Genomic DNA, 67584 nt, shown 5'->3' on the forward strand with positions numbered 1-67584 from the left:
TGCCCCACCCTTGCTGTGTGCCCTGAGCAGGCTGCTCTCCCTCTCTGGGCTTCAGTGCCTTGTACTGTAAAACAAGCGTGTTGGATAAGATGACCTCTTAGGTCTCTCTGCCCTGACATTCATTCTACAACAACTGGCAGGCTATGCATGTGTGGAGTATTTCTGCTATTGAGTTGCTCTCTATTTATGCTTTTGTGTCTTCCTAACTAGAGTCTACACTGCCCAATGGCGGGCTCGCAGTCTGACCTGGTCTGTGTTGCCATGGCACCCACAGTCTGGCCCCCAGCAGGCCCTCAGCCAGGACCTCCTGCCTTGTCTGAGCTCAGCTTGAGGCTGTCTGCTTTCCCTGGCCCAGCTGACCTTCACCCTGCCTGGACCCAACCAGTGGTTTCTACCCTGTCGTCATGACTCTGACTCAGTGGTTATGTGGAGGACGGGAGAGTGGGTAGATATCTGGAGAATTTCCTAACTCTCGGGATAGGTTGGGAGAGGTCCTCATTCTCTGCTTTTACCCTTTCACAACCTTGCTTTCATACCTTCTCTTTTCTGGAAAAGCTTTCCACCCCCAGCCCTGAAATAATGTTCCTGATTCTGGTCTTATTGTCTTGAGTTTGTGTGTGTTGAGGTGTGGGAGGACCTCCCCTATCAGATAGTCTTTCAAATTTTTTTCAGACAGTGATCTCTACTAAGAATTTCAATTTATATCCAGTTCCATACACACTTAGCAGATATGCACACTCGTATAAAACAAAATTCATGGTGCAATGTTACCCTTACTGCCTGTGATCCAGTTGGATATGCTGGTCATGACTCATCAAATTGACTTCACAACCTATTACTACTGGGTTGTAACTTGCAATTTTGAAAATACTGTTCTCTTTTACTAAAGTTCCTTGGGGTGGGGGTGGAAGACAAATCTCTAACCCACCCCCACGCCCAGGGAATAGCTCTTCAGAAGGCCATGGGAGGGAAGCTGAGGAGAGAGGAACTGGCCCAGGAATCCCTTACCCCACCATCCAGTCCAGGAGTTCCATTTATGGCCTTGACCTTACTTATCTGGGGTTGTAGGGATCCTTGGGACTTGCCCCATGGGCCTTCACCCTCTGGGGTGTTGGGAGGTTGCCCTTAGTAACATGCCTCATAAATATTTACCAAACCAAGAGCAGTTGCTAGAAGCAGGGCACCCAACTCGCTGAACCTGATTGGGTCAGTGGCAGTGGCTGTGTGCTGAGACCTGGATGGACAAGCCTGGACTCTCAACTCAGGTTTTCTGGTCTGAAGACTTCGCTCTCTCCTCTCCCAGACACCATTAGTCTGCTCCCAGATGTGTGTTCCTGACTCCCAGTCCGGGGCAGGCTTCCCTCCACTGCACCCCCCCGCTCGAGTGGGCTGGAGCCAGCTCCGACAAACTCAGGATTGCTGTGTTCACCTCTTCCCTACTCTGCAGTCAGTGGTATTGCTGTAGTCAGTGATAGTCACTGTAGTTAGTGACATCACATTGGTAACTTGAAATTTGCCTTGATTGGAGTGTTTATATCCTGGAAAATGGCAAACACTATAAAACAGAGATGTGTTCTCTCAGCCCCTGCAGAGAGCCAGTTATTACACAACAGCATATCCTGCCCAGCCTGGAGCCCAGCGAGTGCCCTCTTCCTAAAAAAAGAAAAGAAAAAGAAAAGAAAAAAGGTCTACTGTATGATACCTGCAATTGAAAAGCCAAAAACACTATACTGTTGAGTACAGTAACTGACAGCTTTAGAAATGCTTTTGTAGACAGGCATATGAAATATGTAACCATTATTTATTTTCTGCAACAAAAGAAGAAATAAAAACCTTCCCCAGCACCCAGCATGGGGAAAGCTTCGGATCTCTGTTGGATAAGGACACACGGACATACACACATCGCACAAAGTCTCGGCGGATGTTGTGGTGTTCCCCAACACGACAGAATGAGTTAGAAGATCCAGAGTCTCACCCTGACTTGGATCCTTTCCCTATTCAAGATCTTGGGGAATTGCTTGGATTTCTGTGTCTGGGGAGTGAGAGCAATAATACCCACTTTTCAGATTGTGGTTAGGATTAAAGATGATAAAAGATCTACAGAAGCCTAGCTTAATGATGGCATTGAGAGGGTCCTCAATATACTGAATTTCCAAAAGTGCATTGTAAAACACAATCATGTTATGCATGTAAATAGGTTATTACAGTCATGTGCCACATAATGTTATTTTAGGCAGAGACAGACTGCATACACCAGTTAGTACCATAAGATAATGGAGCTAAAAAAGTTCTATTGCCTTGTGATGTAGCTTTCATAATGTTGTAGTGCAGTGCGCTGCCATTTAAAAAATAAATGTTGTGTAGCCCGAGTGTACAGTGTTTATAAAGTCTAAATACACTGGTGTCCTAGGCCTTCACAGTCACTCACACTCACCCACAGACTCACCCAGAGCAACTCCCAGTCCTGTAAGCTCCATTTGTGGTAAGTGCCTTATATGGGTGTACCATTTGTATCTTTTATGCCATATTTTTATTGTATCTTTTCTATGTTTAGATATATGTAGATACCAAATACCATTGTGCCACAGTTGTCTACAGTATTCAATACAGTAACATGCTGTCCGGGCTTGTAGCCTAGGAGCAGTAGGCTACATCATATAGCCTGTGAGTGTAGTAGACTAGATGTGTAGTGCCCTCTAGGTTTGTGTAAGTACACTCTGATGTTTGTGTAAGTACACTCTGATGTTTGCACAATGACAAAATCACCGAATGATGCATTTTTTGGAACAAATCTTATTGTTAAGCAGGTGTAACTATATTCCAGAGTTAGAGTTTGGCATTGTCCCTCTCTTCTGCGCTCAGCCTGGAACTTGGAGACATACATTTAAATTTTGAACTCCCAGGTGAAACTTTTTCTTTTTCAGTGAGAGAGAGAGAGAGAGAGACAGACAGACAGACAGGGACAGACAGACAGGAAGGGAGAGAGATGAGAAGTATCACTTCTTTATTGCAGCACCTTAGTTGTTTATTGATTGCTTTCTTATTTGTGTCTTGACTGGGGGTGGGTGGGGGGAGGCTGCAGCAGAGTAAATGATCGCTTGCTCAAGCCAGCGATCATGGGGTCAAGTCTGTGATCCCACGCTCAAAGCTCAAGCTGATGACCTCGGGGTTTCAAACCTTCTAGGTGAAACTTTGAAACTTCCTTTTCTCCAAGGCCTCTGTCTTGTGAATGTGCTCCCTGTGAGTTTTGGGCTCTCATTATCTGGGTGTGGAGGGACTGTGGAGGCAGCAGCTTGGCTTGCCTGTGGACATCCCTTTCCTGTGGCAGTAAGCCCATTCTCTGGATGGTGTCACCACACTCCATTGTCAGTGCAGTGAGTAGGGAAGGGGCTGCCTGCCAGCAGTGGTGTGTCAAGGCAGAGGATGGTGGCGTGAATGTGCTCTCCTGACCTGGAGCAGAATAAGGCGGTTCTTTTATCTCCTCCCCTAATTCTCCTGCTCCTACAGGCCAAGAGAAGTATAACTATGCTGCTCTATTCTTGCCCCCACTGGCTTTGGCACAGCTTTGAGCCTTCCAGCTTTGGTGCAGCAAAAACAGGGTTGGGTTGATCTGTCTCCTAGAGGGTGCTGTGTAAGCCATCGGCACATGGATGAACATTTTACATTTTAATAGTTATGTTTTATTCAAATATGAATTAGAACTAGCACACAAGTTTTATGATTTCAAGAATATTATTGCTGAGGATCAGGATATGATTTAATTTAAAGAAAAATATTAAGTACATAGCAGTTCTTACGGAATGATATATGCCATGATGGTGAAGGTTGAATGAGAATCACTGATGTTTGGGATATTTGGAATATTCTGGGTTAGAATTTGGCATGTAGTTCTCAGATGCAAAAGCCAAACTGAGGGAAGGTTTCATGGTGCCTAGATCAGGGACTGTCATCAGGCTATCTGTGATTGGAAAGGGGAGGCTGGCTACAGGCAGACAGCACATACAGAGGCACACATGATCATATTTCTTAAATGTATTTATCTTTCAACCTTGGATGGTGGGTGGGGAGTTGGGGAGTAATTACTGCTTTGGAAAACAAAATTAAGAGTCACAAAGACCTCCAGGGGTTGAAAGATGGGAGGAAAACAAGATGAAATTGAATGGGAATTTATTCATTTAAGGCAGTGGTTCTCAAAGTGTGTGCCAGGGCACACTGATGTGCCCTAGATTTCCAGGTGTGCCCTATGGTATTCCAGAGAAATATGTGGCTATTGGGGATCAAAAAACCAACAGGATTTTTGGAGTTTAGATTTTTTGGGGACAGAGGTGTGGGGAATTGGCTGTAAGCTGACAGTCTGCCCAACCCCCCACCTCACTTGCCTGATTAGGTTGCAAAAGGCTGTTAAGCTGTGGTGCTGGATTGTTTACACTACCCCCCATGTTCCCCGGAAAGACTGGAGGCAAGTTTCTTCTATCCTTTGTTTGGTGTCAAGTTAAGATGATATATATGGTGGGCGTTTTCTGCACTTGGTGAAATACTTGAGTTGCTTTGGAAATGTGATCAGAGACCATTGATTTGCTAATGATCTCACTTTGCCCTGTAAATAAAGCAAGATGAGGTTTTTGGGGTGCACATTGTTCTTGCCAGCAGCAATTACAAGGCCCTCCTGACCCCGACCCAGTATTTTCTTAATTCCACACCGTTCCCACTTGGGATCTGGAATTACTAGCTGCACTGGTTCATGGCATGTGCCCAGATATAAAAATAAATATAGTTACTCTATTATACCATTTCATTATGAAAATACCACTCTTTTCGTTAACACATCATTATTATATTTATTATTAACATCATTATATTATTTATGTTTCTCAAAAACACAAGAATAAAAAAACTTAACACATTTGCACCAGGACCTACCAAATTTACTAAATCTTACTAAGAATGTGTGTGTGTATATATATATATAACTTTTTTGTCTTTTTTTATTTTTAACCCCTCTTTTTTACGAATTCTAAAAAGCATAACTCAGAAAATGTAACATAAAAATGTTTTTTAATGTCAGAATAAATTTAATTTTGTCATATTTATTTTGTTTAATTACCATAAAAGCATGCTTGGACTTTATATTTTTTCTTTAATATTTGACTTAATTATTATAACATATTTCTCAGAAATTTGTATATAGTGTGCCTACAATTATTTGTAGGATTTTAAATGCGCCCGACTTCAAAAAGTTTGAGAACCACTGATAAGGAATACTTACTGAGCACCTACTTGCCAGGCACTGCTCTAGGTGCAGAGGCTACAGCAGTGAGGAAAGAGAGAGAAACCCCTCCATCATGGAGCTCACGTTCTAGTGCAGGGAGACTGACAGAGGAAGTGTGGAAGTAACACACATGGTATGCTAGGAAGTGATAGGTGCTAAGAGGAATGCAAGCAAGCAGGGAAGGGGAGAAGTGTCAGAGGGTGGACGGCCTCAGTGTTTCAATTTTGGTTTAGGGCAGCCACGGAGGGTGATTATTAGCTATGTTATTATCCAGGGAGGAGCATTCCTGGAAAAGAGAACGACCAGTACAAAGGCCTTGAGGCAAGTGTGCTCCTGGCATGTTTGAGAATAAATTAGGGGATTAACTAGGTTAGGCCTATTTCATGCCCTAAACTCCTGGTTGGCAAACGAGCCACATGCGGCTCTTTGACCCCTTGAGTGTGGCTCTTCCACAAAATACCATGTGCGGGCGCTACCTCGATAAGAAATGTACCTACCTATACAGTTTAAGTTTAAAAAACTTGGCTCTCAAAAGAAATTTCAATCGTTGTACTGTTGATATTTGGCTCTGTTGACTAATGAATTTGCTGATCACTGCAGGGCCTATATACTATTTTCCCCTTTATCATAATTGCAATTAAATACTTGTCTAACTACCTTTTCAGTGTCTGTTTCTCTACTATAAGCTTTCTTGCTGCTGGGGCTGGGCCTTGCTCTTTCCTAAATTCCTAACTCTCAACACAGGCCAAGGCACATAGTAGGTGCTCAACCATATTTTGTTGAGTAAATGAATAAATGCCTTTGGGGTCTAAAAATCCATTGCACATACAGAACAGGCTTGGGAGCAATTAGAGGCAAAGAGACTGGGGATTGCAGCTGTGGCCTGGGGGACCTGGGGAGACGCAGTGGGAGAAGGGGGCTCTGGGGACCTCCAAAGGGCTGGACTGGTTAGGGGCTCTCTTAAAGGCAGGACCAGGTGGGTAGAGGCTACAGAACATGAGGTGTGGGTCAGAATGGTTAACCTGGTGCAGGAGTATAACCAGCGGTGGGATTCAGCTGGGTCACACTGGTTCGGCAGAACTGAGATCTAATTTTTTGTTGAGTTTGGCGAACTGGTTGTTAAAATGACACTTGTAATCAGGGTTCTCTCTAAGGTGGGCGCCTGGGCAGCTGCCCAGTGTGGAAATCACAAATTTATATTCCTTACTCTTTTTTAACGTTCATCTGAGCAACACTGTATTCTAAGCGCCTGTAGTAATGTTCATTCTGTCCATAGGTGAAAAAATTGCAAGTGAGGATGCCAATCAAGAAGCAATATGGACCTAGCATGCAGAGGACCCGGGTTCGATCCCCGGCCAGGGCCCACAGGAGAAGCGCCCATTTGCTTCTCCACCCCTCCGCCACGCTTTTCTCTCTGTCTCTCTCTTCCCCTCCCGCAGCCAAGGCTCCATTGGAGCAAAGATGGCCCGGGCGCTGGGGATGGCTCTGTGGCCTCTGCCTCAGGCGTTAGAGTGGCTCTGGTCGCAATATGGCGACGCCCAGGATGGGCAGAGCATCGCCCCCTGGTGGGCAGAGCGTTGCCCCTGGTGGGCGTGCCGGGTGGATCCTGGTCGGGCGCATGCGGGAGTCTGTCTGACTGTCTCTCCCCATTTCCAGCTTCAGAAAAATGAAAAAAAAAAAAAAAAAAAAAGAAGCAATATGGAAATATCTTAAATGACAGTTTTATTGTTTTTTTGTCAAGTATTAGTTAATATTTTTTCATTAATATTTTAAAACACTAATAATCTAGTTTTGTGTACCTCTTTTATTTTTATTTAAGTATTAAATGCATGAAATAATAAACTACTACCTTTTGGTATATCTTTTTTCATACTTAAAATGGTTATTAGGGCAGAGAACCGGTTGTTAAATTATTTGAATCCCACCACAGAGTATAACCCAATAGATATAACCCATTAGAGTCTTTGCATTGCCAGGTTTAATGTTAGGCCCAGTGTTTGAGTCATTTGCACCTTCGCTACTGCATAAATTGGGCTCCCTTTGTGTACTTTGGTGTGCAGGAACAAATTACTACATCTGCGAGGGGCTGAACATTCAACTCTCCAAACAATTTTGTCATTCTCTCCATCACTGCATGGTTTTTTCCTACTAAAGGAAAGCATATGTTACAGCAGCACTTGAAAACCTGGAGATTCAAGAAGGTCCCTGCCATGAATAAGAATTCATCTCTTAAAACAGGTGCTTATTGATGCCGAGTTTATGCCAGACCCTGAGCTGGACAGAGTGGCGGACAAGACAGATGGGGTGGAGTACTGGTCAAAGGTTTAGTGGGCTGGCTGCTCCCTGGGGCAGTGGTTTAAGCTGGCTGGGGGTCCTGGCTCCAGCCTGATCAGCAGTGTGGGTGGCCTTCAGCAAGTTACTCAGACCATGGAGTGTTGGGTCAAAGGCAGCTTAGAGGTCATCTGGTGCAATCTCTTAGGTTACTCAAGGGTACCAAGTCTCTGCGCCCCACCCTACACCTTATGGGACCCAGAATCTTTAAGTGTAAAATGAGAGCACTGGGCCTTGAAGTTTGCTTGGGCTCTAATATTCAATATATTACAAATATGAGGAAGTCCCAAGAGGTGGATCTGGCTCTAACCCACATGTGAACTCTGTCTTCCACAGTTTAATAGGGGAGAGTCCTTTCCACAGAGATCTTTCTCAGGCGTATTCATGCAACCCAGAAGAAAGGCACCTGGTTCTCTTTGTCTCTGCAAAGTGGTCCCAGGGGTTAGGTTTGGAGGGAGATCCTCAACACAGTTCCACACATTTCCCAGATTTTCTTTCTAGGCTGCCTCCCAGTGCTCCCTGCTTCTCTCTCCTTGGTGCATCTGTGTCCTCCGCTTGGGTCTTTCCTCTCCTCTCTTCTTCTCAGCTGAGCACGCAGCCCCCTGAGCTCCTCTGTTTCCCCCCTGAAGGTTTGGCCTCTTATTTCCCTTGACATCATCTGTTGTTCATTTTCATTTAGGGGAAGAGGAAGGGGCTTATAATCCTCTGCAGGGCGGGGAGACTTGCTCCCCTTGTCTGGGTCGGGAGGGGTGGAGTATCGCTAGGGTGGTTTGCACTGCTAGAACTGACTTCCTCATGTCTTGGATGTTAATACACTGAATTTTTGTTTGTTCTTGTTTTGAGTTGCATTATCATAGGCCCCAGTGTCCTAGCTTGAGGGTGTACCAGGCTCTAGGAAAGGTAGGGGCCGAGAGAAATAACTCTCTAGCCATGTAATGAAGAAATTTTAGAAATTTCTAAAAATCAGAGCTTCCCAATATTGCTCCTCAGCAGTGGAGGGGCCTCAGAGGGGGTGGCTGGATACTTCCTTCCAGGGGGCCTGCGGGGGGGGAGGGACAAGGAGGGGAGGCTCACTCAATACCATATGCACCTGGGGCTCCTCCGCTCAGCAGATTCTCAGGGAAGAGACAGTATCGATCCTCTGGGGCAGTGATTTTCAACCTTTTTGAGCCGCGGCACATTTTTTACATTTACAAAATCCTGGGGCACACCACCTACCAAAATGACACAAAATGACACTCTAACTGTTTGAATTTATCAATATTTAAAGTTTAAATAAATTACATTTATTAAAAAAAGTTAAATAAAAAAGGATAACCCCCTCATATATACAGTCCCATGTAACATCCCTCATATATACAGTCCCACGTAACATCCCCTTATAAATACAGTCCCACGTAACATCCCCTCATATACAGTCCCATGTAACATCCCCTCATATACAGTCCCACGTAACCTCATATATACAGTCCCATGTAACCCCTCATATATACAGTCCCATGTATCCCCTCATATATACAGTCCCACTAATAGATACTGGAGCTTTCATCAAGGTTGTGGGTTCAAATCAATTTGGCAAATACTCTTTTTATATAGAGTGGACAAAATCAATTTTAGAAAATGTTGGGTACTTGTGTAACATCATAAGTCCTCAGAGCATCTCTACTGTCAGATTGAGAAGTTTGCTTTCAAGGTAAGGATTCTGATAAATACTAGAGTTCTCCCTGAGGTTGTGGGTTCAAATCCCATGATCAGCTGGGTGCAGGGGCCTTGGTTCTGTCTGTTTTGATGGTGTATATAAAGATTTGAGCTCTTTAAGAAGATGACCCTTTAGGAGGCCATATACAATATAGATAACATTGTGATGCATTGTATATCACCCTCTGCGGGGGCCTCTTTTAAAAAGAAAAAGGTCAAATATCGATATAAACCATCAGGATAGACATAACCAGCTAAGGCTGAGGCTTCATCTAGTGATGGCAACATTTATTTACCTCCAGTCCTGACCAGGATTAGAAATCGGGACCATGGAGAGGAGTAGCAGTTTCAACACACAATGACAAGTGCGTGGCAGCCCGAGTGGGGACCTTCCTGGGTGTGGATGAGAGGCGGCCTACTATTGGTTCATCGCTAGTGGTCGGGATGAATCCTAGAAGGTGATTGGTCAGTGAGTGTTCCCTGTGCCTCCACTCTTCCTGTCGCTGATAGCTGGAGGAATTGTGAGGGGAATGTTTATGTTTGGATGAAGGCGGATGGTGGCGGGCCGGATAAATAGCCTCTGCGGGCCCGTATCCGGCATGCGGGCTGTAGTTTGGGGACCCATGTTTAATTTCCCCACGGCACACCTGACCATGTCTCATGGCACACTGGTTGAAAAACACTGCTCTGGGGAACCCAAAAGCTCCTGTTTCTGCTCCAGTTCCCCAAGGGAGTATGTTTCTAAATGCACATTTTATTTTATAGCCTAGGTGCCGCTGGTTTGTAACCTGACAATGCAGTGCTTGACTTGGGTGGATGGGCCTGGCACTGGGTGTTTATGGAAGGGACATAGGCTGGGCTGGGAAATACTCTATTGGCCATAACCCTGGATGAAGATGCCTGGTTTTAGTAGGAGTGGTGTCTCATAAATGACTGCTGGGTTGGGCAAGAGGAGGGACTTGGCCATCCTGTTTTTCTGTTTCATTTTCAAATTCTGGAGTCTCTTTTAGCCAGCCCTGACAGTAACACCTGTAATCACCTCCTGGCTTCTCAGTACTGCAAAGTGCCTTCTTCTCCAACTCCTGTAGGTAGATTTTTCCTTGAGAAGCTTCATTCACCTCTGTCTAGCATCTCCAAGGCACTCAGAGGCTCTGTCTTAACTCCCTCTATCCTCTTTCCCCTTAAATGTGCCTTCATTCTTCTCCATCTGCTCTTCCAGGAAGCCTTCCTTGAATGACACTTAGTGATGTTGTTCGGGGCCATCGCTTTCCATCCCCAGCACTGAAGTCCAGGCCTCTGGCTACTTCTTTGTCTTGGGGACATACCCAGCTCTCACATGGCCTGGGAGCTCTGAGGGCAGGGTCTGGGTCTCCTTCTCCCTTGAACTCTGCACGTGCTGGGCACTTATTCTCCAGGCGTGTCAGCTGGAGCCGGTGACAGACACAGTCAGGCCAAGAACATCTTGCTCTCCAAGGCCCAGCCCAGGCACAGGAGGGGATAAAAGTCTTGTGCCGGAGCCCCGGGGCAGGAACTCACACACCCTGGTTCTCCTCTGTCTGCAGTTTGTGGCTGTGATCTCTGCCATGTCTCTCTCGCCTGGCCGGGCCCAGAGGGGCTTCAGTGTTTGCTCAGCCTCTTCTGCTAGTTCCAGGGGCCAAGGAAGGGGGCACTTCAGTAGCAGGAGCTTCAATTCATTCGGGAGATGTCGAGGAGGCTCTCGTAGAATGGCCTGGGGGTCAGAGGGAAGGCTAAGAGTGAGGTTTGGAAGTGGTGGGCCTGGGCTTTCCTTGTGCCCTCCAGGGGGCATCCAGGAAATTACCATCAACCAGGATCTGCTGATGCCATTGAAGATTGAAATTGACCCCCAGTTCCAGGTGGTGAGGACTCAGGAGACCCAAGAGATCAGAACCCTCAACAACCAGTTTGCTTCTTTCATTGACAAGGTGAGGGTCCACTCAGCGAAGCCCCTGTCTCAGTGCATCCCTTGGAGGAGCTGTTCTTTTTTTTTTCTTTTTCTTTTTTTTAAATAAACAGAAGTTTATTAGCAGCCATACCTCATGTACACATGGGAAATAGCCAGGGAAAAATGAGTAGCTCCCCAGGGTGGCTTAGAACTTAGGCCTTTTTTTTTTTCTTTCTTTCTTTCTTTTTTTTTTTAATTTATTGGGATGATATGATTCACTAGATGGACTTGGGAATAGGAAGTCTGGTCAACTACTTTTCTAACTCACTCTGCAGCAAAGAAGTCCCTCTTTAGTCTGAGTGGAGTCTCTTGGTTATGCCAAGGCCCTATGGTTCCATGGTTGGGCTCAGCAGCAGGAAACTGCCAGCCATCAGTAGGAGGACCCTTCCCAATTAGTCCTTCTGATCATTTTGATGTGCTCAGAGTCTTTTGGAAGGGCACGAGGCTGTCCCTGCCCAGGCTGGGTTGGAAGGCAGAAGGTGGGCTCATGAGAGTGTCTCTGAGGCTTCACTTTCCAGAGGCTACACCCAGGGAGTCCCGCAGGGGCCTCAGGGACGCTCTGCTTCTGCTGCAGGTGCAATTCCTAGAGCAGCAGAACAAGGTCCTAGAAACCAAGTGGCACTTGCTGCAGCAGCTGGGGGTGAGTGACAGCCCTCGGGACCTGGAGTCTTTCTTTGAGGACTACCTAGCCCAGCTCAGGAAGCAGCTGAAGGAACTCCAGACACAACGAGGGGCTCTGGATGCTGAGCTGAAGTCCTGCCGGGACCAGGAGGAGGAGTATAAGGTCAAGTAGGTAGACCAGAGTTCCCCATGGGGTCTGGGTGGGGTCCAGCAGGGCTGGATTGAGGCAAGTCAGCTGAGATTCTCCCCTTCACCCACAACACGAATGGGCTTCCCTCTAGTCCCTCTGCATCTCATTCCGTCTGAGTCTCAGGGTGCCCCACCTGCTACAGGTAAGGAGGCCCCACTGCCTTTATGCCCAGCTCTGGAGAGCCAACGAAGCCCCAGCTCCCAGGCCCATGTTTCTGGTCAGCGCTGGGAGGGGCTTATTTAAACAATGCTTCAGTGGGTTTTTCTCGAGAAATTCCTGTTGAACAAGCTTTGAGCTAATATGACTCAGATGTTCTCTGGTCTCAGGGGTGAAAGGAAATTTATTTCATGGGACCATCCCCAGGCCCATAATGTGATTCAAAGCTGGGCTGTGGTTCTGGGTTCTCCACCTAAGTCACCTGTTGGTGTGGAGAAAGCCTTGGCCTAACAGGAGCTTGGGTTCAGTGACTGTGAGCAAAGGGTGCCTGTGTGGCCTTAAGCAAGGCATTTTACCTCACCCAGCCTCAGTGTCTATATCTGAAAACTGGGAAGATTTGTCATCCACCCTCCTGACCTCCCAGGTCTGGTGGGAGGATGAGTTGTGAGGTGCAGTGGGCCTGAAGGAGCCCAGGATTGGAACCAGGAAGCCCCCGTTTTCGGTCTGCTTGGCCACCCAATCATCAACTCGGGTGTAATCTTTTTGATAAGATTCAACTGCCTGCTTCAGGTGATGGTTGTGAATCATAAGTGAGAAAAGTGTTTGAATGTGTTTTGTAGATATGAAGCAAAGTGGCCTTATGTCAGTCATTAAGGGAACATAGGCTAAAGAGTAGAGAGGGACAGAGCTAAGATGTGACAAAACTTCCTGATTGGACAGGCAGAGACACAGGCTGGTTGTGTGTCCTGCTTTGGAGTGTCTGAAGGTAAGAGCAGCCTTTTCAAGGAGGTCGTGCTTGGAGGAAGGACGTTGACTCTGACGTCAACACCGCAGACAGTGTCTTTGTTTTTACTTGGCAGGTATGAGCAGGAGGCTCACACACGGGCCACGGTCGAGAATGACTTTGTAGTTCTCAAAAAGGTAAGGGTGGAGGTCAGCTGCTTCACTCAGATCCTGAGCATCCACGGTGCACAGAGCCCAGTCCTGGGCTGGGAGAGCAAGGGGTAGGAGATCGCATGCTGCTTTCAGGGGCCCCCCAGGGAAATGTGACATCTACCTTGACACAGGAACGCAGGAGAAGATTTGACTGAGGACCATGGGATGAGTTTTGGGTGTCACTGTGGAAGAAGGTGGGGAGGAAGTAGAAGAAGCAGAACTGGTTGGGATTAATCAGGGAAGGCTTCCTGAAGGCACTGTGGGTCAATGTTAGACAGAAGAGAGAACAGAAAGGATGAAGCTAGAGGAGGAAGAAGCGAGTCTCTGAGGATGGCCATGGGTGGGTGTTGGGCAGTGTGTGAACAGAACTCCTGAGCCAGACTGGGGACCACAGAGAGGAAGTAGGGAACACATGGTTTCTGTCCCCTTGTCTCCAGGATGTGGATGGGGTTTTCCTGAGCAAGATGAAGTTGGAAGGCAAGCTGGAGGCTCTGAGAGAGCACATCTGCTTCTTGAGTCATCTGTATAAAGAAGTGAGAATCTGCCAAGGGCAGAAGTGTCTCCAAGAGCAGGTGGTGGTGAGGGTGGGCAGGCTCCCTGTGGCTACAGTGGGGATGGCCAGGAGATGAAGTCTGGTTAGGGTGACTTAGGTTCTGGTTGTTCAGTCATTTGACAAACAATTACTATGAATTTACTGTGTGGATTGCTAGGTTCTGAGGACACACCAGTGAATAGCCCGATAACAACCACAGAGCTTGCTTTCTATTGGGAGATGAACAATAAATGAGAGACTTAGTCAATAAGTAAATTATATAGTATGTTAGAAGGTGATAAATGCTATGAAAAAAGGAAAATTAGAACAGAGAAAGGAGGATTAGAAATGTAGGGGGCACAGCAGATGGCAATTTCAAACAGGGTGGTCAAGGTGGCCTTATTTAAAAGATAAAATTTGAGCAAAGATTTTAAGGAGGTGAAGGTTAGTCAGGCAGGCTGGAATTGAGGGTCCCCGGCGAGAGAGTGGCCACAGTTCTGTGTGCTGGTGGCTGAGGAGTGCAAGGAGCAAGGAGGGTGTGTGGTTTGAGCAGCAGGAGAGAGAGGGAGGGCAGGCGATAAGGGGTCGGAAGAGTGATGGAGACCAGGGGACCTTGCATTTTCCTTTAAATACCAAGCTGCAAGCGTCATTGGAGAGTGCTTCCTACCGCCTTCATTGCAGGCAGGGAGTGCTCAATGCCACCCAGAGGGAATGAGGGCTGCCCCCTGATGGAGTGCGGGCAGCGAAGCGGGACTCCTACCCGCCTGCCTTGGGCTCCAAGGGAGTCGGGTGGACTCCGAGTCAGTCTTCTCCACAGGAGCTGGGCCAGCTCCAGACCCAGGCGAGTGACATGTCTGTGGTGCTGTCCATGGATAACAACCGCTGCCTGGACTTCAGTGACATCGTTGCTGAGGTCCGTGCCCAGTATGAGGAGATCACCCGGAGCAGCAAAGTGGAGGCTGAGATGCTGTACCAGACCAAGGTGCCGGGGCCAGGGGGCAGCACCTTGCTGGAAAAGGCTGGGCCTTCACGCCCACACTCCAAGGTGGTTGTTCACCTCAGTTCCATTGGGCAGTTCTGATGACCTTCCTGAAGCTCCAGGCTGGGTGGGCACTACCATTTCCCTGCTCCAGGAGGGAGGTAACGCAGGAAAACCGTGGAGGCGAGCCTGGGCTTCTGCAAGCACATCCCACCACATCCTGGTCTCGGTGTTTAACCTACATTCCAAATGAGGATGTGAAGAGGAAAAGAATGGGGGACATGGGTCTTGGCATTAAATGTGAGGGTTCTCTCAACTAACGGTGTCACTTCTGTCCCCCCTCAGTACCGGGAGCTTCAAGCGTCTGTCCAGCTCCATGCGGACAGCATGAAGGAAACCAAAGCCCAGGTGTCTCAGCTGCAGCAGGCAATTGGGAGGCTGCAGAGTCAGACTGAGGCCCTTAAGAAGCAGGTGAGGGTCCCAGAACTCCCCAAGCCCTGCCTCTTAATGCCTTGGCGCCAGGGTCACTGCTGGGTTTGTGTGAACCTTGATAACGGGCTGGACTTTGGATAATTTGGGGTAGAGGGAACCTCAAGCCCCATTTAAGAGGACTTTGGCCTTCGTCCTATGAGTTCTAGGTGCAAGGGCTCCGTAGCGAACAACTCCGGGGGGTGTGTTCGCTACGGAGCGAACAACTCCGGGGGCTCTGCTCATGCTGCATTCCATGCCAGCTCTACACTTTGCTTTTGGCTCCTTGGAGAGAGGGTTAATTTGCCTCTTTTCTAATTTCTTCTTTTGACTTTGACTCCGCAAGCCCAGCAGGAACTCTAAGACCACATACTGAATGTCCTGGTTCCCTGTTGGGGAGGATAAAGGCAGGACCACAGGGAGCAGGTGACTTGGGCAGTAGAGTGGGGGGCTGAGCCCTCCTTAGAAGGTGAAGCTGCAGGTGGCCTTGTGTGAGGATGAGTGGGAAGGGCAGAGGGAGAGGATGGCAAGGGCAGGGAGGTGGTTTCCTGCCCCTCCTGGAGACTTCAATTCTAGATGTGAAGGCCTTCCAGTTCTTAAGTAAGTGTTCAGGTGTCTTTGTACTCATTTCCCCCATATCTGAAGAATCCGTTTTGGGGTCAACAGAGCATTGAGAGCTGAGACCAGAGTCCGGTGGTTTCCTCAAGCACTTTACCTTGACTCCCAAGTCGCACATGACCCAGCCACTGCCAGCAGGACCCTCCTGGGAAAGTTCTTAAACACAAACCATCCAAAGCCCAGACTCAGATTCCAACCATACTTCCATGCTCTTCTTTGGAGTGTGATGCAGGACCTGTTAATTATTTGCCACTGTGTTTTGCCTATAAGTTTGACTCCTTGCTTTGGAATTCCCTGGGTTGTCTGTTAAGATAGAGTCCTGGGCCTCCTGCCAGAACGAGGAAATCAGGATCTCTAAGGGTGGAGCCCAGAAACCTGCTTTCTAAACTAAATTCACCAGGTGATGTGAGTATGTGGAGTCTCAGAGCCCAGCTGTCAGAGTTTAGGAGCTGCACACCCCCATGTCTGGAAGCCACAGCTCCTCCCCAAAGGCTTCCTGTGAGAACCCCTCTTTGGGGATATGATGCCCCGCCACTCCTCCTCCTCATGCGTGAGCCTGGTGGACTGGCACCAGCTGTCATGGATCAGGTGGGGTCCCAGCTCCGCCACTGCCCTCCTTTCTGAGCTTCAGTTCCCTCGTGTGCAGAGAGGAGAGGATGTTCCCCATCTGCAGGGTGCTCACGTGGGAGCAGAGTAAGGACAACCCTTAGGGAATTCCTTTCTTCCTGAACCAAATGTGAGGGTCAACCAGCTGGATGGATGGGGACCTTGTCTTTCATCTATGAGTTTTCTGTGGGATTGGATAGGTAATTACAGAGAGTGTATTTTTCAAACCAAAAATGGTTTGAGGCACATGGTTTGATAGACTCTGAAAATGGGTGGTTCTAAGAAATATCAAAGACCATGGTGGTCCTCAAGATGAGCCTCGCAGATAATGAACTGAAAAGGACAGGAAGAGTTTTAAGTGACAGGGAGAGATTCTGGTGAAACGCTGAGGTTGGTGTCGGGGTGGGGAGAAATAGCAGCAGTCACTTGAGTTAGCAAAGGGATGGATTGGTTTCTTAGGCTGCTGTTACAATGTGCCACCAACTTGGTGGCTGAACCAACAAAAATTTATTATTTCAGTCTAGAGGCTAGATGTCTGAAATCAGGAGTCAGTAGGGCTGTACTTCTTTCAAAAGAGCTAGCGGGGAATCCTTCCCAGCCTCTTCCTGGCTTCTGTGGCTCTAATAATTCCTTGGCATTCCTTGTTTTGTGGCTGCATCTCTCCAATCTCACCCTCTGTCTTTAGTGCTATCTTTTCTCTGTGTCTGTCTCTGTGTCCTCTCATCTTTTTTAGGGACACTAGTCATTAGGTTTAGGGCTCACCTTAAATATAATATGATATCATCTTGCAATCTTTAACTATATCTGCAAAAAAACCCTATTTTCAAATAAGAGCATATTCTGAAGTTTTAGGTGGACATGAAATTCTTGGGGACATTACTCAATCCATTATGGGATTTAAGGAAACAGAAGAGGCAATATTTTCCCTTAGTATGAGAGCTGACAGGAGTGGCCAAGGATAATTTTAAGCTCATGCAATTATGACACATCCCAGCCTTCAAGTTTTATCCAAAGTAGGGGGTTTGGGAGACTGTGTGGTGCTTATAGGCACTTTCTCCCTAATTTTTATACCCTTCCAAGAATGCCAACTTGGAGGCCACAATCGCAGACACTGAACAGCATGGGAAGCTGGCTCTCAAGGATGCGCAGACCAAGCTGGCCGAGCTGGAGGCATCTCTGAGGACTGCCAAGCAGGATATGGCCCAGCTGCTGCGCGAGTACCAGGAGCTGATGGGCACCAAACTGGCCCTGGACGTGGAGATTGCCACCTACCGCAGGCTGCTGGAGGGCGAGGAGAGCTGGTGAGGCCAGTCAGAGGACCCGGGAAATGTGTCTATTGCGGGGTGGGGGAGGGGGCGGGCGGAAGGTGGGGATGGGGGTGGAGAACAGAATGCTTTCCTTGCTGAGGGGATTCTGAGAGGTTTCCTGACATTCTAAGCCACTGAGGACAGCTCATTCTGCCGGGAGGGGTTTTCAATTGTGGTCTATGGATTCTATCCGGTGAGATGATAGGTGAGCTGCTCCAAGAGGCACCCTGGATGCATTCCTGCAGCCTTTCTCAGAAGTGCCTCCTCTTGTCCTTTCTCCTCAGGATGTCTGGAGGATGCACCAGCCAGGTCACTGCCTGTGAGTATCAGGGGACTTTGGGAGAAGGGTCCCTGCGGGGGAGCCAAGGACCTGGCTCTGACCCTGGTGCATTTCTTGGCAGCCATGGGGGGAGGCAGCACCATCCTGTCTGGAGGAGCTGGTGATAGCACTTGTGGACTCACAGACGGGAAAGGCACTTTTGGGCCCAGCTGCTCCAGCATTGTGACTGGAGGCTTCAACGCCATCCTGGGCTCTGAGCAGGGCCCAGTTATGGGTTCCTGCTCTGTGTCCGGCTCTGGCGCTGGCTCCAGCTGCCGCACCATCCTGAAGAGAACGGTTGAGTCAAGTCTCAAGACGTCCATCACATACTGAATGTGTGGCAGCCACTGTTCCCCTACCTTCCTGAACATTCTCGGCCCTGCCCCCCCATCACTCCCCACCCCTCCCTGCATGGCCAGCTCTGTCCTCTGCCCATAGGGCATGCTGCAAAATTAATAAAGTCAGGCCTGTCTGCTGTTCTGAGTGCTGCACAGTGATTTGTCCACCTTGTTTCCCGCACCAAGCCAGATTGCAAAGTGGCCCGTTCTCCAGCTAGCCGGCCTCATCCTTCCTTTCCCCACGCCCTACAGGCTGATCTAGGAACACTCTGGGTTGGGCCCAAGGATTGCCTTTCGAGGGGAGGGGTGAGGCACACTGACCAGAGCCTGGAGGCTGGCACCAATGGGCACTGGCCCTTGTTCTATGAACTTGTGTTTGGGCCTCTATTTTTCTAGCTCTCCTGTGAAGTGGAGCAGCCCCCACTTCTTCCTGGGGATGTCTTACTTCCTCTCCTTCCCTCCCCCACCTCCTCCCACAAATTGTATTGATTGCGAACCACACTTGAAGCACGGTTCCAGGACTGGGACTACTCTGGCAAACAATACCAAATCCATCCTGCCCTCCTAATGGGTTTAATGTCTCTGCTTCTGGTGTCTCCAGAATAACCACCTTCACCCATGAGACCCATGAGAACCTTCGCAGAGCCCTTTGCTTCCAGGGCCAGAGGGCAGCCTCTTACGGCTAATTCAGGTGCCCTGGGTTGAGAGATAGGGAAGTGTGCTGAAGTCCTTTTGTGTTTTTCCCTTCTTCTAGTCCCCTTCTTCTGATGCCCTGATCCTGGATCTATCCAAGGTGGCAAAGCTGGATCTTGTTACCTCATCCCTACTTTTTATCTCTGAGCTTTAACTTGGCCCTTCTCCTGGGTGCCCCAGTCAGGTTAATCATTCAGTACTGATGCTGAGCAACAACAGCTTTAAATACACATTCTAAGGGCATTTCAAGGAGATGCTGAAGGGACAAAGGCTCTTTGTGGCAACATGCAGCATTGCTGCCATTCCTTCCAGCAATTCAGCTCAGCCCCCAGACTTGCACACTTCACCCAGCAAAACAGAGAGTGTATCACTGCCTAACCCATTCTCCACAGAAAGCAATCGGTGAAATATTTAGGGTTGTTTGTGTTATCTCCTATGGACATCTCACTCCTCACCCCAATCAGCTTAGCAGGGGCTTCCTTCCAGCCCCCCAGTATGCAGCCTGGGGTGCCCTTCATTTCCTTTATTTCCACTGATGTTTTAGCATCTCTCGTAGCTTGTTCCCTGGTTAATCCCCCAGAACAGGCTCTATTTCTGACTCAGGACAGTCCTCTCCATCTTTGCTCCTCCTTCTTCCCAAGTCTGAACCAGATTTCCCTCCTCCTGGAAACCTTCCCAATTCCCCATGTCTGTACCTGCCAGACTCTTCCTGTCCCTAGCATGGCCTGGCACTACCCATTGCTATCCTGGGCTCTGATGCTGTCTGTTCTAGTCTAGGACTCGGCCTGCTTTTCTATTAATCTGGAACCTCTCGGCAGGTTCTTCTCCTGCTCCAAGGATAGGGATCAGCAGCTGAGTTTGTGCTGGGGGCTCTGATGGGCACTTGGGACTGGAACTATGCCCCATCACACTTACCCCTTGACTCTATCCCATCCATGGGCCTATCTGAACATGAGGCTGGAAGCTTCTCCTCCTTTCCTCTCTTGCAGGAAGTAAGGAGAGTGGGCATGAGGACCAGGTGCTACCCTAGCAGTTACATTGGCTCTTGTACTGCTCCTCCCATCTTTTCCCTCTCCAGCTAGGCTATCTCCAGACTCCATAGTCTGGGTTGTAGAAGGTCAAATCGTTCCCCATTTTAGGGGAGGGAGTGATGTGACCTCTCCTCAGGTCCATGGATCTCTCCATCGAAAGTTTCCCAGAAGGAGGCTTGTCAGCCCTCTGTGAGGGAGGCATGAGGGGGTGAGCACAAGGCTCTAGAGCTAGAATTCCTGGGCTTGAATCCAAGCTCTGTCAGTTACTACCCGTGTGACTTTGACCAAGTTACTTAACTTCTCTCTTTGCTTCATTTTCTTCATCTATGAAAAGACATTAATAATGATACTAAAAGAACCATGATAATGATACTAAAAGAACCTGCAGATGATATCATTCAGGATCCCCAAAGGAAAAAATCCACCAAGGCAGTTCATTTAAATGAACAGAACAGAAGTGTAGATGAGAAGTGTAGATGTGGCTAAAGGAACAAGCAGGATGCAGAAGCCAGAGGCTGGCAGCCCTGGGAAACCCCTGCCACCAGAGCTGGGGGGTTACTATCTGGTTCCCGGTGAAGGGGTTTCTGGGATATGGGACTTTCAGTGCTAAGCCAGGAGAGTCCTGGGAAAATCAGAATCAGGTGGACACCCTGTGTAGAGCTGGAGACACAGGAGGAAGTGGACTGACTAGGCGACAGAGTTTAGGAACTATGGAGGGGATCGCCTATTGATGCAGCCAGCGCTAAAGCAGGGAGGGAGTGGGAAGAAGTACCTGCCCATTCTACCTCCCGGATATCCTGCTGGGGTCTCCTTCTGGCCACCCCAGCTGGAAGCCAGACAACAAGGGAGCAGCCTACTAGGGTCAAGGTGGTGAATGGAAGGAGACGAAGGGCGCATGGCAGAATGGAGGCTAACGGTGTAATTGCATGGGAACTGTATAGGCTCCTGTCTGTCCTAAGTAAGTGCTCAGTAAGTGCTGGCTGTAATAATCATGTATGGGGGCTCCTCAAGGCCAGCAACTGTCTTTTCTTCACCCCTGTTTCTTTTCTACTGCTCAGCACCCAATCTGGCCCATGCTGGGTGCTCAGTTGTCTCACTTCATTCATCATTTCATTGCTTCTTGTTTTGTTGAAGGGAGTTGGCTCTGGGCAGGTGACAGTCTCCAGAGATGGAGGCCCTTGGCTAGAACAGCAGCAGGGGGGAGGAAGCCGTTCCTTCTTGGGCTGCAGAGAGAGGTCTGAGTTTGCGTGTCTTGCATGAAATTTGAGTGGAGAGTCAGGTCAGGAGGAGGCACAGTGGCTCCCACACTGTCTGTGCTGGGACTGGTGAGATGTCCTTCCTGAGTAGGAGGAGGCCATCTCTAGGAAGTAACTGTGAGAGCAGGCCCTGGGTTGCCGGCATGTCTGTCATTAGCTCCCGGCACGAACACTGGCACCGAGCATCAGGTAAATAAACATGTGTGGATGTCAGACTCTGGGGAGGGGCGAGATGCGTGCTTGCAGCCCACTCTACTCCCACCATCTTGGCTGCTTTTGACTCAGAGGGCTGACATCACTCCTTTCTCTAGGGAGGGGGGCCCCACTCACAACTGTCTTTCCCTCCTACACTCCCGTTGGGGAGAGATAAGGGAGGCTGAGAAAGTGCTGGCAGCCCGGGGGCAGGGGACAAAGGTTCGGGCAGCCGCAGCTCAGTCCTGCATCACAGGCAGGTGCTCTTTGAAAGGACTCCCCTGGCTTCTGCAACAGCCTGCTTACAGCCAGCAGCAGGCGGGGAGGTCCAGGGAGCTTGAGCGTTGCCAAAGGATGCACAGTTCAGTGGGGATTCAGCCCCCTCTCCAGCCCTCCCCAAATGCCTGGTATCTTAGCTCCAAACAGGGAGGAGAATCTCCACTTGAGCATGAAGGGATGAGTCCTGTGACTGTTCTTCCCCCATGTCTCCTGGGAGTATGCTCAAGTTTTTGCAACTGAGAGCTACTCACAGCCTCCCAGGGGCCTGAGGAAAGAGGCCCACAGCCTCCTCTGGGCCCGAAGTGGGCCTGTCCTCCACATGCCTCCCGTGAACGGTGAGGGTGGTGCCGTGTCCTCTCCTTTGGGCTCATGGGCCACCGGCCACCGGCTGGAGAGAGTCCGGCTCCGGCCCTCGCACCTGTGTGAGGAGCACAGCCAGTGCTGTCTTCTCCCTTCCCTCAGGCAAGTCTCTTTCCTCTCTGCCCTTCCTTTTCTTTCTGCTGAAAGCTGAAGTGGGTGAGGGGAGACGAGCTCTGAAGTCACCCCCTCAGCACTTGCTCTGTCATAACATTTGGTTAACATCTCCAAGTTTTCCCTGCGGCTGTTCGGTCCCAGGAACCTGAGGTGGGTGGGGCAAGCAGGGGACTGTGTGATTTGTGGACCCTATTGGCTCCTTCTGAATCCAGCCTGGCTGGCTCCCTGTGGACTGGGAAGGTGGAAATGCTGGGGTGCCCCATGGGCCTTGTGCAACGTTTGTTGAATACATAATTCTTGGATCTGTATCTGTGAACAGCTGGGATGGGATGTGTCCTCCACCCACCTGAGGTCCCTCCAAAGTGGCTGGGCCCATCTGGGGGGGCTCTGCTATGAGACACAGGGTCTCAGGCAATGGGCAAAGCCCCTGATTCTCTCCAGCGCTCAGAGAGTGTGCTGTGGGCCAGCAGGTGGGACTGCAGCAGGCCTGGGCACTCTCTCCGTGACCCATTGCCCAATGCTCCCTCCCTCAACACCTGCACAGCCTGGGCCCTGGGGCCTTGTCTTACAACAGGGGCCTGGGACAAACACACAGAACAGAGCCCCATTGACAGAGGTCACCAGGGCTGGGTGGGAGGAGACCAAACCAGCCACTAAGTGGTGGAGGTGGCTGTGGGAGCCCGTATTATCCTGTTCCAGGTCAGGAGAGCCTAAGGGGGGAGAGGGCGGCGTCCTGCCCCAAACAGTCTCCACTGAGCACCAACTCTGGAGCACGGGTGATGCCGGGAGCAGCCCCTCCCTCCCGCTGGGGGAGAAGGGACTCTCCACACCCCCAGCCCACAGGGCCCCTCCCACTCCTCCTTGGGCAACGGGGCAGGAGTGTCTGTGGCGGTGAAGAGCCAGCCCAGTTGGGAAAAGATAAAAAGCCCATCTGTGGCCCAGAAGCTCCCTGTGCTCCCTCCCAGCTCTCTCAACCCGTGCTCTTGCCCCTCTGACAGCCATGAGATCCTCTGTGTCGCGACGGACATACTCCACCAAAGGGGGCTTCAGCTCCAACTCTGCCCTTGGAGGGGGTGGGCCTAGGGCCCACACCAGCTTCAACTCTGTGACGGTGTCCCGGAGCAGTGGCAGTGGTGGAGGGGCCCGCTGTGGCCCTAGCATGGGGGGCTTCGGCAGCCGGAGCCTCTATAACTTGGGGGGCAGCAAGAGCATCTCCGTCAGTGTGGCTGGTGGGGCCTCCGCGGGGCGGGTTGTAGGAGGCTTTGGCCATGTCAGTGGGGCCTACATGGGCCTGGGGGCTGGAAGGCAGACATTCGGGCCTGTCTGTCCTCCTGGGGGCATCCAGGAGGTCACTGTCAACCAGAGCTTACTGACTCCCCTCCATGTGGAGATCGACCCTGAGATCCAGCGAGTGCGCACCCAGGAGCGGGAGCAGATCAAGACCCTCAACAACAAGTTTGCCTCCTTCATCGACAAGGTGGGCCGAGGTGAAAGGAGGCAGGGAGGCGTGGAGAAGAAGCAAGGCCTCTCAGAGGTGGTGGGCTGGGTGGAGGCTGTTGTAGCACGTGTGCACTGGTGGAGGTCAGTGAGGTGACTTTTGAAGCTCTTCTGGCCTGAACCTGGGATGTTTAGATGTGGGTGGCTGGACACAATCTTCAGGTTATTACTGTAATTGCTGGGGTATATCTCAGGTCTACTCAGGAGACCTGTTGGTCAAGCCCACATGACCATGCTGCATCCTTTCCTGTGGTCATCATTAATATCACCACACAGCAGCCTCAGCTCATCATTAGGTAATGGATTGTCCTCATTGCTCATCTTATCAGAGTGGCCCTTATTGCCTTTTGTCATTTGACAGCTGGTAAAGTACCCACCGAGTCCCATCTGTTCTCGATTCTTTCAGTCTTGGTTGGAGGCCTAAGGACAAAGAGATGATCAGATACAATGGTTGGGGGGGTGTCCTAGGGAAAGTCTCTTTTTTGCTTCTCTCATTCCTCCTTGCTGTTCTAGCCGAGAAGCTCAGTTTGGGGTGGAGAATGAGGAGGGTGGTCATCAGTCACCATGAGCTTGGGTATGGAGTTTGATCTGCCTCAGGTTGGGAGTGTCCTGATTCCTTCCCTGGCATCTCGGCAGACTGGGAAGCTCTTGAACTTTTCTCTGACATTTCTAGGTCTGTTTTGCTGGCTTGTCTATTTCTACCCTGAGCCTCCAGGACTGTGATAGGGGAAAAATCCTGGTGGATGACTCTGCCTTGGTTCAGTGATTTGTGGGTTTCTAAAGAACATTTATGTTCCCTTCCTCATGTGATACCCACAGTGTCCCATGAGGAGTCACAATAGGTAACATTGAGTCCATTGTTAAGAAAAGAAAACAGAAGTTTAGAAAGGTTGTGCGACTTTCCCAGAATCATATAGGTACTTGGAGGCAGAGGTGTGCCCAGATCCAAGGTCATGGACCTCATGGTCATTGGTGCTACAAGGGTTCATTGCTGCTCACAACAGGTGCATCTGCTGCGTGGTGCTGCTGGACCACGTGACTGTGGGCCTGGGGTGTTGTGGGGGTGGGACCTGGAAAGACCAGATGGCAAAGGTTGAAGCAAGCCATTCCGCCCACCCTCCTCACCTTCTCCCCTAGTGACTTCTGGTTCTTCTGTAGGACTGTCCCAGAGGTTAAACAAGCAGAAACCTCTCTCAGGCTCTCAGAATCCTGGCCTGGGGCTGGGCCTGAAAAGTTGTCGTGTCTGGGAAACCGAGCTAGACAGAGAACCTCAAGGGGACTGTTCAACCTTTGCCGTGAGCCTTCCCATGAGTCTTTTTTAAAAAGGTTTTGAAAAATTTATTATTATTATTATTATTATTATTATTATTATTATTAGAGAGGGGAGAAAGAGAGAGATTGAGAGAGAGAGGAAGCAGGGAGGGAGGAGCAGGTAGCTCTCATGAGTCTTAAAAACTCAGATTTACTGATCTAGTTCAGTTTACCCAGGACAAATGAGAAAGAGAAATCCAGAAAGAAATGACTTGACTGTCACTAACTAGTAAATGACTAATCTGAACTGAAGCTTTTTTTTTAAATTTTAATTTTTATTTATTTATTCATTATAGAGAGGGGAGAGAGTGAGAATGAGAGAGAGAGAGAGAGAGAGAGAGAGAGAGAGAGAAGGGGGGAGGAGCAGGAAGCATCAACTCCCATATGTGCCTTGACCAGGCAAGCCCAGGGTTTTGAACCAGCGACCTCAGCATTCCAGGTTGACACTTTATCCACTGTGCCACCACAGGTCAGGCCCGAGCTGAAGCTTTTATGTTTATTAATTCTTTAGAGCCCTTGTCATCAGATTGGACTCTCTCTTCTAGCAAAGATTGTTCCCTCCGGAACTCTTCCCTTCATCAAGGCATAGGCCTGTAATACCTTGTGACGTCCTGGTCATGTACAGATGGTGGCGATGAGCCCTGTTCTCAGGCCTCCTGTGAGGGCGGATGGTGCCAGCCCACCACCCTTCTTGCTCTGGCTCAGGTGCGCTTCCTGGAGCAGCAGAATAAGGTGCTGGAGACCAAGTGGATGCTGCTGCAGGAGCAAGGTCAGAGCTCGGGCGTCACCAGGAACAATGTGGAGCCCCTGTTCGAGACCTACACAAGCAGCCTGCGCAGGCAGCTGGACAACCTTCAGGGTGAGCAGGGGAGGCTGGACTCCGAGCTGAGGAATGTACAGGATCTTGTCGAGGACTTCAAGAACAAGTGAGGACCTCTGAGCAGGCTGGGGCTGTGTGGGGACAGGGAGGGGGCATTGTGGAAATCTGCCCAGAGAGGGCCATCTCCTTTGCAGGGTCCTAGAACCCAAAGGGGGCTGCATCCCTCAGGTGCTCAGGCACTGGACCTATAGCCTCTGGAGAATTGTCACACTTGTCAATCATTTTGAAAATTCTTGATTATAAGGTGGGGAGAATAGTGTAAGGAACTTATATGTTCTATTACCCAGCTGTAATAATTTTCAACGTAGCCAATCTTGTTTCATTTGTATCCCTACTCACTTTCCTTCCTCCCTTATTGTCTTGAAACAAATCCCAGCCATTATATAATTTAATTCACAAAAATTTTACTGTCTATGTTCATATAGTTCACTACATAACTTGACTTAGTCAACATAAACATAATGCCATAGTCACGCCTAAACTTTTTAAAACAGTAATTCCTCAATATTATCAAATAGCCAGTCAATTTTGAGTGTCCAATTGTCCCATTAATATAATAAATTTTAAAAATACAGTGTGTTTGAATCAAGATCCAAATAAGGTTAACATATTATGATTGGTTGATATGTATATTTATAATTTTAAGGCACAAGTTTTTCATAACTTTTCCAACAACTTGACATGAGCAATTTCTAAACCTTAAAGTCTCAACAAAAGTACTTAAGAGAAATTAATTGTTTGAAATGCCATCTTGTTGCCAGTGAAGGCAAAGGTCAACCACTATCGACGCATCTCCACCTTTTCCTATAAAGCCTCCTAAGAGCCATCCAAAGAGATGGCTACTTCGACTCCCATAATATTGTACAAATTCTGTGCCCATTTCTTCAAAAGAGGCAGGAATATAAAATAAATATATATTTATGAAGTGAGAGATGGGGAGGCAGAGACAGACTCCCGCTACTGTCCGACTGAGGTCCACCCTGTGAAGCCCCATACAGGGCAATGTTGTCCAACTGGAGCGTCGCTTCATTGCTCAACAACCGAGCTTTTCTTTAGCACCTGAGATGGAAGCCACAGAACCATCCTCAGTGCCTGGGGAAAGGGAGGGATATTTAAAGACTGCACCTCAAGATTTCACTGCTTGGCTGCATTACAGAACTGTTTCCCAAAGGTGTTCTCAGCCAAGATAGAACCCATCAGGGCTTCCTTAAAGCCCAGAAGGCTGAATGCCTTAAAAAGCAGAACTTGGCTAAGCCTGACCTGAATTTTTTCTGTATCACAGGTATGAGGATGAAATCAACAAGCGTACAGCTGCTGAGAATGAGTTTGTGGTTCTCAAGAAGGTGAGCAGGGTGACAGGGAGCGGGGGCAAGTGGTCCTTTGGCTGCCGAAGTCCTGGGCAGACTCAGAGAGGCAAGAGCCTTGGGGGCTGAGCCAGCTGTTTCCCTCACCCCCAGGATGTGGATGCTGCGTACATGGGCCGAATGGATCTGCATGGCAGAGTGAGCACCTTGACGGAGGAGCTCGACTTCCTGAATCATCTCTATGAAATGGTGAGACAGCTAATGGATAGGGATCATTACATACAACATTGGGATTTCCACAGAGGTCTGATCTGAATTCACCAGTGAAATTTAGTTAATAAAAGGTAAACCTGGACCTTTAAGTAATACTAGCTTCCATTTATTAAGTGTTTAAATGGGCCAGATACTGTGCTAAACTCTCAACAACTCCATAATATAGAGTCAGGAACACTGAGACTCAGAGCAACTTGCTCATGGTTACATAGCTAGTTAGAGACAGTGCTGGAGTTAAAATCTAGTTCTTGAACTTGAAACTCTGACTCTTGCTACTGTGTTACACTATGTTCCCCTCCTTGCTTAGTTTGTAATGGAGAAAGGGATGGAGGAGCAGAGCTGAGCAAAGCTGAGATGGGGACTGAGATTCCAGGTTGGAGCAGGAAGTGAGATGTGGGTAGTGAACAGATCAAAGAATCCAGGAGGGGTCCTGGGAAAAAGGGGGGCTTTGAAGACTTGGGTGAGAAGTTTGAACTTAACAGGAGTTAATCTTAGAATCATAGATTCTATGAGTAGGTATGGACATTAGGGTAAGCCTTCCACTCAGTTTAAAAACCTTTCACTAATCTCCCGATGGGAATCATGTAGACTCTTCTTGAATACTTCTATTGGGGGGGGGGGGGGCAAAAATTTCCATTGTTGAACACTTTTATTAGAAAGCTGACTTGAATCTTTTTCCCACGACTTCTGCTTTTGATTGACCCTGATTCTGCTCTCTGGGCTGTACCTATTATCCAGTTATCTTCCATGTGACATGTCTTTCGTAGAACAGCCCTTTAGAGCAGTGGTCCCCAACCCCTGGGCCGCGGACTGGTACTGATCTGTGGGCCATTTGGTACCGGTCCGCAGAGAAAGAATAAATAACTTACATCATTTCCGTTTTATTTATATTTAAGTCTGAACGATGTTTTATTTTTTAAAAATGACCAGATTCCCTCTGTTACATCCGTCTAAGACTCACTCTTGACATTTGTCATCGGTCACATGATACATTTATCCATCCCACCCTAAAGGCCGGTCCATGAAAATATTTTCTGACATTAAACTGGTCCGTGGCCCAAAAAAGGTTGGGGACCACTGCTTTAGAGGTCAGGATGATTAGGGGATTGAAATCTGTGGTATCTGAAGAGTTTAGGAAACAGAATTCTAAGTCCAGAATTCAGCAAACAGAGGGGCAGGGAGGGAAGTTACAGATACGGACTTTTATTTATGCAGCTTAATATTGTTCTACTTTATGTGTTATTTTTAGAAACCATTTCACCATGTTCCTTACAATCCCCCTGGAATTTTTTTAACATGAATGCTTTCAAGTGAGATAAGCATCAACAATCTTCCAACTTCCTGTGTTTGGGACATTGAATTTTTGAAATTGGATGCAATAACTAATGATTCCCCTTTTCCTTGTGAAATGTTTTTGAGGTTCCATCCCATCGTTGTAGGTCATGGTGCGCACTTTGAAACAGACTCTCTTCTCCATGTATTAGAGATGCCCGATTGGATAGTTGGATACATTAGTGATGAATTGGCTTTGGGTTATCTGCAGACTTGATAACTTTTCAGTTTGTTTATTTGATGTTATTTCAGTGTAAGTTATTGATAAACACATTAAAGCAGACAAAGAGAGGACAGGGTTGCCGTCCGAGGACTAGGTCTTCCCCAGTGCCTTCCCACCAGGCTGACCTCACAGCACTAATCGGTAATTTGTGGTTTAAATGACACAACTACTTGTAAATCCAGTTAACCATGTTATCATTTGGCCCACATTTTTCTGTCTTATTTTTTTAAAAAGCCAGGGGGAAATAAAGCATTTCCAAAGAGAGGAAAAAAAATTTGCCTTCTCAAAAAAACATTAAAAAAATAAAAAGCTTGGTCAAACAATGTCCATGGGAATCCTTCGGCAGCTCAGTAATACGACCGTGGAAACAAATCCACTTGCCTGAACTTTTCCTTAGGGAAGTATTGCTGGCTCCAAACCTCACACACAGTTTATAATCCATACCAGAGGTTCATAAGAGATGGACATCAAGTTTAACTTGAAGAAGTCAACATTTCTCCCCTTTGAAAATGAGGACCTGTGCTGAGTCTGGGGTTCTGGATGCTGGAGCCTCTCCTACTCTTTGTAGCTCTCAAGGATCACACAGTTCTTTATCTTCTTGGCAATCCTCATGGCCTCCTAGCATATGGTCCTCTGGCCTGGACCCCTGAGATCCCCAACAAGGCCAAGGTGTTTCATATTCTCTGTATCTGTCCTGGGTTTTCATTTCCTCTAAAGCATTCTGCCTCTTCCAGTTTTCCTTGATGGAAAAGAGCAAATGACATAGTTTTCGAGTTGTTGGCTTTGTCTGGGGCTTCTGCCTCCCGTGCTCTCACCTAGAGCTTATCTAGTAGCCCCTGTCCACAGGCTTTAGCATTCCCCTGGCTCCTCTTTGGCTGTGTTGTTCTTTGTTCAATATCTCTACATAACAAGTCTGGATGGAGCTTGTTGGTGAGTATCCTGTGCCCTCATGCTGATTTCTCAGGTGCCTTCCCAGTTTTTTCCTTCCTGGGATCATTGATGGTCATTCATTGTTCGGGGCTTTTTCATTTCCTTTCTTAGGTTCTTATCTCTTTCAGGTCAATGGTTCTTAGCCCTCTCTTCTCAAAATGAAAAAGCAATTGGCTTTCCTACTCTAAGGCACATGTCTGGCATACACAGAGTTCCCTCTTTTGCTATTCCTTGTCCATTTGACACATATTTACTGACTACTTTTCACAAGACAACAGAAGGACAAAGTCCCTACTTTTGAGGGGCCTGGGTTACCATGTGATGAGAGCCATGACAACAACAGGGACAAGGTGCATGGAATAAGCTGTGGCTGACCCTTCCTGGGGGCCAAGGAGAGCTTCAGAGGGTGGCATTTGAATTGGATTTTGAAGAAAGGGTGGGACTTCTAAAGGAGCAAGAAGAGCTGCCAACCACAGTGACACATGGGCATTGTTTGGGGAGCAGCAGGTGGGCCGGGCATTGAGTGTTTTGGAGAATAAAGTAAAAAAGTGGACAGGGAAGGTGAGCTAAGGACCAAGCCAGAGTCACTTCCTGTCAAAGTTCCTCCTTGCCTATCTGTACCTTCTTGGGAGCTAAGAATGAAGGCCAGAGCAGTCATTTCCTTTTTGCCTTGTGGGCGAATCAACTGTGATTTCCACTGTGGCATTTGATAATGGATTTCACAGTCCAGTTTCGGTTAAGCCATATATTAAGGAAATCTGGAGGTCCAACCACTAATTTCTGGCATGTCTTACAGGGAAAGAAAGGAGCCTTCTGGCCTCCCTCTGACGCGGGGGTCCCTGTGGGGTCCAGCCCTGCTCCAGTGCCATCGCTCCGGCCTCATCTTGCTCAGATGCTCTCTACCCGCTCTTCCCTTCAGGGTCCCTGCTGTCAAAGGAGGCACATACCTTTTAATCCACAAAGCTCTTCCACCTGCATTGGCTCTGTTTCTTTGGAAAAACTGACTTTTCTGTTCCCTGACTGTAACAAGACTACCCTTATCCAATCTTGGTGGTATCCAGTAGCTAGGTTTTGGCTGTTGTCTTAAGTGATTTTCCTCAGGACCACGCTCTGTCATGGGACTGAGATGGGGAGGCTGAGGGGGTGATCCTGAAAGTTGACACCAGCAGTGTTGTCATCATGGGGAGGAACTGATATCATCTCTAATAAGCATGCCTTGCAGGCATCTTGACTGACTTTCAAAGAAGTCTGGGTAAATAATGCATTTTCCTGAGCACCCACCATGAGCCATGAATGGGTCTGAATCTTCACAGCAACTGCACAAAAAAGATGTCATGTCATGCTCATTTTACAGAAGTAGGGACTGAGGCTACATGAGGCTCAGTGACGACTCTGGTCACATAGCTAGTGAATGTTAAGTTGGGGACTTGACTTGGCTTTGATATCTCCAGAACGTATGTCTTTTCACCAAACCATAAATATTTTAGTGATTGGATTTCTGTCCCCATCCCCTCAACCCATTCCACCTTCTAAAAGATAGTTTTAAAATCTAAATCTAAGTCAACATAGATATCAGTTTTAGCTTGGGTAGTTCTTTCTTTATTTCCATCTATCTCTATTTTAGCAGATGTCATCTCAAGTTCTGGTGACAGACTCCCTAGTTTTGAGACTGGCCCCTCGCTCATTAGTTTGTGATTTGGGGCAAGTTGCTTTTCGTGCTATTGGAAAGATGTGGGTAATGAGTGAGTGCCTGTCAAGTATCTAACAGAGGCCCAATGGCAGTTAATGCTTACTAAACAAGAGCTGTTGCTGTTATTCCATCTGTATCTACTATAACCTCATTGGCTGCAATGAAGCATCAATACATGAGAAAAGCTGGAGACAAGACTAGAATATTTTGGAAGGTGTTGACTTTTAGAGGGAAGATTCTCCCCCCTTTGGGAGCCACTCAAGAACACTGATTGGGTGAGTGATTTAATTGGAACTGGAGTTTAGGCAGGGAGGACTGCAGGAGAGATAGAGGCACAGCCCAACTGGGAGCCAGTGCAGTCATGACCTAAGTGATAGAGTTGGTCTCAAAGTCGGAACACAGAAACCCAACCTGCGCTTCATGTCATCTTTAAATGCCTGTTTATCTGTGAAAGCTGTTGGTCCTAAAAACACAGGGAGAGTCCAAGAACATCACTCTGGTTTATAAAACCACTTGGTCTTTGTCATTCAACTGACTGGCTTCCATCTGGACTTCAGTCAGACTGGACGCCCTTGGATATGGTGAACTTGGATGTGTCACTTCTTTTCTCCAGGTCTTTTCCTTACCTGCCCACCATGGACCCCTAGGAATGGTGGTTCAGATTATTAACTGGATGAGTGGATAGTGGGCTTTGAATCAGGCTTATGCTTGGCTTGCCAGGCCCTAGTCTGGGAGAAGCTGCCCAGAGAGGAACCTTCTCCCAACTTGCACAAATGCACCCTGTGGGCCAGTTGTGGCCCTGCTCACCTCACATGGTGTTCTGCCATTAAAGGGACCAGTGAATGTGTTGGCTTGAGGCCAGCACCAGTTTGAGTGCAGTAAGTACACATTCCCTTTCCTCTGCTTTAATCTCATGGGAGTCTGCAAGTTCACAGAAAGACATGCTGTTTATCAGAATGGGAGCCCCATTTCGCAGCTAGAGAGACTTAGGCCTTTTTTTGCAGTTGTAGCTCCTTCTAGGGTATAGTTTGGGGAAGAGCACAGGCTTCTTGATGCCACCTGGACCCCTGTCCTTCATCCTTTGGCTGCTTCCTGGGGATCTAGTGGCAGCTGTTTCTGTTTCTTTAGGAGCTGAGCCAAGTGCAGACCCATGTTTCTGACACCAATGTCATCCTGTCCATGGACAATAACCGCAACCTTGACCTGGACAGCATCATTGCCGAGGTCAAGGCCCAGTACGAACTGATTGCTCAGAGAAGCAGGGCTGAAGCTGAGTCCTGGTACCAGACCCAGGTGAGAAGGATGGTTGGCTTAGGTATGTGAGCTGGGACTGGACCGTCCACCACTGTGAGAGGTCTGGGCCACTGGGTTCCTTGTAGGCCCGGGCCCAGACACATCAGCCGTCTTACATGGAAACCTCTGACTGTGAGGGTGGGCGTGGGGATCAGTGGTTACCCATGTGGGCCAGGAACTATCTGACACCCCTTTGGCTTCTAGTATGAGGAGCTACAGGTGACAGCTGGGAAACATGGGGACAATCTTCGGGACACCAAGAATGAGATTGCTGAACTCACCCGCACTGTCCAGAGGCTGCAGAGTGAAGCAGATGCCGCCAAGAAGCAGGTGAGCCTCTGACTGGGGGCCTGAGGGACTGGCCCCCGTGTTGGTGCATTTGGAGGGTGCTATTTATTGTTATTCTGGGGTGAGATTGCTCTCTTCCTGGTGGACAGGGCACACTCAAGTGCTGGACCATCAACATCTACATACTCTTTTTACAAGAGAGGAAACTGAGGCCCAGAGAAAGGAAGGGATTGTCTAAGATCACATATTAGTGGTAGAGCAGGTGGCATGACCAAGACTGATCTCATCTTTAGGACATCAGAGCAGAGGCTAAGGGTTCAAGGGTCCAGGTCATAGCTGCTGACTACATCTAGGGTGTCACTGAAAAGTGTGAACTCATCCCCAGATCTGAATGAAGTATTTGGTCATTGGTGAGATTGTATGATTTATTTTATCTCTTTTGAGGCACTAGGCTGAGCTGCAGCAAGAGGGACTAATATTAGACTTCAATAAGGACTTCCCAATGATGGTACATGATCCTGTTTGTGTAATAGCCTCTCCTCTTTCAGATAAATATTTCTGATTTCCTTCTTTCCCAGTTCGTTGTGGTTGGGGCAGGTGGGGGATAGTGATGCCTGGCTTAATGGCAGAGAGATGGGTGCGATGACCTTAGAGGGTATTCTCCACACCTCTCATCCCCCTGGGTAGTGTCAGCAGCTACAGACTGCCATCGCAGACGCAGAGCAGCGTGGGAATTTGGCATTAAAGGATGCTCAGAAGAAGTTTGGGGACCTGGACATGGCTCTGCTCCAAGCCAAAGAGGAGCTGGCCCGTCTGCTGCGTGACTACCAGGCCCTCATGAATGTCAAGCTGGCCTTGGACATGGAGATCGCCACCTACCGCAAGCTGCTGGAAAGCGAGGAGAGCAGGTGGTTACCCTCCTGCTTGATTCCGAGGCCTTCCCAGCCCTGCCCTGTGGGAGACCCTGTAGTTGGCTCTGGTGTCTGGGGGTAGAGGGGTAAGGAAGGAACCATGGGACTGGGCTCCTAACTCATCACCTGAGGGAGACTCTCCACTTGTGTTTACTGCCCCTTATTGGTTGGCACAACCCTCAGTAATCCCTATGGTGGTTGGCAGGCCAAGAGGAGCGAGGCTTTTTCTTCTAGCACCAGATTCTACGACCAATGAAAACTTTGAAAAAGATTCATCATCTCTGTCCTTGGGGAAGTCATAAGACATAGAGAAAATCACCTTAGCCAGAAACTGGGCAGCTCTGTTTCGGCATGGGATTTGTTTCCCATCCCTCAGAGCAGTGGTGCTGTCCATGACCCACATGAGGAGGGAAGGGAGGGCAGGCTTGGCCTGCTGAGGCCCTGCTTCTCGGCTGCACTGGCTTTAGGACCGGCTGGAAGGGCCCGAGACGCAGCGTGATCACGTACTCATTCTTCTCATGTCTCCTGGTCTTGGTTCTCGAGAGCTGACTGACTGAACTGATTCACTGTAAAGGCAGAGAGAGGGAGGGAGAGGGCCTTTGCCCAGACTCCTGGAACCGCTGACCCTTCTCTTGGCCTTTCTCTTTTCCCCAGGATGTCTGGAGAGTGTCCCAGTGCTGTCAGCATTTGTGAGTATTTTGCTGCCCCACCCCGGGCCGGGCCCCTGTCTTCTGCCCAGTCCACTCAATCTGTCCTTGGCCCAATCTCCATTTGAGCCCCTGGAGATAGGTTCAGGGGGTCCCCAGAGAATGAGTTGCCTGCCCCGGCCTCTCCATCTGTTTCCCATGGCTCCACTGCCTGATTTTGCTCCTGCCTCTCCTTGGTTTCTGTAAGTGCCCAGCCCTCTCTCATCATGGCTTCCCTGCCACAACCAGACCCTTTGTTTTGCAGCGGTGACTGGAAACTCGACCACTGTGAGCGGAGGCAGTGCAGCTGGTTTTGGGGGTGGAATCTCCCTGGGCGGGAGTGGGGGTGCTGCCAAGGGGGGCTTCAGCACCAATGTGGGCTATAGCACTGTCAAAGGAGGACCTGCTTCTGGGGGAACCTCCATCCTACGGAAGACCACCACAGTCAAGACGTCCAGCCGGAGGTATTAGCTGCTGACCCTCGCCAACTGGGGCCCCTGTTGTCCTCTCTCCACCCACTCAGCCACCTCTGCTGCCCTCCCTACCAACCTCCTTAGGAGTAGGAACAGCCCCAGGACCACAGATCCAGTGTATTTTCATAGGATCTGTAGTTTGGGAAGGGCTCAAGTCTACCCAAGTTTCTCCTTGGTTCTGCAATGGGATGGGAGAAGAAGTAAGGCCCCCAGTTTGAGTGATGTGATTTGGGGTGATCATTTAACCACTGAGAGGAGAATGGATTTCTCAATTCATCTTGGCTTCTTACACCTCTGCTCATCTAGTCTGACCTCAGGGTAGGGGAGGGGAGAAGGAAGAGAAGCTACGAGTGGTCCACAGATGCCCTTCAACTTCCCCAGTCCCCACCACACCCACCCACTTCTTGAATCTACCCAGAGCCCCCTCTGCTGTCTGTACCTGTGATGTGTCTCAATAAATGGCAACTGCAGCTAGCTATCTGTCTGTGGCTCCAGTCTGTTGTGCCTAGGGAATGGAAATTGTCAACTGATTAACTCCCTGATGGTTAAGGCGGCAATAACCACAAGCTTGCTATGCCCCAGTCACCATGCTAAATGCACATTAGCTCAGTATTATCACTACTCTTGGCCTTGGCTCATACTCTCTCCCTTGCAGAGCTCATAGAAGGCTGGAGGGAATACGTAAGTTGCTCAAAGCAGGACCCAGGTACCGAGCAGTTGTCTATCACCCAGCCCATCCCTGCTGCTATTGAACCCTCTGCTAACTCTGTGGGGCAGGCACCATAATTGTTCAGTGGAGAAATCTTGGGCTTCAGAACTAAGCAGACTTGAGTTTAAATCTCAGCTCTGACGCTTGCAGTGTGACCTTGGGCAAGTTACTTAACCTCTTTGGATGCCATTTTTCTCCTTTGTAAAAACAGGATGTGATGAGAACATGTGTAAAGCATTTGGCTTATGATGACCTTAACAAGAATTGCTTCTCTTTGCTTTTATTCTCCCTGGGTTCTGGTTTTTCAGCTTGTTATCCTGGAGTAAGATGATTTCTCTCTCAACCTTCTCATCCAGTCATTCATAGAAATTCACATTTTCCCATCAACAGCAGAATACACATTCTTCTTAAGGGTATACAAAACATTTTCTAGGATAGATCATATGTTGAGCCACAAGACAAGCCTTAGTAAATTTAAGAAGATTGAAATCATACCATCTATCTTTGCTGACCACAATAGTACAAAATTAGAAATTAATACTAGAAAGAAAACTGAAAAATTTATGGACATATGGAAACTAATCAGCACTCTCTTGAACAACAAATGCATCAGAAAAAAAAATTAAAAGGAAAATAAATGAGTTTCTTGAGACAAACAAAAATAAACACACACACCAAAAATTATGAGGTACAGAAAAGGCAATTCTAAGAGGGAAGTTTATAGCTATAAATACATACATCAAGAAAATAGAAAGATCTCAAATAAACAACCTAACTTTATACCTCAGGGAACAATGAAAAGAAGAACAAACTAAGCCCAAATTTAGCAGAAGGAAAGAGATAATGAAGAGTAGAGCTGAAATGAATATAGAATAGAAAAACAATAGAAAAGCTTAACAAACTAAGAGTTGGTTCTTTGAAAAGATAAACAAAATTGACAATCTTTAGCTAGACTAACCAAGAAAAACAAAATAAAGAAGACTCAAATCAACAATATTATGAGGAAAAGAGAAGACCTTATCATTGATACCACAGAAATACAAAGGATCATAAGAGGCTACTCTGAACAATTACATGTATGTGCCAACAACTGGACACCTAAAATAATTGTATAAACACACAACCTACAATGACTGAATCAGGAATAACTTGAAAATCTGGACAGAACTATTACTAAGAAGGAGTTTGAATCAATAATCAAAACCTCCAACAAAGAAAAGCCCAGACCCAGATGGTTTCACTGGTAAATTTTACTGATCGTTCAAAGAAGAATTAACACTAAGTCTTCTGATAATCTTTCAGAAAAATCAGAGGGGGGGGTGGAACTCTCAAACTTATTTTATGAGGCTAGCATTACCCTGATATCAAATCCAGATAAGGACAATATAAGAAAAAATACACAAAACTATAGGCCAGAATTCCTGATGAATATAGATGTGAAAATTCTCAACCAAATACTAGCAAACCAAATACGGCAACACGCTAAACGGATCATACACCATGATCAAGTGAGACTTACCCCTGGGATGCACAGTTAATTTAACAAACATAAAACAATAAATGTGATACATCACATTAATAAAATGAAAGATAAAAGTCACATGATCATCTCAGTAGATGCAGAAAAGCATTTGATGAAATTCAACATCCAATTATGATAAAAGCTATCAACAAACTAGATATAGAAGGAACTATATCTCAACATAATAAAAAAAAACCCAGAAGGTGCTTTTAGGGGTTGTGGTGAGGCCCGCTGGTGAGAAGGCTCATGGATCCCTCCTGTGTACCAGTCAGAGTATCTGTCTACTAATCTGTTTTACAAATGGAGTTGGACATGTGTTTTTGAGGACAAGAATGGTTTTGCTGCAAAACCTGTCGGGTAACTCTTGCTTGCACATGCCCAGGGTGGATGACCAGGAGAGGCTGCTCTCTATTTCTGGGAAGTGGTAGGGGACCCTGCCCTGTGCACAGACCCCCATACTCCCATTCCCTGGTTCTGAGGAGTCCCTAACCTCTCATTGCCCTCACTGGTTCCTTCCCCAAATGCTGACTAGGTCTTCTCTGCAGCCTCTAATCCCTAAGTTGGCCCTGGCTCCCCACAGAGTGACTCAGGTACAGTGGGGCTGCCAAACCCAAATGACTGAGACAGAACCAGTGAGGTCCCAGGCCTGGCCAGGGAGGGCAGGGTGCTTTGCCACACCACACACCAAATTTGGGGCTGCGGGTGAAAGACAGAGGGATTCCAGTAATCCGAGGGCTGAATGCGAGGTTTGCCTCCTCACCCAGAAAGTCCTGAGCAAACATACCCACTTGGCCCTGCTCCACACCGTGTCAGCTGCTCATCCCCTTGACAAGGTGACAAGGTCTGGAGCAGTTGCCAGATGAGGAAGGGTCATGGAGAACAATAGAAGAAGCTGTGTGTGTGTGTGTGTGTGTGTGTGTGTGTGTGTGTGTGTGTGTGTGTGTGTGTGACAGGGGAGGGGAGACCAGCTTTTAGCTACTGTTTGCCCAATCCCTCACCTTTGGCCCAGGGAGGCAGGAAGCATCTTTCCCCTTTTCAGAGAGAGAAGCTCTTTACCTCTTTCACCCTAGGGTAAAAGCTCTCTTGACTAAGAAGCTCTTCCTTATATCTGTCTTCAGTTTCTCACACTATAGTGTGAGGGTTTGAGGAACTTCTGGCAATTCTGACTTAATAAGGCCACAGAACATGGCTCTAGACTAGAACTTCCTTCTTATTTTGGTTTTGGTTAATTATAGGATTTGTAATTAAGTTAATTTGGATTTAGTTAATTGGAGGACACAAAACTGGCCCTTTGAGACAGTGTCATACTTTACTGGGTACTTGTGAGGTCAAGGCCACATAAACCAAACAAGCAATCATGTGACGAGAGCAAGGACAGAAGGAACAGAGACACCTGTGCAGAAGACTCAGTGTGCTGCCCAAGACACTGCTGCTGTTCTGCTGAACCATAAACCACAGTCTGTATTAATTGCCATATACATTTTTTTCTGCAGGTTCTGTGTGAGACAGAATCACCGATATGGAGCACTGTGGTGTAGAGGTTAAGGTCACAAGCTTAAAGTCAGACAGGACTGGCCTCCCACCTCCACCACTTCCTAGCTGTGTGATCTCAGACAGGTTATATAACCTCTCTGAGCCTCCATACCTGCAGCTCTAAACTGAGCATAATGACATCTCTTTAGCAGGGTTGTGAGGAATGGACATGTTATAAGAAAAGCACCCAGTGTCCAGCACATAATGGTAGTTCTAAATCAGAATCCCTTTTACCTGAAAACCATGGTGGCTTTTCCCTCATCTCACTTTTTGTCTCAGGGATGGTGTATACCTCAATTTAGAGTTACCTTCATGGGAAGTACCTCAATTTTTGCTCCATGGTTTGGGTGCACCACATGCACAAAATAAGATTGATTGTATATTGTGTATTATTTCCCCCAAAACTCCTTCCAGACTGCTTTTCGTTTTGGGCACAACTCTAGGTACAACATATCACATCATTTTCTTCTAGTAGTGGAGTGTCAAAGCCACAGACTACAAGACACAAGGACATGTCTTGGGGTTTTACCTCTGCAGATGCAGTCTCTCCTCCTAGCCTGTGAATGTCCTCATCAATCCCCCAAGGCCAGCCAGGAGAATGGGGCCATGAGTGGGAGGGGCAGAGGTCCAGGTAAGGTAGCCAGGGGTCTGAGCTCCTGGGCGCTCACCCAAGCTATGATCCTGGCAGACTTCCTACCTCCTTTTGGGGCAGGAAACTAGACAATCAGTCCTCAGTTCCTCAAGGGGAAGCTCCTGGTCTCCTCTGTTCATGCTGCAGCAGCCCCCAAGACTTGAAGTAGCTCCACCCTCCTTACCAGCAGGCCCACCCTTGGAGTCAGGGTGGAAATTGGTAGACCCTTTGATGCTGAGGCCCCCAGTGGGTCCTTGCCCTGATCCATAGGTGCAATCAGGTTTGTTCAGGTTCCTAATTCTGGATTAGCCACTGCACAAACTAGAAAAATTGACTTCATACTAGACAGGATGTTATGGGTAGAAGGCCAGGGAATGTAGAGCCTTTGGAATCAGAATAATGTGGGTCCAAGTTCTGGCTCAACCACCTGCTCTTGTGTGACCCTGGGCTCCTTTAATACCTCTGGCTTGCAGGTCATCATTTGAAGATAGGGCTGACCATATCGATTACATAGAGCTTGAGGAAGATGAAATAATCACATGTATATAAAGCATCCCACACAGTACCTGACACAAAGTTGATACTCTCTAAATACTCATTGAAAGGATAAGTAAATGTTTAACCTCATCCCCTTTTTTAAAAAGATTTTATTTGTTTATTTTAGAGAGAAGAGAGAGAGGGAGAGAGAAAGACAGAGAGAAGGAGGGAGGAGCAAGAAGCATCAACTCCCATATGTGCCTTGACCAGGGAAGCCCAGGGTTTCGAACTGGTGACCTCAGCATTCCAGTCGATGCTTTACCCACTGCGCCACCACAGGCCAGGCTCTGTCTAACCTCATCCCTTAAAGGAAATGGTCCTGGCTCTCGAATGCTCCCTTACTACAGGTGGACAGTTCATACTTTGGGCTTTCTCCCATAGACCTCAGATGGAGCCCAGTGCCTCCTGTCCTTACTGCCACAGCTCTTCCACGCACTATCTATTTACTTGGAGGCCACCTGGGCAAGGCAGGGGGAGCTCAGCAAAAGCCAAGGTAGATGGGACAGAGAGGGTTCAGGTCAGAGGTTGAGGCAAGTGGAGGGCAGGGAGAGAGGATGAGAGTAGAGGCAGGGAGAAGAGGAGCTGACAGAGGAGATAGACCTCCCAGCCTTCCTTGCAGCCATGTCCTCAAGGCCCAGATCCACTGACCACCCTCTTCTCTCCCCTCGGGCCTTGCCTTCTCTTTTTGCATGGTGGAAGCTATTCATTTTTGCTGTGGCCACCTTTCATTCAGTCGGGGTCAGCTCAAGCCTGTGGGGATTATCCAGGCTCTGGTCAATGCTGTTCTCCAGGTTTGGACGAGCAGTCCCATGAGGAATGGGGAAGAGGGGTACCGAGTTATCTAATGTCTCCTCCTGAGTGGCAATGACAAAGCCTGGGCTGGGAAAAATGAACGCTTACTGATCTACTAAGTGCCAGGCACTGGAGGTCCACTGTCTCGTTATGAGGCAGGCATCCCATTTTATGGATGAGAGGACAGGTTGATTGAGTTCAGAAGGCTTAGTTGATCCACTTAAGACTGCACAACTAGTTAGTGACAACAGGTGGGACATGAACACAGATCTGTTTTTACTTAGTGGAGAAAAATTTAAGTTAGGAACTTAAAACTAGGGTTTTGTATTTGCAAACATTGCTCTGAGAAGAGCCTCATAGATTTTACCATTCTGTCAAAGGGGTCCCCAGCACCCAAAAAGTACAAACTTTGTTGAATGCTAGGACCAATTATAAGAAAACAGGAAAGCTATGTCCTGGTGGAGTCAAGCACATAACTGGGCAGCAAATGGAGCAGAGGTGAGTCCTGATCCAGGGGTGGAAGGCTGTGGGCCGCAATGTGGATTTCCCCTTTGGTATATGTACATAGGGCCAAGTGCACATGGAGGAATAATAATGACAAAAACGAACACATGTGCAGCTTCTGACAACTTACAAAGCAATGTTTCCAAGTTATGGGTGAAGCAACTGAGCTTCAGAGCGTGACTTGCTCCAGGTTTGCCAAGCTGGTAAGGACAGGTTGTGCACTTGAACGCAGGCCCTCAGGTTCGAAATTCTGTGGAGTGAGGAACAGGTGATGGGCTGTCTTGTCTGGAGCATGGAGGCTACTAGCAGGCTGGTGAGATGGAAGGATGGTGGGTGCGGGCCGGGAGGTGGGGCCAGGTGGGGCCTCTGAGGTAGGAAGCCCTGGGCACCAGTTCAGGTTCTCCCAGAGGGGAGTGTGTTGGGATCCAGTTACCTGTGCCCTCCAAATGACTTCTGTAGGTGTGTTTAGTGACATGCTCAGCAAGTGTGAGAAGGATGGGCTGGTGCCAAAGGCCAAGCCCACAGATGTTTCAGATTTTTCTCTTTATACCCCTGCAACCAAGCCCTGCTGCTCCAGTACATATAAGAGACCCAGACTAGGGCTGTGGCATTCACTGGCCTGTCCCCTCTTGCTTCTCTCTGACAGCTTTGAGCTCACTCTCCTCTCTCCAGCCATGATTGCCAGACAGCAGAGTGTCCGGGGCAAGTCCCAAGGCTTTAGCGGTAGCTCGGCTGTTGTAGGTGGGGGCAAGAAGGTTGCTTTCAGCTCGGTCTCTGTGTCTGGGGGTGCAGGCCGCAGCTCCTCTGGGGGCTTTGGAAGTAGGAGCCTCTACAACCTTGGAGGGAACAAGAGCATCTCCATCAGCATGGCCGGATGCCGGCAAGGTGCCGGCTTTGGGGCTGCTGGAGGTTTTGGGGTTGGAGGCTTTGGTGGTGGATTTGGTGCTGGAAGCTTTGGTGGTGGATTTGGAGGCTCCTTCGGTGGACAGGGTGGTTTCCCTGTCTGCCCTGCTGGGGGGATTCAGGAGGTCACCATCAACCAGAGCCTGCTGACCCCACTCCATGTGGAGATCGACCCTGAAATCCAGAAGGTCAGGACTGAGGAGCGTGAGCAGATCAAGACCCTCAACAACAAGTTCGCCTCCTTCATCGACAAGGTGAGCCATCTCCTTGGCCAGGCAAGGTGGCAGAAGCCAGGGCTCCTGAGTCCCGGCGTCTCAGACCTGAGCCTGCCATGGGAAAGCCACTTAACTGCTCTGGCCTCCGGTTTGCAACTATTCCGGGGGAGTCAGTGTTCTGAGTCTCTTTTGTCCATCAATGGTAGGCTGTCAAAGTAGTTCGATATTTGGAGTTTTCTAGATGTGCTGTGTGATACTCAGCACATCACTCAACTTTTCAATCACCTTAGCTAGAAAGCAAGTTCATTGTTTCCCTGCTTTTTCTCAGATTTTTATTTTAAAATAATACAGTTAATAACTTAATAATTAACTATAATTAATTGTAGTTAATATAATAATTTAACTATTCACACTTCTGTTGTTGGAACAGAAGAAAACCAGGCTGGTTTCTCCAGTGAGAATGGGACTGACTCCAGTGGCAGAATCTCGGTCTCAACAGCACTAGGAAAGTCATTGCTTTCATCCTCCCGACTCTGGGAAAAATTGTTTATCTGGGTCTATTTGAAGAGATAAGAGCATGGGTCCTTCCCTTTATTTTTGTAATCCAACTTCCTTTTCCATGAAAAGTTAGAGATTCAAGTCCTCAAGCTCAATTATAGCCTTGTATGATGGATAGTAGCAAGCAGAGAGCTGTGGCACTCCATGCTTAATGACTGAATGGATAAGTGTAGCACACTTGGTCAAGGCTCAAGACTTTGTGGGTATTGAAGTCTTAGTCCACTTACATGTATGAAGCAAGAATGAATAATGTTGGAGTAGACTGAGTGGGATTGTTTGCTCTTCTTGCTAGTTTGAATAGACTGACTGACTGTAGCTTGCAGAGGCTCTATTGTGACTCTAGGGGACACACACACACACACACACACACACACACACACACACATAAAAACTAGACCAGAAGTTTGGTGCTTTCTTGTTTCATTTCACCTTTTGTGTTCAATTGTGATCAGTTGCTTTTAACTGCTTTTGTTTCAATTCTAAGTCACTGAAATGGAAATGTTATGCTAAACTGCTACCTTGACTTATCTGGCTAGATCTTTTCAAAGAAAAAGGGAAAGTTCTTGGAAGTCCTCTTGCAGAACTGAGTCTAGCTGAGACGCAGAATATGTCTAGGGCCTTGATCTTAATTAATTATACTCAGTTGTGAACAGGTTTAAAGGAACATACCACGTCCATTTATGAGTAAATGTGATTTAAAAACTCTGCAAACTCTGCAGTGAACTTATTCCTTTGCCATGGGTCTAAATCACTCCAAATGCAAGCACTCAGACTATGGTTATATCCTTTAATCTTGTTCTATTTATTATTTCACAGAAGTTCAGTGTTTTAGTAACCCCTCCCAGGGCCTTTGAACCCTGTAGGGGAAGTTGACCCCGCTGCATGGTCAGGACCTGCTGCTATGACTGTGCTCTGTCCTTGACAACCTACATTGCCCATTTGCTGCGACGAGCTCAAAAGTGGGGCCACCATGTTGACTTTGGTGGATGGTTCTTGGGGTTGCAACATTATGTTCCTACTTGGATGGCTCTTGGCCCCTGTTTGACTTGCATTGATGGGGTTGGTGTTGGCCAACTCTCCTCTTAAAGCTTCAGTTCTCAAGCTCAATTATAGCCTAGTATGATGAATGATAGCAAGCAGATTAGCCTCAGAGAGCTGTGGCACTCCATGCTTAATGACTGAACGGATAAGTATAGCACGCTTGGTCAAGGCTCAAGACTTTATGGGTATTGAAGTCTTACTCCACTTACATGTATGAAGCAGTTCATCAGTTGGCCTGTATCTTTTAAAAACACAGGTGCGGTTCTTAGAGCAACAGAATAAGGTTCTGGAGACCAAGTGGAACCTCCTCCAGCAGCAGACAACCACCACATCTAGCAAAAACCTGGAGCCCTTCTTTGAGGCCTACCTCAGTGCCCTGAGGAAGCAGCTGGATACCTTGGGCAATGACAAGGGACGCCTGCAGTCTGAGCTGAAGGCCATGCAGGACAGTGTAGAAGACTTCAAGACCAAGTATGTGGGGAAGAAAGAGCGGATATCTTCTCATGGATCTGCCAGGCCATGCCCTGGGCTCCCTGGGCTCCTCTCCAGGCATTTAGAATCCCAGGCTCTGAAGATATCCCCAAGGGGTCAGGAAGGTCCTCTAGTCTGTTTTCCTGTATCGCCATGATTATGATTTAATGGGATGAGGTCTAGTAATCCTAAATTGCCCCAAACATAAAATGAATCAAACATTCAGGGAGCTGGGCTTACCATATGCAAACAAGGTTAAAAGTCAATCAGGTGAAAAGTACTAGACTATGGTCAGAAGAACACAGGTTGTAGAATGAACCCGGGTTGAATACTGATTCTTCCACTTACTTGCTGTCTGATCTTGGATAAGCTGCTCAACCTCTCTGAACCTCAGTTTTCCTCATATTTAAATGCTGGCCATATAATGAACAGTCAATCCATAGTAGTTCTTACTATTATGCTCACTCATTATGGAGTAGAGCTGAGAGGATACCTCTCTCTCAATTCACTCTCATGTGAAACAAAGAGAATTTAATCCATCAAAAGGAAAGAAGGAGAAACTTTCTATGGAAATGAAATCAACCAAATCAGTGCCGGTTTCTTTTCTCATATTTACTTCTTGAAAATTGTCTTTTTAAAGTTTGGTATTCATTTCTCTGAATAAACCAGGGTCTAGACTGGTGCCTCATACACAGTCATTACTCAAGAAATGTAGGTTGAACAAATATTTATGTGAACATGGGAAAATGTAGTCAATTAGATGGATACTTCCAAATAGATGTTTGAGAGACACTAGCTCACTGCGGGGCTTTTGTCTTTTCTGTCTCCACTCCCAGGTATGAAGATGAGATCAACAAACGCACAGCTGCTGAGAATGACTTTGTGGTGCTCAAGAAGGTAAAAGACACAGGAGGCTGAGGAAGTGCAGTCGGGACACCTTTCCCTTGGGAGTGGCCTTTGCCTGGAATCATGGGGTTGGTCCATCATCTCCATCCCATTTGATACTATCCAGATCTAACTGAACCAGATCTGAAGGAATTAAGACTGGGGAAAAAAAATTCTATTTGTATAACTAATGCCCCTGTCTGCAGATGGCTTTAGGAGCAGAATATATCAAATGATTAGTCCCTCATCACCTCCCCTGAGAAGCCTTTTCTAAATGCTGCTGAGAATACCTTTGTGTGTCACTTCACACAGCTTCCTCTTATTGTAATTACTGTAGCTTGTCTCTTGTACCCTCTCTTCCTCTGTAGGATGTGGACGCTGCCTACATGAGCAAGGTGGAGTTGGAGGCCAAGGTGGAAGCCCTTAATGACGAGATCAACTTCCTGAGAGTCCTCTATGCTGCGGTGAGGATTCCATTGTCCTCCCACACTACCATTCAGGGAAGGGAATCCTCCATCTATGGGGTTGCTGGTTGGAGTTCACAGTTCTTTGAAAGGTCTCCAACTCCTTTACTTCAGGGCAGTGGGCTCTCAGCAAGGTTATGGATAGAAAGGGTTGATGTGAGAGGTTCTGAAAACCAGATGGTGTCTTACAAGGGGTGATTTGGTCCAAAAGATTGCATGGGATAGAATTTATTGCCATTTAGCATTTCTCTAGTGAAATGGATTATTCCATTTCCTCTCATCCAATGAACTGGATGCCTACTGACATGGAATGGCTGACAATTCCCAGGGAGCAGTAAAGATGACAAACATTACTTTCCTGTCTTGAGATGTCACCAACTACTTGGTTTCTACATAGAAATTTTCCCCTTTCCCCCACTTTCCACAGAGTTGGGAATGCCAACTCTGCTTCTATCTGAGCCTGTGGCTTGGCAATTTTCACGATGATAGGAGATGTTTGGTGTCAGAGATTAGAGAAAACTCTCCAGGAGGCCTGATGTGAGACATTTTCCCATAGGAGCTGTCCCAGATGCAGAGCCACGTCAGTGACACATCTGTCATCCTGTCCATGGACAACAACCGCTGCCTGGACCTGGACAGCATCATTGCTGAGGTCCGAACCCAGTACGAGGAGATCGCCCTGAAGAGCAAGGCTGAGGCCGAGGCCCTGTACCAGATCAAGGTGGGTTCTGGAATTTTTCAGGAGTTGGGAGTGGCTTCTGCACCTCTGTTTTTGATGTCTGTGTGCAGGCAATTGTCAGCTCAAGCCCAAGAGAAGTTAGAGATGAACTGATTCTTTGAGGTCTGATTTGAGATTATATGACATTTTGCGTTATCACCTTTATTATTCTTGCTGATTTGTTTTGAGAATAGACCCTCTACCCATACACCCCTGACCCCTAGTTTCCTGTGTCTCTTGGGTCTCAGTTCCAGCAGCTCCAGACCTCAGCTGACCAATATGGTGACAACCTGAAGAACACCAAGAGTGAGATTGCAGAGCTCAACAGGATGATCCAGAGGCTGCGGGCTGAGATCGAGAACGTCAAGAAGCAGGTAAATGTCACCTCCTTCCAGCCTCAGTGGCTAGGGGCTTAAGGCAGACATCTCCTCAGTAGATGAACAGAAAAGGCATCAGGCTGGCAGATCTGGAGCCGTCTGTGGAGGATTTGTAGCTCTTTACATAAGCCACACCCAGATCTTTTCAGCAATACCCTAGTTAACATGACATGCCACCTCAGTAAATAAAATTTCTTGGCTCTTTTTCATTGGTGTTTGCTCTTCTTCTAATCATTCTGGTGGGGGCATTGGTGAGCCCTCCCTGGCTGGAATGGGTGAAATGCGGAAGAAACAGGGAAGGTGGGGAGAAGGACAGACAGAACCTTTACATCTCAGCCCAAGCAAACAGGCTAAGGGACAGCTGTAGAGTTGTTGACAGCAGCATACTAAAGACTGTCTGTCTCCTGCCTTTGTCTACAGTGCCAGACTCTAGAGGCCTCCGTGACTGATGCTGAGCAGCGTGGGGAGGTGGCCCTGAAAGATGCCTATAGCAAGCGCACAGAAATGGAGGCTGCTCTGAAGAAGGCCAAAGAGGAGCTCACCCGGATGCTGAAGGACTACCAGGAGCTCATGAGCGTGAAGCTGGCCCTGGACATCGAGATCGCCACCTACCGCAAGCTGCTGGAGGGCGAGGAGTGCCGGTGAGGAGGGGGAAGCAAGGAGGGAACATGAGGAATGTAGAGGTCCGGGGCCAAGCCAGTCCAGGGCACTGCTGCGGGCCCACTTGCTTCAATGCTGCTCTGGTGCATTACAGACAGGCACAGTGTTAGATCACAGGTTCATACTGAGGCCTTAAATTTGTCTGCTTAAAGATGGGAAAGGTGCTTGACATCTGCTTGTTGAGCGAACAACGCTGGGCTCTGCTGTGGCTCACTGCTCTTTCTCTCCCCCACAGGATGTCTGGAGAATGCCAGAATACTGTGAGCATCTGTAAGTACCTTCTGTCTCTCCTGTGGCCATTTGTCCACCTGGTTTGAGCTGCAACTCCTGACTGCCGACACTGTTGGAATAACCAAGCCATTTGTCTCTCTCCCTCCCGCAGCCGTGGTTGGTGGTGCTGCCGGCGCAGGAGGCATCGGCGGAGGATTTGGAAGCTGCTCTGGGTTTGGCCTGGGCACTGGCTTTGGCTCTGGCTCTGGAAGTGGCTATGGGTTTGGTGGCGGTGTCTCTGGCAGTTCCAGCAGCAAGATCGTTTCTACCGCCACCCTGACCAAGAGATCCCACCGATAGAGGAGATGAGGTCCCTGCAGCCCCCTGAACCCGGCTGGGCCCAGTCTTGGTGTTTCTGTGCTTTCTTCACTTCTGCCTCCACCCTACCCTTCTGGGATCATCTTACCAGTGCCACCTCAGCGCTGGGCTGTGGATTCTTCCCTTTTGGAGTTTGGTAGCTTCTTCTCAGTTTGGGCTTGTTGACTGACCTGGAATGGGAGGGTTGTCAGCTGACTTTTCAACCCTAATGGACGAAGGAAAACACAACCAGGATCTTCATCTCCAGAACCATCAAGGTCACATATGTCCCCTCCCGGCCCAATGCCATCTCCTACTGGATTCCGGATATCCCTCTACATCAGGACCAACTCCTTCTCCATCACTTGGCAGCAACTGGCCCCGCAGGGTCAGGACAAGAACCACTCAGTGTTCCATCCAACTCTTCTCCTTCCTTCTCTCCATCTTTGGGTAAATTTTCAATAAAACGCTTTTGTCATTCACACTGAGCAATTGTTCTTGTTTGCCGCGAAAGAGAAAGAGGCTAGAGCCTGAGGGCTCTGTCTATATAGACCAAGGTCATCCGCTAAATTCTCAGGTCTCTCCTTCTAAGATGCTCAGATTATTGAGAGAGAGCTACAGTGTGTGGAGCCTGAGGCTGTCTACAGAGCAGAAGCACAAACTCAAAAAAACCCAACAATTACACACAAATCATCCGTTGTAGGCAATCAGGGCTGGGCCCTCTCAGTGCTGAGCCTGCAGTGAACCTGGAGGGAAGGGGTCCAAGTCTGGAGGTGCGGGGTATAGGAGGGTCTGAGGAATAACAGTTAGGGGTCTCCACTGAATATGGAGTAAGTGGTTATGGAGCTTATGGGATGTCTATATTCTGAGTCTAGCAAGGCCTCCCTAGTTATGAAACTCCATGGGGCTAAATCCCACCAGATCAGTCAGGCTTTCAGGGACCTGTTCTAAGGTGATGATTGTTGGATGGAGAAGTGAAAGCTTGTCCTCTTCACAGAGCTTTGTGCTCTGCCTCTTCCCGAGTCCTTCAGGTGACTGTGTCTGGGTGGTGGTGGGAGTCCCTGGTGATGCAAGAGTGGGGGAGATGAGGCAAGTCTTCTGGAGAAGTCGAGGGGGGAGCTGCCTGATGGGGCCATCCCTGGAGATCCCGGCTGGTGAAAGGCAGATGGAGATTAGGACAGTTGAGGTGGGGCAGTTGGATATAGTCTTTGTGGACACCCTGTTTCTATACTGGACCAATTCCACAGTACCTGGAGCAGCATAATCTTCCTTTCTCCAGAGAAAGACTGCACAGCTCCCCAAGTGCAGTCTGACCTAAATCCCTCCCACTGCAGCTGTGGAATACACTCGTTCCCTTGGCCACCTAATTGGTACCTCACACCCTTAGCTGCCAGGGTGTTCATTCAGGCTCCAATCTCTCCCTTGCATAGGGCCCTGATTGTGTGCACATAGAAGGTGCACAGTTTGCCAGTCCTTGCCCTTGTCTGGGTTTGGCCTGGGCAGTGGCTTTGGCTCTGGCTCTGGAAGTGGCTAAGGGTTTGGTGGCAGTGTCTCTGGCAGTGCCAGTAGCAAGATCATTTCTAGTACCTAGAGATCCCTGACGAAGAGATCCCACCGATAGAGGAGATGAGGTCTTTACACAGACCTGGATATGTAGTATCAGGGCAGCAGAGATGGGGCAGTGAAGGGTTAATCTGGGCATCTTGGGCTCCCTGGGTTGAGGCCTTTCACCAGGAGCAGCCACTCCCTGGGCAGAACTTTTTGGTTCTTTACAATCCCCACCCTAATCTCTTCATTGTCTCAGGGACTCAGCCTGAGTGTCAGAACAGGAAGTCTTTGACTTCTTCCCACCAGTGCACCCCTCCCTCCCTGGGGAATATGCTGGACTGGCTCTTTGGCTCTTTTCTGAGTTTCTGTGGTGCCTAGGAGGAGTTGAAGATCGGAAGAAAGGAAGGGCTTCTCAAGTTTACCCACTCGTTGTGATGGGCCACACTGGGAAGTCAGGCATGGGCATGGGTTGTTTGGACAGGTTAATAAATTACTCATGTCCTCTGAGCAAGTGAAGTATGAGAGTAACCACCCTGAGTGGCACTGCTAGGTCTCCAGGTTTCATAGTTGTAGGCAAGTGGCTACGTGAGTGTTTTTTTATTTATATAAGAATATTCCTGTTTTACAAAAAAGAGAAAAACCATTTATGTTGTCCTCTATTTATAGAACAGTCCAGAGTAGTGGATCCTGGCCACAGGCCATAGGTTTGAAGCTGGCTGGTTAATCAAAGGGAATTATTTGGTGGTGGTGGTGGTGGGGGGAGCGAAATTCACTTCTGAGATAACAGTGCCACCCTTCCCTCAGGTCCCTTAAATTGAAGTCTGGTCAGTGCTTTGTGTTCAGGGGAACTATAGAGACACAGGTTGCATTTCCTGCCCCTTAGGAGGCCCTTCTCCCCTGCCCCAGTGTTTTACCCGGAGGTATACTGAAATCGTTTCTCACATCATAATGGCCTAACTGTGGGTTGGGAAATCTTGAACTCAATTTATTTGGTTCATCTCCCTTGAGTCTTGCTCTCTAAGCTCTCGACTTCTAGTCCTGTCTGCAACCTCATCCCTCATCAGGCTCCTGGCTCCCAAGCAATGATCACATTTACATAGGTCCCTCCACCTTTACCAAACCCTCTGCTCTGAGTCATCCTTCTTAGTTTCAGCAAATTCCTTCAACCACTTCCGAAGTTTCCCTCCCTTGTTGCTGATAAAACCAGAAGGATACAGCGAAGAGGTGTTATTAGTGTTGTCTTGCTATGGGATTTTGGATTAGCTTACTGTTGGGACTTAGGCTTTGGATTCTAAGACCTTGAAATAAGGCATGTCTACCACCATGTCTTGGGTGGATGGTCAAGTTTTAGTGAGACAGTTTCCTAGGGAAATAGCTGGGGAAGCTGTTCCCCCTTTGGAACCCTTCAGAGTATGGTACTAGTGACCAGCCCAGGACAAAGGGAAAGAACCCTTTTAGCCTCTGCTCCACCTTTTTGCTATGTTGAAGGTTGGGACTGAACAGTCATCTCTTATCCCATAGAGAAAAAACTGAGAGTGTAGGGCCATGGCCATGTAGGGTCTTAGTGGCGGTGGGAGCCCAAGGACTCGGGCTCATCGCTGCCCATGATTTCCTGATTGACTTGAGTCAGGGTAAAATTGTTCTGCATCTTTCGTTTTATTAGTTGAAGAAGTGTGAATTTGATTCTCAAAAATTCAAAGGAGAAGGTTAAAGAGAAACTAGACAAACTAGGAAGAGGTATTCTGGAGAAAGGGTTTTATTGTTATTTGCCAGACATCGATCTACCATCTATCTACCTCCCACCCATTCATTAGTCTTTGAATTCTTTAAGGGCAGGGACCATGCTTTATTTATTTTGCTATTTCAGGGCCATTTTGCTTGACACATTGACATTTAACAAATGTCGGTTGAGTGAATGAATAAATATTTATTGAGTGTCTAGTTTGTTCTAGGCAATGTTCTTTTTAGAATTTATTTTTTTTTTATTTTCAAATTTTTTATTAAGTGAGAGTAGGGGAGGCAGAGACAGACTCCTGCATGCACCCCAACTACAGTGTGTCCGTAAAGTCATGGTGCACTTTTAACCAGTCACAGGAAAGCAACAAAAGGCGATAGAAATGTGAAATCTGCACCAAATAAAAGGAAAACCCTTCCAGTTTCTGTAGGATGATGTGGCAGCATGTGCGCATGTGCAGATGATGACGTAACACCGTGTATACAGCGGAGCAGCCCACGGCCATGACAGTCAAGATGTGGACGGTACAGAGGAAAGTTCAGTGTGTTCTGTGGCTCTCTAAATTCGAATTTGTGACCAAAGTGCAATGTGAATTATTGGCGAGTTTATAACAAAGCGCTACCACATAGGAATAACATTACTCGGTGGGATAAGCAGTTGAAGGAAACCGGCAGTTTGGTGGAGAAACCCTGTTCTGGTAGGCCATCAGTCAGTGACAAGTCTGTAGAGGCTATACGGGATAGCTACCTAAGAAGCCCTAAAAAAATCTGTGCATGAGCCCACATCGAACTGCACTGAATAGGTATGAAACTGGGAGAGTTTTGCTTTTATTTGGTGCAGATTTCACATGTCTATCGTCTTTTGTTGCTTTCCTGTGACGGGTCAAAAGTGCACCATGACTTTACGGACACACTGTACTAACCCAGTAAACCCTCTACTGGGCGATGCTCTGTCCATCTGGGGTATTGCTCTGTTGCTCTGCAACCAAGCTATTCTTAGCACCTGAGGCAGAAGTCATGGAGCCATCCTCAGCACCCAGGGTCAATTCACTCCAATCGAGCCATGGCTGCAGGAGGGAAGAGAGAAAGAGAGACAGAGAGAGAGAGAGAGAGAGAGAGAGAGAGAGAGAAAGAGAGAGAGAAGTGAGAAGTGAGAAGGGGAGGGGTGGAGAAACAGATGGTCACCTCTCCTGTGTGCCCTGGCTGGGAATTGAACCCAGGACATCCATACACTAGGTCAGTGCTCTATTCTAGGCAATGCTCTAATAAGAATTAGACCCTGCTTTCAAGTTGCTTTCAATCTAGATGATGTCTAGATAAGAGCCTGCACGTAATAACTTGGAGACTAGATATATAAATGCTCCTGGGGGTTTACAAACAAAGGCTATGGGAATTCAGAGAAAGGTGAAATTACTTCTAGTTTTGGGTGATTGAAGGGGTTGGTAATTGGATGCTTTTTGCAGGAGGTAAGGTTTACATGGAGACCTTGAGGGACAGGTATGCCTGGTGCTAGAGGTGGGGGAAAGTGATTGGACAGAGAACAGGAGTCTATTTTGTTTTTATTTTTCAATTATAGTTTACATTCAATATTTTTAAGTGGAAGTCCCTTTTTGCAGGAATCCTCCCAGAGTAGTTCCACCCTGCTGTTCTGCTACCTTTAGGCCTCCTCAAGCCTCATTCTGATCATACTACCTTCCCTGTGTGGTGTCCTGAGGGGCTGTAGCATGTTCTTTATCAGACTGGGAGCTCCTCTATCTGCAAATCCACTAAGAGCTTCTGCTCAGCAAGCATCACACAGATGACCTTACCCTTGAGGAGGATATAGTTCAGTGTGAATATGTGTGCGAGTGTGGGAGCTTTGGGGAGGAAGACAGTGATACAGACTTTCAATACTTTCAGAAAATTGTTAGAGCAATAGTAGATGTAAACACTGAGGCTCTGGGAGACCAGGGGAGAAGTATTTATTTTTGTCTAGGGCAGCAGTTCTCAACCTGTGGGTCGCGACCCCGGAGGGGTCGAATGACCAAAACACAGGGGTCGCCTTAAGCCATCGGAAATACATATTTTATTTAAAAATGTATTGTATAATAAATATGTATTTTCAGATGGCTTTAGGTGACCCCTGTGTTTTGGTCATTCGACCCCCGCCAGGGTCGCGACCCATAGGTTAAGAACCGCTGGTCTAGGGGTTCAAGGAAGGCTCCCTAAAGGGACACCTCAGATAAATCTTGAAGCCTGAGTAGGAGTCATGCAGATGAAAGGGGTGTGGACTTATAGTTGAGGTGAAAGGTATAGGGATGCTGGAGAGAAGGGTGTTGTAGGCAGGAAGAATACCAGAGTATGACACAGTGCGGTATGTCTATGAACCCACGGCAACTTAGCATCCCCCCAGACTAAGGCAAGGGTGGTGGGAGGGGAGGCTAGAGAGGTAGGTCGAGGCCAGGCTTGGAAGACCATTGGTTGGGCCATTTAATTCAATTTGTTTGGGACTTGGGCTTTATGTTTCACAACTAAATAAGTTCAGAATGAAGCATGTGTAAGGAAACAAGTTCTAAAAGACACGAAGCAGGGACTCTGGGGCCCCTGCTTTCATTGTGTTGCCTTTAGGTCCATGATTGCCTTTGGACTCATGGCTGGGAACTGCCCCTGCACATCACTCCCCTTCAGTGGACCTGTAATGCTGAGCCTTACCACTGTTCTACAGCCTTTTCCTTTCTTCTCTTCTTCGTTTTTGTTTCTCTCTCTTTTTCTTTTTATTAATTTTCCTATTGATGGGTGGGGGAGGAGAAAGAAAGAGAGAGAGAGAGAAGCATCAACTTGTTTCACTTAGTTGTTCCATTTAGTTGTGCACTCATTGGTTGCTTCTCGTATGTGCCTTGACAGGGGTCAAACTCATAATCTCTGGTGTGCCGGTTGACGCTTTATCCACTGAGTCACCTGGCCAAGGCCTCCACCTCTTTTCCCACTCTTGTTGAGAAATGTTCTCAGGGACTAAGAAGTTTGTTGGCATTCTTTTCTCTCCTGGAAGAATCATCTCTTTCACAATGATATTTATTCCTTCAATATTTGTTGAATGTTTTCCATATGCTAGGGGCTGTGAATCACTATTTCTAAATCTCCCTAGATTACTTACACAGTATCTCATGGTCACCTTATTTCTTACTATGCTCACTCCCTCTGCTTTAAATCTAAGTGGAATTCCTGAAATTTTCTAGTGGAGAGAGTGATATCTATGCTTTTCAGATCATTACATAGGAAAATAAATTTAGTTTTAGTTTTTTATGATTTACTTATTTCACTCAGTATAATGTTATCAAGATCCATCCATATTGTTGTAAATGATCCGATGTCATCATTTCTTATGGCTGAGTAGTATTCCATAGTATATATGTACCAAAGCTTTTAACCCACTTGTCCACTGATGGACACTTGGGCTGTTTCCAGATCTTCACTATTGTGAACAATGCTGCCATAAACATGGCGGTGCATTTCTCCTTTTGGAACAGTGCTATGGTGTTCTTAGGTTATATTCCTAAAAGTGAGATAGTTGGGTGAAAAGGCAGTTCGATTTTTAATTTTTTGAGGAATCTCCATACTGTCTTCCATAGTGGCTGCACCAGTCTGCATTCCCACCAGCAGTGCAGGAGGGTTCCCTTTTCTCCACATCCTCGCCAGCACTTATTCTGTGTTGTTTTATTAATGAGCGCCATTCTGACTGGTGTAAGGTGATATTTCATTGATTCCATACATAGATGGGACATAAAAATGAGACTCAGAGACATGGACAAGAATGTGATGGTTATGGGGGAAGAGAGGGAAGGGGGGAGGGGGGCACAAAGAAAACCAGATAGAAGGTGACAGAAGACAATTTGACTTTCAGTGGGGGGTATGCAACATAATCAAATGTCAAAATAATCTGGAGAGGTTTTCTCTGAACATATGTACCCTGATTTATCAATGTCACCTCATTAAAATTAATTTAAAAATTTCTTTTTAATTTTCTCTTCCCAGGTTAAATGATCACTTAATTTTTTTCCTCCTCCTCTCTTACTTTTAAAGTAACTTATTTTACTTACTTTTTTTTTTGAGAGAGAGAGAGGGTGAGAGAGACAGGAAAAGAGAGAAATGAGAAACATCAACTTGTAGTTGTGGCACTTTAGTTGTTCATTGACTGCTTCTTATAAGTGCTCAAGCCAATGACCCCATGCTCAAGCTGGTGACCTGATGCTTAAGCCAGCAACCTTGGGGTTTCAAATCTGGGACCTCAGTGTCCCAGGTTGATGCTCTGTCCACTGTGCCACCATTGGTCAGGCTTAAATAACTTATTTAATAACTTTCTGTTATTAAATCTCCCAGTGAGGACAAGGTGTCCTTTCTGCTACTACAACTTCTCGTCTAAGGAGGTTCATCTCATAAACATGATTCAGCAGGACCACAGTGTTCACAGAGGAATTGTGTATAAACAAAGGCTTCCTCAGGGGGCACCTCACCTTTAGGTTTATTATTCTGTTTTGCTTGGGGCTGCTGTTCCTTATTCTCTCTCTCTCTCTTTTTTTAAACTCAGTGAGAGGAGGGGAGTCAGAGAGACAGACTCCTGCATGCGTACCGACTGATTCACCCAGAAAGCCCACTAGGGGACGATGCTCTGCCTATCTAGGGCATTGCTCCATTGCTCAGCAACTGAGCTCTTATTAGTGCCTGAGATGGAGGCCAAGGAGCCATCCTCAGAGCCCAGGGCAACTCATTCCAATCAAGCCAGGGCTGTAGGAGAGAGGGAAAGAGAGAGAGAGACAGAGAAGCCAGGGTGGGTGGGTGGGGGGTGGATAAGCAGATGGGCACTTCTCCTGTGTGCCCTGTCCAAGAATTGAACCTGGGACTTCCACATGCTACGCCGATGCCCTACCACTGAGCCAACCAGCTAGAGCCCTGTTCTTTATTCTCACAGCAGAAAGTGGAAGTGACTTACTTAAAACTGGAAGGCAATTTTTGGTCCTGGAAAGTGAAGAAGGTGGAATGGTCTTAGCATGCTCTCCCTGACCCCGTGATCTATTCCCCATACAGCAGCCATGTTCACCCTTCTATTTTATTTTTAATTTTTAATTTTTAGGAATGTACTTTATACAAAAAAAATCCCAGTTTATATGGAAATAAATGTACAGACTTCTGGGGATCAAAAAGCTCTTTAAAACATTCTTTAAAAATTTTTTTCTATTATCAAACTAACTGTTGAGGTAAGTGTGGCTCTTAGTGAAATGGAATCAGCAGACCATGGCAAACACACAAAATACAAAAATAAATAGCATTCTACTGGTCAGAAAAGTTCACAAGGCCTCTGCAGCAGGAGCAAACAATTCCTGACCCCGTGTGCAAGGCAGGAGGGTGAGGTGCCTGAGCTCAGCTCTGGAAAATAAGGGGTTCTCCAGAGTGTCTCAGCATTTCAGCAACCTACTGAGCATGCATACCCTGTTTCTAAACCCATTCTAACCCAGACAATTAGTTGGTTGTCAGGTATTTCCACATAAAAGTTCAGTAAGTCCCCTGGTGCAGAATGAGAGAGAGACTAGCCAGGAGAGAGCGCCTCTAAATGTCTGTTTCGTGAAGGTCTCCAGAGCAGAGAGGGGTGGACCCCGGGGCTTTCTGAGTGCAGTGTCTCTGAAGAGAGGGCTCCGGTGACACTTCAGTGAGGATTCTTGAATTGTCTTGAGCACACAGAGGCTTTTATTCCTGGGCTCACATCACTATCTAGGAACTGAGACTGACTGAGCCTTGTTGAGTGAGAAGAAGCCAGGTCTCTTTTTTTTCTTTTTGGTGGATTGGCCTAGAGTCTAGGCCCTAGACCATGCAGCCTTAGGAAACGGAGCCTTGTCTTCCTTTCCTTCTGGGGAAAAGACTTGATGTGACAGTTCTGTATCTCATCTCTTGTATGAAACTGTGCACAAGCTTTGTCTCCAGACTCACCCTTTTAAAAGTCAGCTTGTGTCTCATCTTAGCTGAACCCCTTCAAAGCCTTTGCCTCTCAGTGGAAAAATGAGCCTTATTCAGCATCTCGCAGCCTTTTGCCTCCCAGCTGCCTCAGACCTCAGCCTGATGCCTATTTTCCCTTCCCCCATCTGTTTCAGCTGTCCAGGCCCCACACTGTTCCTCAAACACTCCTCACACTCCTGTCTCAGGGCCTTTGCACTTATGGTTTTCTCTGCCAGGGCACCTTTTGTTCAGATGTCCTCGTGCCTCACTCCTTCACTGCATTCAGATATCTGCTCAGGTCCTGTAGACCACCCTCTATGAGACAGCACTCCTTGTCATGTTGTTGGGCAAACAAGTGTGTTAGCCTTGCTTGCTTGTACTTTGCCTGATTGGTGCATGAGCACGGGGCAGCACCATGTGTGTGTAGTCTATGTAAGGCTGCTGGTGTGTGCCCTCAGGGCAGTATATTGTAACTTGTGGATTGCCTGCCTGCTTGGGAGGGACCATTTTTTGCTATTGTTTGCCAGAGAAGAGGTTTTACTCCTGGCCTGTTTGCTTTTCAGTCCTGAGAAAGCAAAGCAGTTTTCCCTGCCTGTTTGCTTGTCTGCTTTTGCGAGACTCTAATAAATGAGATGGCCCACCATTTTCCGGTTTCACATTTCCTTTACCGTCTGTCCAAATTCAATGAGAATCTGCATGGCTACGGCCACTGGCTTTACCCATGTGCACCTCCTTTCCTGCTGCATCTATAATATTTCACAGCACCTGTTACTGCCTACATGACATGTATTTATTTCTTTATTTTCTGTCTCCTACTGCTGTGTTAGCTCTAGGAGAGCAGGGACTTTAACTGCTCTGTCCACTGCTGCATTCCTCATGCCTAGAACAGTGCTCAGTAAACAGTAAGTGCTTGGTACGTATTCATTATGTAAGGCTGGGAGCCATGGATATGCAGGTTCACGTTGGATTCAGGCAGATAGTAAAGGAACTGTGGAGACAGAAGATGGTGGACCATTCCATTTATTAAAGTCTTGAAAAAGTGTGGGGTGGTCAGCAATGGGGGACAGTCACGTGAGGAACCCAGGCCCAGGAACTTAGCCAGAACTGCCCACAACCAAGCGCGCCAAAAGAAACTTCCCAGGAGTCCTTTGGAAAAAAGTGACTGTCCATCAGCCAGTGAGATTTCACCACGTCATATTAGCTCGACCACCCTAGGGACCCTTTAAATATCTCCCACGGGGGTCACCCTATGCCTGTCCCCGGGGCTAGGGAACCTGTTGGGCGGGATGTGCTCTGTACTCAATAAAGCCTTTTATTATTCTACACGTCGTGGCTCCGGCCCCTTCCTTCTTCCTTGGCAGGGAAAAATACCTTACAAAAGGCAAACAAGCAAACAGGCAGGGAAAACCACTTCCCTCTTTCTCTCCGGACTTTCCCAGACTCACAGGCCCCCACCAGCCTTAGCACTCACCCTCAGCACTCTCCTTCTCTCTCTGGACTCCCCAGCAAAACAGATCAGGTAGAAATACCCCTTCTCTGGCAAACAATAGCAAACAATCGCCCCTCCCCATGGAGGCAGGCAATCTGCCGCCCTGAGGGCAAGCATCGCAGTCTCTCACAGACCACACATACAGGTCACTGCCCTGCGCCAATACAAAATACAAGTGAGCGTAACTAAACACACTTGTTTACCCAACACGATTTCACTTCATTTTAATTTAAGTTTCATGCTGTGACCTTTGGCCAACCTCACTGTCCTTAGCAAGCATATCAAAGCCTTCCAGTTGATGATTATCTGTGTTCCTTAAAATATAGCTATACGTATTTTTGTTAATAATAGCCTGAATGGCATGATAACTGAGATAAATATCAAACTGGTAATAGTATCAATTATAAGCAGGCATCTATCACAAGACCACCAGGAGGTATGGCCCCTGATGCTACTGCAGTTTTTGTCCCTTTGCTTTATCAATCTTAGTACCCAAGTTATGTCATAAAAAAGAATTCTAACAGGGGTCTGTTATGGAGAATAATCTGCACAGAATGCTGGTTTACCTTCTCAGCTCCAATCCAATCTTCCTGTAGGTAAATTACTCTATAATGAATTCTGTTATATTCTATGGAGTTGCCTGCTTTGTTTTCTGATCTGCAGATATCTTCTTGTTATGGTGGCTATTCCACCTTTTCTCCACCATCAGATAGGTAGTTACAGGAGCAATTAATTCATGTAATCTTTTTTTTTCTGAGCAACAGAAGAGGCCTGCTGGGCAAACCAGTGTGTTACAAATGTGTTAGGTTTGCTTGCTAGCACTTTGCCTAATTGGTGCACGAGCACAGGGCAGCGCTTCATGTCTATAGTCTATGTAAGGCTGCAAGTGCTTGCCCTCAGGGCAGCAGAATTGTCTGCTGCCATTGGGAGGGGCCATTGTTTGCTAGATAAGGGTCTCTCCCACTCCCCAGGCTGTTTTGCTTGTGAGTCCAGAGACAGAGAGAGGGAAGCAGTCTTCCCTGCCTGCTTGCTCATTGCCATTGCGAGACTCTAATAAACGGGAACGGCCCACCATTTTCCAGCTCCACAGTTCCTTTACCATCTGCCCGAATCCATTGTGAACCTGCATGGCCATGACCACCAGCCTTACAAGGTCCTAGTCTCATGATAGAACAGTAACAAATCCCAAAGTGATACAAAATGAGAAATAGTTCCTGAGTACTAACTATATTTAGCTACCTTTCTTGGTGTTTGCTATCCATTATATAATTCAATTCTTAAAACAGCTATGGAAGGTTGTTGGGCAGATAAAATGTATTATGCTCACTTTGTTAAAGATAACAGGAGGAGGCCGTTGCTCAGGTGATATTAATGTGTGTTGGGGTGGGCTAAAGGCAGGCAGAATCCTTTAGCCTGGGGCTTGGTTTTGGGATTAAGCCTTTCCTACCCTTTTTGATGTAGGGCGGTACAATCCTATCATGCCTCAGGGGGTGACTTTGTATTAGAGACTTCCCTATTATGTATATTGGATTAAGGGTTTGGATTTCTACACTATAAAATGGAGGCAGAACGGGACTTGGCTCTGGGTTCCTGAGATTAGCATGAGAGAGCAGAGAGAGTAGAGCCAGCAGCAGGAGGAGGCCACATGGAGGAGGCCAGGAGAAGCAGCCAAGATGGCGGAGTGCTGAGTGAGATGCCAGTCTGTGTAGAGTTTGTATCTGGGATAAGGAAGAAAATGGGGAACTGAGGAGAATAAGGTTGGTGAGCTAGAAACCTTTGATTCTAGGAAACTCGGATAAGTCAGTGGCTTTGTGAGCACTGAGTGTGACTGGGTTTTGGAGCCCAGTGTGTATTTTTACTTGCCCGCCGGGTGCAAGGTAGGATTAAAGGTTATGGCCCACCAGTTTTTGGCTCCATGGTTTCTTTACCGACTGTCCGAATCCAATGCGAACCTGCATGGGCTGGGCTGCTCTGATGCTGGCCCTGGCCACGGCTGCTGGCTTTACAAAGGTTAATCTGCAATTAATTTTATTTTACAGATAAGGAAAGTAGCCCAAGATCACACAAGTAAGAGGCAGAGCCAAGATTCAATCCAGGACTGCCTGATTTACATGGGTAGGGCCTTGTGTCTTGCCCCACAGGCAGGATTGATATGCGCCAATAGTTAAAGAAAACGATAGAATCTTAGCTGGCACTGAAAGAAGCAGTGTCCACATCACAGACAGTAAGTGTCCTCCTAGTAGTTTTTGTGAGGTCGGTGGGCAATAGGGGAAGGTCACATGAGGAACCAGACCTGGGAACTTTGGCTGGAACTGCCCACACCCATGTGCGTCAAAAGAAACTTCCCAGGAGTCCTTTGGAAAAGAGCGACTGTCAGCCAATGAAATTTTGCCACATCATATCAACTCGACTCCCCTAACGACCCGATAAATTACCCCTACACTAGAGAATCTGTGTGACTTCTCTGGCCCCTGACTCCCAGACCAGAGAACATCATCTGGGAAGCGCTCTGAATAAAGCTTTTATTAATCCACACTTCGTGGCTACGCCCTTCCTTCTTCCTCAGTGGGGAAAAAATACCTTAAAGTTTTGGTGCACACTGCACCACCTCCAAATACTGCATCTTAATCAGGCACCATGATTTTAAGAGGTGCATTAACAAAATGGAGTGAAGAGTCCTGGAAACCACATGTACTGAAGGCTGGGAGAAGCAACTGGTTGTATTTAACCTGGAGAACAGTTGTCTGGAAATTCAACAGGATTTTCCAATATTAGAAGAGTTATCAGACAGAACCCAGGGATGTTTGTGTGTATTGCTCTGGAAGGCCAGACCAGAGCAAATACATTTCAGTTTAGGTCGCATCCATTGAAGGCCTCCCAGGACCAGATGATGATGACCACAAAGGACCAGATACTGAGGATCACAGAGACAACGAGGGCTGGCAGTGACATCACCCAGAGGGGTACAGGCCAGCAGGGGATTTCAGCAGAGGACAGTGAGACCTGTGCAAGGGACAGGGCTGCGCAGCCTTGGAAGAGGCTAATTGGTGGGAGTCTGAGGTCTGAGGTTGAAAGGCCTCTGTTAGGGTGGCAGTTGTGTTATTGCAAGTGTCCCAACCATCTGAATGTGCACAAATGTCTGTTGGTTGGATAAATTTTATTTATATGTATTATCATTTCTACATGTATGTGATTAGAAGATTCAGTTTTATTTAAAAATATTGTTGAATTCACAGTAAAAAATACATGTTCTCAAAGGATATTGAAAGTATTAGTTCTGATATATGTGAAGGGCAATATAATTTTCTGGTGTTAAAAGGGGTCTTCAAATCCAGAGAAGGGGGGTGCCATGGTGATGGTGGACAGGCAGGTGAGACCCCTGCCAGCCCCCAACTTCATTGATCCCATGAAGAGAAGTCAGGCTCCTACTGGAGCAGAAGGCATTAAAGTTAGGTCATGAAGACCTTCCTCGGGTCAGAGTGGTGCCTTGCTGGCCTCAGCAAGACAGGAGATTTGATGAATTGCTTTCTACGGGGATCCTGAAGAGTAGGAGAGGCTGTGTGTGGGGGTTGCCTCCAGGTGGAGTGGATGGCCTCCTGGCTGCAGCATCCTATGAGGCTCTGATCTGATATATAGCACACAGTGACTCACTCTTTTCTCCAGGGAAAAAGTACTCAGGATATTTAGTTAAGCTTCAAATAATCTAGGTGTTGGGGATGAGTGTAAGCCAATTCCATTTTCTCAAAACATTTATCTGGTTCCCCAAGTGCAGAGGACTGGGCCTGATCATTAAGAATTTCAACTCACTGATTGCTTTATTTCCTTCCATTTTCTGCATAGCTCATGATTCTCCAATCAGAATTGACATTCTAGTTCTGCTAATGCATTTCCAATCCATGTTTTGCTTTTTGTTTCCTGGTAGGCAATGTCTTTTCCCATAATTCTGACTTCAGAATAAGAATAGATTAAGCCTTTTTCCACACAGTTTTCATCACCTACTGGAAGGTTCCAGATCTAGGACTAGCTGATGACAACCCTGGCTGTGACTTTGCTTCTCAAAGATTCTTCTCCAAGTGACTTCCCTCTAAAGGAATGACAAGTATGGCTCAGAATCAGTGGCATCTGGTGATGGCTGGTATCTGTCCCAGTGGAGTGTCAGTAAAGTACTTGGGTTTACTATGGGTTTAAAAATTCCTGGGCTTCAGGCCCCACATCTGGCTGTGCAGCAGCCTCATTCTTTATGACACAAACGGCAGGCCCTCCATTCTGTTCTCACCCATTTCCTCAGCATCTTCTCCAACAATCCCTTCCTGCTCTAGCCAGGCCTATCTCATCACTGTGTCGATCAGGGCTCATACTTGCAAATAAGAACATGTATGTATTCTGTCTAATGTAAACTGAAAATACTCTATTAAAGGACAGTGTTGCTCATTGCTTCTCTGGGAGCTCTGTAGCCTAGAACCATGCCCAGTCACATCTGGGGGCTGCTCTAGAGAGAATATATTGATGACTGCTGTACCTATGATGCTTGGGGCAAAATGACAAAACTCCACCTCTGCCCATGGAGACCCAGATGTCTCTACCACTGTATTCTCTTGTTCTCCAGAAAGGTCAGTTGCTCTTTGCATGGCCATCTCTTGATGTTATTCTCAAGTTTCACAAGGGTCTATCTCACTGGAAGATGAAAGAACTGACCTCTAGCTGCAAAGGAGTCTGGGAATGTTTTCTAGATTTTACCCCAGGAAGGTGGGGATTATAATGTGGGAAATGACCAAACCGTAGGAAGGGCGTTCAAAGATGTTGTGTAGCAACAAATGACAAAAGTCACCCACAGTCTTCACTTCCTAAATCCAACTGTGGTAATTTTCAGTGCTAAGCCTTGGCTCATGACCCCTGGTCCAAAATGCCTTCCCTTCTGTCTATCTAGTCCTTCCCTCTATAAAAGTTTGGATTCATCTAATATGAAGCCTTCTCATATTATTCCACTTTTTTATTGCTGTTTCGCTTCTCCATACTCTCACAGCACCTGCAACATAGCACTTAGTTTCACACAGTCTTATATTGTTTGGTTTGTCTAGATTGCAAGCCCTTTGTAAACCATTCTCTCTACCACGTGGCAACTGAGAAAGTCTCTGCTCTGTAAGCACTCCTCATATTTTTTCACTAATTTCTCTTTGTTGGGCTGGAAGCTGAGGCCTTCTTCTCCTTACCTGAAGTCATACAGAAGTTGGTATGATTCCTATCTATCTAGCCTCAGGCTGTGCTCACATTCCCTGGGGGGCCTCACTGGATAATTTGCCAGTGTAATCATTATTTTATTGGATGGATTCTTTTGACAGGTATAAAAATTAAAATTCTCTGTGTGACTTGCAACCAAAAATAGTTAAGAAAATAGTGAACATTGAACACTTATAGTGTGCTAGATACTATCTAGTTAAGACAATGACTCTATAAAAGAAGTACCATTAAATAACAGTTTTATAGATGAGGAAACAGGCACAGAGAGGTTAAATAACTTGCTCATGGTCTGACCAGGCGGTGGTGCAGTGGATAGAGCTTTGGACTGGGACACGGAGGAACCAGGTTCAAAACACCAAGGTTGCCGGCTTGAGCGCAGGCTCACTACCTCGAACCTGGGATCATAGACATGACCCCATGGTCACTGGTTTGAACCCAAAGGTCGCTGGCTTGAGCCCAAGATCGCTGGCTTGAGCAAGGAGTCATCCGGTCTGCTGTAGCCCCCGGTCAAGGCACATATGAGAAAGCAATCAATGAACAACTAAGGTGCCACGACGAAGATTGATGCTTCTCATCTTTCTCCCTTCCCTTCCTGTTTGTCCCTATCTGTTCCTCTCTCTGATTCTCCTTCTGTCTCTGTAAAAAAACAAAAACAAAACAAAACAAAAAAAAACTTGCTCATGGACATATAGTGACAAAACTGAGATTTTAAAACTATGCACACCCCAAAATTAATACAATGTATGTTAATTATACCTCAATTAAAAATAAATTATTATTATTATTTTTTTTATTATAAATTTTTATTTATTCATTTTAGAGTGGAGAGGGAGAGACAGAGAGAGAGAGAGAGAGAGAGGAGAGCCAGAGGGAGAGAAGTGGGGGAGGAGCTGGAAGCATCAACTCCCATATGTGCCTTGACCAGGCAAGCCCAGGGTTTCGAACCGGCGACCTCAGCATTTCCAGGTCGACGCTTTATCCACTGCGCCACCACAGGTCAGGCAAAATAAATTATTTTTAAAAACTGAATCTTACTAGCCCTGGATTGGTTTCTCAGTGGGTAGAACATTGTTCCCATACTCCGAGACTGTGGGTTTGACCCCTGGTCAGGGCACATATGAGAAGCGACCAATGAGTACACAACACAGTGGAACAACAAGTCAGTGCTGCTCTCTCTCTTCCTTTCCCTTCGTCCCTGTCTTTCTCAAGTCAATGGCAAAATAAAAATTAAAAAATTTATTTCTTTCCATGTAAAAGTATCATATCAAAGTATCATTTGACTGTAAATTTCATTAAGTTATTTTGGAATTCAAATACTTGGTTCTAAGGTATTTTAAGTACTTTTCCCCTCCTAAGTAAGCTGTGTCTAAAAATTAAAAGGGTCTTCTTCGCTTTTAGCAAAAAACCCCCAACAAAACCCCAAAAACCAGAAACCAAAACCCCCCAAACACAATAAATTGATCTATATGGCTCTAAAGTATGTACTCTTAAATATTAAGAGAAAAAATACAGCTTAATTTTTGTGATATGTTTATTCAAGCCATTGACAGAGATTTAATTCATCTAGCTATATTCACATGAGATCCGAGGAGGGCAGAGATGACTGAACACCTTTACTGGTTAATAGTGCTGATGCACAGAGAATTTAAATAGCCTCAGGCTTGGTTAGTCATGGGGAGGGGCTGATGCAGCTCTGGGCTTGGTTCATTCTTTAAACTCTTGTTCCTCTGAGGGAGCAAAAAAAAATGAGGAAGGTGTCTGTGTGTGGACACACTCTGGGCCTGGGGCTAATTTCATATGTCATTAAACCTTGGGCAGCAGCTGTGGAAGATCAGGACTGTACGTCAGACACGAGAGAGAGGGAACCCCCAGTACAAGGCAAAGGGCTAATTATGTGACCTCGAATGCCCAGTCAACTTCAAGTTGATTCTGTGATTAACTGATTTTTGATCATGTAATTCCACCACATTTTTCCTACTTTGGAAGAGGTGACACTTATTTTTCATATACATTTTCTTAAATCTAAATACCAAATTTGAGATGTCTGGGTTCCTCATGTTGAGACCTTCTCAGCTTGAGCTATCTCATGTAATGACATTTGAACTAGCTTTGACCAGTTTTGTTTGTAATCTATTTATTCATAGGTGCAATTTATTCATTAGTTCATCAACTGATTCATTATTCAACCAACTTTTATGAGCATTATTATTGGCAGAGCACTGCATCTAAGGACCCAGGGATCCAGTGTATTAATAAGACTATACGCTCCTGAAAAGTTTATGACTTTATTCTGGGATAGGGAAGAATGTCACATAGCCTTGGGGATAACCAACAGGGGAGCAAAGGACAAGGTGGGAGAACCAGGCCATTGAAGAACACTTCATTTCCTCTGCACTTGGGCCATCTCCAGCCCTTCCCAGAGAACAGTGAAGAATTCTGTTCTTTCCTCCTTTCTGCCCATTCTGCGGAGCTCCCTGCCAAGGCCACACAGGCCACACCCTTGGCAGGGCCTAATGTGTTGCCAACAGAACAAAAAAGACCTGTCCTGGAGAGATAAGCAGGTGCTTTGGCAGGATCCAGAGCTGCTTGGGAATCCTTTCCTTCTTAGAGAAGTCAAGCCCAGTCTCTAAGCTTCTGAAAAACACCATGCTGGCAGACTGTCAGGTTTTGGAGTCAGATACACAGGAAAATGCTGCTGGTTCTACCAGACCTGGCCTCCTGAGGCTAGAGGGCGGGTCTGGATGGTGAGGCCCCAGACATCCCAGAAGAACATTCCTCCTCCAGAGAATGGCCCCACAGGGACTCTGCTTGTCTTATTCATGACTGAGTCTCCAGTACCTGGTCCACATCAGGCAATCTGTAAAATCCTTTGAAGAGGTGGTAGAATTGATGTTTACATTTCCAATTCCCTGGGACTTAGACTGAAACCAGAGAAGTGCCAAAAATGGGGGAAGCAAGAAAGGAAGCCTTAGAGATACCCCAAAATGTGGAATAGTGCATCATTTCTCTGGGAAGTTTTTGAAACGAACAAATATTTTACATATTGAATTTTGCTAATGTCTCAACAAAGCACATAGGTATTAATTGCCCTTTTCCTCCAAAGATAGTCATGAAGCAAATGCTGCTCTTTTCTGAACTATAACTTGGGTTGGAGAGGGAACCAGGAGGCAAATCTGT

The 67584-nt window shown here is 47.2% G+C and overlaps 3 protein-coding genes across 4 annotated transcripts; all 3 read left to right on the forward strand.

Annotated features, from left to right (window-relative positions):
* Nucleotides 1–10717: 10717 nt before the first annotated feature.
* KRT78 (keratin 78) lies at nt 10718–18472 on the forward strand. 2 transcript variants are annotated; one of them, XM_066353454.1, is made up of 9 exons: nt 10718–11241; nt 11836–12050; nt 13089–13149; nt 13602–13697; nt 14502–14678; nt 15021–15146; nt 17448–17668; nt 17959–17993; nt 18076–18472. In XM_066353454.1, the coding sequence occupies exons 1-9, from the start codon at nt 10882–10884 to the stop codon at nt 18324–18326; spliced, it is 1542 nt and encodes a 513-aa protein (XP_066209551.1). In that variant the 5' UTR covers nt 10718–10881; the 3' UTR covers nt 18327–18472. The 2 variants fall into 2 exon arrangements, with proteins under 2 accessions (XP_066209551.1, XP_066209563.1); XM_066353466.1 differs by having other exon boundaries at nt 10730–11241; nt 14514–14678.
* A 4784-nt stretch (nt 18473–23256) lies between these two features.
* KRT79 (keratin 79) lies at nt 23257–35727 on the forward strand. The gene is made up of 9 exons (XM_066361118.1): nt 23257–23733; nt 25770–25990; nt 27227–27287; nt 27402–27497; nt 32825–32989; nt 33194–33319; nt 33965–34185; nt 34843–34877; nt 35140–35727. Exons 1-9 carry the CDS (start codon nt 23257–23259, stop codon nt 35343–35345), a joined length of 1608 nt encoding a protein of 535 aa, XP_066217215.1. The 3' UTR covers nt 35346–35727.
* Nucleotides 35728–42177: 6450 nt separating this feature from the next.
* Nucleotides 42178–48916, forward strand: KRT4 (keratin 4). The gene is made up of 9 exons (XM_066353556.1): nt 42178–42732; nt 44549–44763; nt 45600–45660; nt 46017–46112; nt 46669–46833; nt 47079–47204; nt 47628–47848; nt 48103–48137; nt 48250–48916. The coding sequence occupies exons 1-9, from the start codon at nt 42250–42252 to the stop codon at nt 48435–48437; spliced, it is 1590 nt and encodes a 529-aa protein (XP_066209653.1). The 5' UTR covers nt 42178–42249; the 3' UTR covers nt 48438–48916.
* Nucleotides 48917–67584: the final 18668 nt, after the last annotated feature.

The sequence above is a fragment of the Saccopteryx leptura genome, chromosome 1, assembly GCF_036850995.1.
Source record: "Saccopteryx leptura isolate mSacLep1 chromosome 1, mSacLep1_pri_phased_curated, whole genome shotgun sequence".
In the NCBI taxonomy this organism is placed as follows: Eukaryota; Metazoa; Chordata; class Mammalia; order Chiroptera; family Emballonuridae; genus Saccopteryx; species Saccopteryx leptura.

Bases quoted from the DNA above. Each gene is read 5' to 3' on its own strand.
- KRT78 (XM_066353454.1), top strand. From the start codon at position 10,882: ATGTCTCTCTCGCCTGGCCGGGCCCAGAGGGGCTTCAGTGTTTGCTCA. The intron at 12,051-13,088 runs GTAGGTAGACCA...TTTACTTGGCAG, and splicing joins GAGGAGGAGTATAAGGTCAA to GTATGAGCAGGAGGCTCACA. The intron at 15,147-17,447 runs GTGAGGGTCCCA...TACCCTTCCAAG, and splicing joins CTGAGGCCCTTAAGAAGCAG to AATGCCAACTTGGAGGCCAC.
- KRT79 (XM_066361118.1), top strand. From the start codon at position 23,257: ATGAGATCCTCTGTGTCGCGACGGACATACTCCACCAAAGGGGGCTTC. The intron at 34,186-34,842 runs GTGGTTACCCTC...TCTTTTCCCCAG, and splicing joins CTGGAAAGCGAGGAGAGCAG to GATGTCTGGAGAGTGTCCCA. The intron at 34,878-35,139 runs GTGAGTATTTTG...TTTGTTTTGCAG, and splicing joins TCCCAGTGCTGTCAGCATTT to CGGTGACTGGAAACTCGACC.
- KRT4 (XM_066353556.1), top strand. From the start codon at position 42,250: ATGATTGCCAGACAGCAGAGTGTCCGGGGCAAGTCCCAAGGCTTTAGC. The intron at 42,733-44,548 runs GTGAGCCATCTC...TTAAAAACACAG, and splicing joins TCGCCTCCTTCATCGACAAG to GTGCGGTTCTTAGAGCAACA. The intron at 47,205-47,627 runs GTAAATGTCACC...CTTTGTCTACAG, and splicing joins TCGAGAACGTCAAGAAGCAG to TGCCAGACTCTAGAGGCCTC.